The sequence below is a fragment of the Prosopis cineraria genome, unplaced genomic scaffold, assembly GCF_029017545.1.
Source record: "Prosopis cineraria cultivar Desert tree isolate PC_DT_omini unplaced genomic scaffold, ASM2901754v1 PC4, whole genome shotgun sequence".
Lineage (NCBI taxonomy): Eukaryota > Viridiplantae > Streptophyta > Magnoliopsida > Fabales > Fabaceae > Prosopis > Prosopis cineraria.
The window spans coordinates 42195427-42250200 of record NW_026555335.1 but is presented as its reverse complement, the minus strand read 5'-3'; the positions used below and the strand labels follow the sequence as shown (position 1 = coordinate 42250200).

Genomic DNA, 54774 nt, shown 5'->3' with positions numbered 1-54774 from the left:
AAAATAAAAATAATAATAAAAATGAATGTTTTTCACATTCTTTCTTATTCTTTAGAATGATATTCTCATAACACTTCAAAAATATTTTTATTTTTATATTCTTTAGAACAATATTTAATTTCTTTTTCAAACATTTTTTGAAAATACATTTCCAAATATATATTTTTTATTTTAAAGAATAGAAAATTGTTTTCAAAACAGATTGCTAAACAAGTTCATAATCTCCATTCTTATCATTTTGGAGATCAGACTTAGAAGCTAATGGTTAAGAGTCTCAAATTATTTGCATATTAAGCCCACGTGCATGGGTCGGTTTCTATAATTTCTCTTTTCAAGATAAAGATTGTACCCCAAAAAGTTACCATAACATATATTTTATAGCAAGTTATACTATTCATAAACTTGAGTAGTATGCAAGTAAAGATTTTCTTCAAGTTGTACTTTTCAGCATTTTTCTTAAAAAAGCGCATTAAAATTCACCAACAACTTCATTTTTCTGGTCTATACTCACCCTTTTGTTACCTTTTTTTTTCCCCTGCCCATTGAGGAGGCTTGGAAGCACCATGTGTAATTGTTTTTTTTGAAATCATCAAAACCGAGTTTTGGTGGAAGAAAACCAAAGTGTGTATCGATGGAAACATGATTTTGATGATTTTCAACATAAAACCAAGCATATAGACACATGCGTGTGTATACCCCACGTTTTGGACGGTACAGAACGTAAAAAATATGAGAGGACGTGAATGCATAACATAATAATTGAGAAAGCATAGAAAGAAGCGGAGGCCAAATCATTGTTTAATGCTGCCGATACTTACATAAAGCCTGAAGAACGAGAACAAGAGAGGCTCCCGTCATTGGTTGTTTCTCTGAATCAATGTCTCTCTCTCCCTCTCACTCTCATCATCTTCACCACTTCATCCCACATTCCTCCTCCTCAGTCTCGCATCCTCACATGGCTTCCACACACTCCCTCTGTCTCTGTAATCATTCCATTGGTCCCCACTCCTTCTCTTTCCCTTCAGCTTCATCTATATCTCACCCTTTATTTATTTGACTTTCTGCCCACCATCACACGGTGTGTAGGGAGCCACGCGGCACATATATATGTACTTGTTAGAGCATGATGTACCTTTGATTGGAAGGCACATTCAATTGAGATTGCTGAGCAAACCCTGTGGGTTTCTCCCACACACCTCCCTCCGATCTTCCTCATCCAATTTCTCTTCCTGAAACAGAGATAAAATAATTTAGTCCTTGAAATTTAGCTCTTAAATATTGACTCAATACAATTCAGCCCTTTTAATTGATTGAGTTAATAAATTATAGCAACTGAATTGTGCCGGCAAAAAAAATTACAAAAAAGAGTTGTTCTAAATCAATAAACTAAAGATTGAACTGTTTTAATTTAAAATGAACTGAAAGTTATATTTTTTCTAAAATATATTATTCTGACATCATAAAGACTTCCTTCATATTTCAGATAAATCTTTGAAATAAAAAAAATGTGGCTTATACCTTTACTTGTAAGATAATTTGTTTTAGAACTTTACAGTGCAAAGTAATTGTGAAGTTACAATGCATTCTCTATTTTTTAACAACAGGATAAAAAAAGTAGTCAGGTACTTTGGCAAATGTTTGATGCATTAGCATGATACACAGTTTATATGGGCGATTTTGATTTGATATGCTCCAATTAAGTGGTCACTCTTGGTTTAACAATGGACATGGATGGCATTCTAGATTAGGGTGTGATTAGATGAGATGAGATAAATTATGATTTATTAAAGTAATTCAATTGATTAACACAAAAACATAGAAGTGGCGTTTGCTATTGCTAGTTTGGATGGGAATGCAAAGTTATGGTGGGCACAAGAGATCACGCAGTGATTGGTGCCTTGCCTTTTAGAGATAACATCACTGTCCCACCCTTTCCTTTACCATTTTCTTGCTTTCCCCACTCTGTCTTTTATATTACTTGCACATATTAATTAATATTATAACTTGTTATAAACTTTATTATATTTTTTCTCACTTTTAAAATAATTATTATTGTTTAAAGTTATGCATTCAGTAAAGAAAAATATCAAATAGCTTATACCTTCCTTGGTCTTTTTTTGACTAACATCAGTCTATAATTAAATAGCTTTAATTGTATTAAAATCTAATATTTAACTGAAACGCTCTTGTGCTGTTAAAATGTCATAGCATACACTTGATATCTATCTATTATTGTATTTTTAATGAAAAGTAATTGATTTATTGAAATATAACAACATGTGAATGAAATTTGGAAAGGTAAAAAAAGACATGACAAGACAAAACAAAAATATTACTTGGATGTGTTTCGCCAATCGCTTTCCCTATGGCTAACATGTTTCCGCAGGAAATGATGAGTCTGAGTGCGTAAAAAGGCTACATACCCAATTTTCCAACAAGTAAGATAAATAATATCATTGTTGTTGTTGTTATTGATTGAAAAAAATATAATGTAAATACAAGTAAGTTTATTATCATATATAGTGGCGGTTAAAGCTACCGCTAAAGAAATAATACTGGCCACACAAATAAATTAATAAATATGGCTCCAACTACTCAAATCTATAATCTTATTTCAGTGATTTATTATATTATTATCATTTCATGATTATTTATTTGATTAAACAAATTATAATAAATATACAAGTTCAGTTATTATCGCTATATGTGATCCCTCTTTGGTGGTGTGTTGAGGGGGAAAAAGACATATCTTGTTAACAATTTAGCTACATGATCTACAAGTTTATTAATGAAAAATTATTCTATTTGGTAATTAACGTCCGAGCCATTGTAATTAATAAAATTATAAAATAAATCATAAAATTTATTTTATTTAAATTCTTATAAATTATATCAAGGTCCTCCGAAACAAATATCTTAAAAAAAAAAAAAACACACGCACACACACTTAAAATTAATAAAATTGAGCAATGTCAGACAAACATAGTCAATTTGTAAACATAAAAATATCAATTTTGTGAAACAAATTAGTTCATTAAAAAAAGGCTACCTCACAACAAAAAAACAACAATAATTTATTTACAATGTCGTATAATGTATATTTTGCCACAATGTCATTAGAATCCTTTTGGATTAGAAAACTCATATAACTCATTTTCGGGTATAAATTATTTAGAAATTGCCACAATGTCAAAAGGAAAAGAAATATCCAATAATTTCATCCTTAATTCTGTCCCTTGGTAAATTGGCTGCCATTGCGGGTTGCGGCCACTGAACAAATACCATCAATTAAAATAATGTATATTTGGCAGCTCAGTTACCACTGGGTAACCGATTTTGTAATAATTATAGAATAGATAATAATAATAATTTCTAATTTTCTCAAGAACCACACAAAATTTTCTAATATTAGAATCCTATTAACATATATTAAAAATGCTGAAGAAATAAAAAGAAAATTGGATAAAATTCGACAGAACGCGTGAAAAATCAAAGGAATTATAGTTGTGTGCCATCTATAGAAGCCACATTGATTATTGCCTTTGAATATAATTGCTCCTTTTGGATGACTGAAAGAGTACATCCTTCGTTTAAAAAAATGTTTAAAGAGTTCATGGTATATATGATTTTAAAATGATGTTTTAAAAAAATTTACATATTTTTTATTTTTAAGATATAGCAATATACCAATGCCAATGTAAAATATAAAATTTAGAATAAATTATATAATTCATAAAATCCAAATACTACTTATGAATATATATTAACAAATCTTGTAAGAGGATTCTGATTAGTCAGCTCTTATTTAATCTCATTGGTTAATTTATTTTGTTCTTAATTTAATTCTCTTACGCAATCGGTTCACTTAACTTATTGTTGTGTCATTTCTTCTATCTTCCTTACTTTCATCAATCCTCCTACTGATTCTCATTTCAAATGGGAGCATTTATTTCAACGATCTCTCTAGCTTCATATGCGCCATGCCATATTCCCCATAGTTCTTCCAATAATCCTCCAATTGGTCCCTTTTGTTTTTTCAATTTACTTTCCTTAAAAATATTCAAGGAGGTGTCCGAGGAGATGCTGTTTACATTCGCCTTGTCTGCGAAGAAGTTTATTTTAGAATTATCATTGATTCTTCACCCATCAACATTCTCTTTTCCACACGTGTTTTATTTTAAAATTTGTTTGGTAGATTTTGTGATCATTGAGAGAGCTTTGTTCAACTAGTTTAGGAAATAATATAATCAAGTCAAAGAGCTGTGGAATCTCATTGAAAGTCATAGTTGATCGATTCTATTACATCAGATAAAGAGCATAAGAACCCAATTGTAAAATAGAAGATATGGTTTTTGTTTTAATAGTTTTTTCTTGCTCAACTTGCACAAATTGAAAAAATCATGGCCTTTTAAATTTCTATTTTACGTTGCTTCTTTCATTTTAAATTTAAAATTTGAATATGAAAACTACCTAATAATATTCAGCTTCCAAAAATTGAAACTTGAAAAACCACATTTCCATTATAACTCTGTTAGAGTTGTCTTTGTTTATATTATTACTCATCCTCTTTCTTGCAAAGATAATCATCATAATAAATTCATTAAGGTTAATTATTTCATATTTCAATCACATATCCTCCCATTACTCTACGAAAGAACATTTATGATCAAGTGTGTAAAATATCTAAAATACTAGTTTCAATACTTGATAATAAAAATTAAATTCCAATCACTTCAAATGTTGGGAAATATTAAATTTTGAATATTCAAATTTTTTATTATCTCATTGAAACTTACAAAACCATTTTTCTAATACTGGTTTCAATACTTGACAGTAAAAATTAAATCCTAATCATTTTGAATATTAGGAAAGATTAAATTTTGAATATTTAAATTTTTGATTATCTCATTGGAACCTGCAAAATCATTTTCTTAAGATTTCACTATTGAATTAATATATGTTTTTATTTCAACCTCTCCAACCACTCCTACTACTAGAATTGATTTTTAAATCAAAAGTCTCTCATTGTAGTGTTTCTTTAAAAACTAAATCCATGCAAGATTAATTTCCTTGAAAATTGTGTATTTGTTGGTGGTTGACAAGGAAGCCTTTAATGGGCCTTAGTTTCCATCAAGTAATTTATTTTACAAACATTAAGATAAAAAAGTTTTCTCTAACTTACTCTTTGAGTAAATGACAACAGTAAAAAAAGAAAGAAAGAAAGAAATAATATGCTTAAAGGAAAAACTTACAACTATCATGCTTTGGTCTTCTAACTCCTTATTTTCATAGAGATGTAATTAATTTTTTGACAAAATTTTTATTCATATATGGCATTTTATTTTGTAATTGATTTCACCTTATAAGCGGGACCACCAACTCATAATATGTTACTGTCACAAACAAAACCTTGTATTTTTCTTAGAAAATCTCCTAATTATTTTAAAGCAACTAGAAAAAGATTCTTTAATCAGAAATGATTCTGTTCAAATATAAGATGCATAAACATAAGTTTTCGTAACTCAATCATGTATGATGGAATCATCAAACATTTAACTTTTTCAAACTCTGTCTGTAACTCACTATAAGCTCGAGAAATAAAAAGAAGATGTATACAAATAAAATATCTAAAAAGAAAAAAAATGATTGAATAGAGAAACTTCTGAAAATTTAACAATTTCATATGTGTCAATATTAATTATACTCACAATAATTATTTTAAATTCTTTAAATTCAACACGTGCAATGCCCTAAAAATTGTCTAGTTATTCTTAAATGCACGTGACCTTTGAAAGTATATCTAATTTTAACATAAAAAATAGTTAGCAACAGATGTTTCAATAAAAGCAATCGACAATTAACATGGTACATTATTTATAACTGTTGAATAGCGTAATTTATTTCTCGAAATTTATATAAGCTAGATCATGACCCCATGTAATGCAGGCTTATTAAAAGTCGAAGATATTAGGCTGTAATTGCCTAATATGCTAAGATATAAACATAATAAAACAAATTTTTAATGATTATACTTTATAATAGAAAAATTGATTATACCCGGTGTAGTCCAGATATAGAATGAGATTAACACCAAAACGAGTAAAGAAATGTATAACAAATAAACTATACTTAGATTAGATTAGATTAATTTAATCATGTGTACACATAGTGAGACTGTTACAGCAAAATAAATTATAAACTCCTCACTATTAAATTTTTATTCCAAGTACTCTAGATCATAATGATAGTGTGAATATATAAGAAACATTTTCCAGTGATCAATTTAACCATGGGGTCATCGTTATTAGTCATTAAAAAATAAAAAAAAATTTGCCCTCATTAATAGATGTTGGTTCTAGTGAAAAGGACTATAACCATTTAAATATAAAAATTTAAGTTTGAATTTGGATGAATGTGAAAAATGCCTTTAAAAAAATTACATTCAATTGAACTTGACAATACTTAAATTTAATTTGTTAAAATAGTGTTTTACATACACACATATATAAAAGGATTTGCGCTCGATCTGTGATTCCTTTAGACTTGTCATTTTCAATTTGTGTTTGAGGAGTTGAGGATATAAGTAAAACTAAATTAGGCTTCCGTGCAAAGAGTTATAAGAAATTCGGGATGCATAATAGCATACTTGCTGGCCATCTGACACATTAGCAGCAAAACATGGTATAAATAAATATGGGTTATATGCTAATAATTTAGGCCAGAACAAGTTACATCAATAATTTTATTCTAGACAAGCAACAAAAGACCATTTTATTTTAAATATCAGTCACTTTGATAAGCTATATAATGTTGTATATGATAATCTGCATATGGTGCATGAATTGATAATCACTATGTGCAATGAAAATGAACATTTTGATAAAATTTTCAAGGCAAAAGTTTGGTGGATTGATATTTAATAATGAAGTTAATTTTCCATTCCACCCCTTCAACGTTCTTTTCATGTTGCTTTTATAGGCAAATCTATCTAATTGAAGTCATAAGATAGCATGGATAAAATAATATAACTTTAATTGAGGGCATTTAATTTGATTGATTAAGAGAGTCAAATTACCTTGTCCTAAAACTTCGTGTTTGAGTTCTACATAGCAGGAATTTAAATTAGTTTGAATGGATGATGGTAATACCTCCTGGTTTCTCAAGGTACTAAACAATGAAATTAAAAAAATTAAAAACTTTAAATTTTTGTGACAGCATATATCCTAGTTGTAAAAACATATCTTAAAGACAAATGGGAGATAGCAATGGCAAGGTCACAAACTTATGCCCATGTTTTGGTATGATGGAAATGAAAATGGATATAAGGTTTAAAAATATATTTAGTATGTTTATAGAATTTTGATATAATTTTTATCAAAAATACATATTCATAATGTTAAAAGACCAAAATACATATTTAAAATTTTGATATAGCCACCTTTCTCTAAATTGCCATCGGAGAAATCAAAGGAAATCAATCCAGTTTCAGCACTCAAGAAAGCAAAGGCAACCCAATCCACAATAGTCGAAGTTCAATTCCTAATTCTGTAGTAAACCATCTAAAGAACAAGCGATAATAATCTCATCGATCATCATAAATAGAGAAGACTAACACTTGCCATTTGCAAATTTAGTTCGCCTTTATCATTTGTAGATCTATTTCATCCTCACTGTTGAGAAACTCATTGGAAGTAGGTGATAATTTCATCGGCATCTGAGATTCGAAGACATGGTCTGAGATTTGCAATGGGAAATGTGGGTTAACTTGAGAATGAAAGGAGGCAAGCAGAATGACGTTGTGGAAATTGCCAATTAGGTTGGTTAGCCTTTCTCTGTCTGCACATGCACACGCACTGTTCTCTTTGTCTATGTGCTCTAAACCATTTTCTCCATCTCTCTCGCCATTGGTACGAACGTTTTGGGGGTTGTTGATAATTGTTAGAGGTCGCTAACACTGGTTGCTAGAGGTCATTAGCACTAAGACGTTCATTGGCAATAAGAAGGATGATGGGAGCCAGACAAGAGAGGAAGGGTAAAAAATGAAAAAGGAAAGATGGAATTAAAAAATTGAGCTTCTGTGATGGAAGCCAATTCCACCAGTTTTGGTAGAATTGAGTTCTACATTGGAATTAAATTCTAGAAATAAATTGAAAAATTAGCTATTTTTTGAAGTCCATTTTCATTTCTAACTCTAAATCCAAAATTTTAGCTTACCAAATTAGACCTTATATTTGTCTTTATTGGGGATTTCTTTTTGTTTTTTTTTTTGGCTAATGAATGTAAATGCCTCTATCTTTACTCTTTTTGTCAAATATGCTTGAAGTAATATATGAACTTATTTTAGCCTCACCTTTTTTTCCTCTTCTTTTTTTCTATCATGCCTTGGGTTTCATTACAAGTTTTATCACCAAAATCAAACTCTAATGCTAGTTCCTATTATAGGTATAAGGATCAAAATAAATGAAACAAACTCATTCAAGTTTCTCATTTTTCTTTGTTGAACTTCAGTGATAAGAAGTTACATAGGCCTTGTTTGGTACAAAATATTAAATTTTAAAGGATTGAGAATGAGATTGGGAGTAGGATTGGTAGTGGGAGTAGGTTTTAAAAGTATGTTTAGCATGCCATGGGATTAAACAAAAAGAGAGAGAGAGAGAGAGACACACACACACACACATATATATATATATTTAAATTAAACAAAAATTGGCAAAAAAGACTTGAATGCCCTCATTGTAACCTTGCTGAGGTTAAATCACAAATAACTCTAAATTATGATAATTTGGGATTTAACCTTGAAAGGATTATCAAATTGTAAAGCTTAATAAAAGGAATTTCTCAAAATTATTTCAAAGGAATCTCAATTTTTTTTTTAACAATTCAAATCTCATATAATTTAAGGACTCCAAATTAAAGTTTTAAAAATAAAGCGAAAGCTTGAAAATCAATTAAAACCTAAATAATAAGTTTTAAAACTCAAAAATAAATTTTATACAGAAAATGATATGTGCACCGTGGCTTACAGCTCGTGAGCCGATAAGTGTCTCCTCTGTGTCATATGCTGTGGTGCATGGCGAAGCATGAAGCGCCATGCGTCGTGGCGCATTGTACGAAATTTGATAGATCAGTGCTGTCATTTAACAACATATGGAGCAAACTTTCAATGTGTCCCAAATATCTGTCCGACATCCAATTTAGGTGGTTTCGGTGTCTACACAGAGCTCTCTCTTAACTTTAGCTAATGGCACTAGTTTCACACTCAAACTCATTTTTTATAGAAAGTTGGACACTAAAACCCATTTTGACCACTTTTTCACAAAATCTCATAAATGGGGTGTCCTAACTCAACCATACATGCCAATAACTTACACTAACCATTCGACCATACTCAATAGACTCTAGTGGACTCGTACAATATATTACACACAATTAAAAATGCTTATCTTATGAAATCATCACTTAACCCTGATTTTCATAAAACATAATGGGGAGAAAAGTTGCACAAAATCAACTATTTCATTCCAAATTTCTCAAAATATAAATGTTTCTACTTGCACAAGTATTTTAGTCCCATCCACAGGTTCATAACTAAAACTTACTAACCCAAGGCACGAAATATACTAGTTATACACAAAATCATGCAAGTAGTGCATAAATTATGACAAATAATCGTAGTTGGCAATTATATTAACAAATATACATGAAAGTAACAAAAGAGAGGCATATAGAGGATTATTCCATAAATCTTAAGCCTCCGTATATTTTTGCTGACTTAAATCCAATGAGCTAGGTTCTAAAAATATTGAGAATTGAGGAGTGAGTATAACCACTCAATAACTAAGTTTCACTTAACCCTTATAGTTGCATATTAATCGTAAATAGATGCAATTAGGCAAACAAGCATATATATCACATAACACTAGGTCATAGTTTGCAAAACTAACAACCATGTGACCAAGCTTGCCATAAAATACTATATCATGTTATTTCACAAAAACATAACTCAGGGTCACAAAAATAATAACCATGTGCCCTCAACACATGTCGGATCATAAAACTAATAATCATGTGGCCGGACTTATATGCACGATCATTTGTTAACCTTATATTCTCCTGTTACCTCCGACACAAAATCGATGGCTACCATGTGGTTACATCCTTCGTGGACTAACCCAGCCTTTCACTTGTGAGAAGCTATCGAGTCAGGATGAACTCACTAACCTAGTTTCCCTTAATATTAATAACCATCGGGTGTCGTACCCATAACCTAGCCTCCTTATAAATTAGTGGAGACTAGTTAGGTTTAAATCCCTTAAAGAACAGGTGGGACAGTCCAAAACAACCATGAAATAAGGGCTACCTCCCGATTCTAATGGTCGGTACCAAGGCTAGTTCTTGATTCCAACAGTTACTTCCAATACCACGTGAATTTCAACCAATCTACTCCTCTCTCTAAACGAACTCTCGCCAATAATCATGCTATGCACATATTTCATATAATATGCATTTTGACAGTCGATTCATTGCACATGAACTTACATAACTCGATACTCCACAATTTAACATATAATATACCACAACTCTCTACCCATGATAATAAATCACAATCAATTTTGCAAAAAATTAAGGGTGGCAAAATTAAGGTTTTCTTTCTCAAAAACCATTTCACAAATCAAGCAGTTTGCCAATATGCATCATTAATTTAACTCATAAATCACATTTCACAAATACAATTAACATTTAACTATAAAGATTAAGTTTTTTTCGGTTACCTCAAATCTTTGAGAGGTCAAAGGTTTACCCCTCACTATACCAACTTTTTAAAGCTTCAACAAGCTTGAATGGTATCAAAAACAAACCTCTCTATATCCAAACCACAAGAACATCATCATTGTCTAATTTTTAAAGCTTCATTAACATAAAACTCCATACACTCTATTTTTATCAACTCATAATTACTATCCATTCATATCCAATGGGCTCATTAGATTTTATTAATGTACATTATTATTAGTGACACCTTAAACCATCATTAATGCACATAAACCTCTCCCAACTACCACATAAATACCAATTTTTGAATAATAAATGCTTCCATAGATCAATCACTTTTAAAATCATCAATGTAGTGTTCCATTACATTAAATAACTTCTATTATACTCATTTTAACTAATGGAATCAAACCCATACTTTTATGAACTAAAAATCCATCTCCTAACTCAAACCGCACCGTAAATTATCATAAATGAGGGAGAGAAAGGAAGAAGAAGGCACCATAATCTTACCTTGAGTGTTTGGGAGCTTCAATCTAGCCTTAATAGAACACAATGCCATGCCCTAGCAGAGCTAAAGTCAAGCTCTTCATTTCCTTCTTCCTTTTCCTTTCTATTTTCACACAGCACACGAACTGATTTATTAGAAATTTTGGCCGTACGTCGAGGTGCACGATGCCCTCCATCGCAGCGTATGGCACAAAGGAGCTCGTTACGTTTAAATTGTCTTTGTGCGCCGCAGCAGAATAACCATGCGTTGCAGCGTGTAGCACAAAAAATAGTTCTTCACTTTTTTTTCCCCTTTCCTTGCCCAAGTGGCCCATCATCGATTCGTAACCATTTCTAAGGCTAAAATCACATCAATTATACCAAGTTAAACCCTCTAGTCACACACCTCATTAACTCACTAATTATCCTCATTAGCTCAATAAATCAGGGTTAAAATTTTCTGGATGTTACACTCATCTTCTTCCTTCCACTTTTGTTGTTGAACCTAGAAAGCTATTGCCACAAAGATTGTAGATTGCACAAATCCAAATCAAATGTAGAAATAGACATAGACGTGACTTGTGAGATTAATTACTAAAGATGATGACTAAATCAAAGCCCTACCTTTCATAAAGCTATTGCTCAAAACATTAAAGTCCCTAAAAATTGTAACCTAGATCTGAAGGGAATGGAGACGTTACCAAACACCATGCTAACAATGAAAACCTAGCAATAATCCTCTTTGGATTTGGGTGTAAAGGGAAAAAGATAAAGACATGACAAGAATGATGGAGATGGTAGTGCAACAGGAATGGCAAGAAGGAAGTAGCAAGCATATCAGGGGAGGGAGAGGAAGGACTAGAAAGGTTGGAAGGGCATTTTCATCTTAAAATATAAATCCTAAGACTAATTTTATAATACTAAGTGGTGGTGGTATTGGGTAACTCCATGTAAGGTGGGTTTGACACTAAATTGGAATGCTCATTATCCCATACCAAACATAAAAAAGTGGGATTATCCAATTTCAATTTCAATCCCACCTTTATAGTCCTTCATACCAAACAGGATTATAGTACATTTGAAGTTGTGACCTACAAATGTACATAAATTTGTGTATGTACTCATCGGTCAAATAACTTATGATATTGCTTCAATTGTTTGATCCTTAAAATTTATTTTTCATAAATTAAGTTACTACAATATCAAAACCATACACAATTAGTCTTTGTCTTTTTTATGTTATTTTTTTCCTCTAAACTAAAAGAACTAATTGTGTATGATTATAATTAATTATAAAATTTTTCAAACTTGATTGATAAATGTTAAATCAAGCACTAAATCAATAAATAAGACAAACTTAAGAGGCAAAAAATTTTATTATTGTGGCAAAAAAATCATAATTATTGTTATATTTTAAAAGTGAAAAGAGTTTTTTGTAATATTAAAAAAATAAAATTAGAAGGACTTTATAAGATGTGCAATTAAAATCATTAGGAATAGGTATGTTTTAATGGTAATTCAAGTACTTTATAAATAATTAAATGCAATAATTTACCATGATTTTGAAGAAAAATAATATAATGACATAAGTAATTGCTAACTATATCAAATTCAATCACAGAAATTATATAAACTCTTTTGGTATTAAATTTTGACTAAATTTGACAATGATATTTTGTTTAAGAAAATTATCTTGCCTCTTAGTACATCTTAATCCATACTACCGATATTAGTTATTAAATGATAGTAACATCAAGAATGTTGGTTAAAAAATTTGTATCCAAAAAACATGCCCCTTATGTCTACTCTTTAAATTCTTCTCATCGCATTAGTTCTAATGAAATAATTAGAAGTATATACGGTGATTATGTTATTGGAAGTAGTGAGTTTTACAATTATAATATCTAGGTCGTTAGATGTAATTTTCTTAACAAACACAAATACAAACTCACCTCGTTGTCCGAACATGTGTGTCTCTTCCTCGCTGGTAGAAACGTAGATAAAAAAACCGAAGGGGGAAAAAAAAGAAAGAAAGAAGGAAAATGAATATTCTTGATTTCTTCAATCGAAACGTGAATAGTATATGCCACGTCGCCACCAACGTGGATTTTGTGTCTTCAACCCAGCCCCCTCTGCCTGCCCAAAATTTTTTGTCGCTGCAGAGCCAAGAGAGAGAAAGAGAAAGGGAGGGAGACAGGTCTAAACTTCCAAAGAGTTTTCTCCTTTTCAGTCCACTGCGCTTCTCTCTCTCTCTCTACCTTCTCTATCTATCTCCATGTGGGAATTCATTATCGCTTGCCATTGTTTTTCTTTTTGATTGTGTTCTTCCCACATTTTCTTCCCAATCCCACATACTACTTCTTTGCTTCACTTCATTCCCTCATTCTACAAATCTACCCCTCTTTATCCTTTTTTGATCATGTTTCCTTTCTTCCCTTTTGAGATTTTGTTGCTTTGACTATTGCATCCGCCTTTCTCTTTCTGGATGTTCTGCTTGCCTTATGATCACCAGCCTGCTCGCTGTTTCTGAACTTCGCTATTGCTCTTGCTCTCACTTTCAGTCGGTGATTTCTGGGCTCAATTGGACAGTACTGGTCTTCTTCGAATTGGGTGATTGCAAGATCTGCTGTGCGATTTGTTTAACGATACATTCTTGATCTTGCTGGTGGTCAACCGACTTATCGGTTTGGATCCGATCGGGGTGAAAACAGCGCCATCTGATGGCGCTGTTCAGAAGGTTCTTTTACAGGAAGCCGCCGGATCGGCTTCTGGAGATCTCCGAGAGAGTTTATGGTATGCTTCTTCTCCTATTTCATCCGTTCCAAACTTTTCCCCTTTTAATTTGATGAGCTTAACAAAGCAAGAGCAATTGTAAAATTGGAAGCATTTGTCCTATTACTTTTTTCCCTACCCATGGAGTTACGGTACTGCTCATTGGAAGCTTGGAAGAAGCAATTGAGGTTTAGGGTTCAATTACTAAGCGTCGGTATCATTTTACGATAATGCGTATGGCAACTCGTTAAAATTACGAATTTCTATAAACTCCTCTCCTCCCTCTTTCTTCATCTCTTAATGCTTCGAGCCTAGTGATAGTTGTGTTAGATATTTCTTATCTCAGAGTTCTCGTTCATTTCTCCCTCTCTCTTTGAACTTAGCTGAGGGAAATCCTGTCTTGGTTTCTATTTATTGCTTTTCCCTTTATGTATGGGATACAGTGGAGGACCTTCAGCTAAAGAGTGGGGGATGTGCTGTCAAATTCACTGCAGAAGTTGAGAAATTGAATTAATGGCTGGACACTTCTGTTTATTACTAGTCTGCAGCTCGTGGCATCGCATCGATTCGATTACGGTTTCCAGATAGTCGGTGATATTAAAGGAATCGGACAGTTATTGGGCAAAAAAGGGGAGAAAAAGAAACGGGATAGTGGAGCAATCCCTTTACACCCTGGTCAGGGCTGGGTTGTTAAGGCCAAAGTCTGAATTTGGGTACAAATGGTGTAACTTGTTTAATAGAGAAATGAAAACAGTGTTTCAGTCAGAGACTGGTAAGTCATGAATGGAGGATTGCCAGTTGAAGAATTGTGGACCATTTTTATTCATTGAGACTTGTCCTTTTAGACATTGTTTTGATGCATTGCCATATTCATTGGGACTTGTCCTTTTAGACATTGTTTTTATACCTTACCAGGAATGCTTTTGTTTCGATGTAGTGGGTTAATAGCTAAGGTAATCAGCAGGGTAAATTGCATCCATATTAGTTGCCTAGTTGTGATCTTATTTATTAAGCCACGGATGCCCAATCTGTTATGCTTAATAGTTCAGTGCACCTGTATTAACTAAATATTTGACTTATTTTATCTCTGTTTTGCAGTTTTTGATTGTTGCTTCTCCACAGATGTCTTGGAAGAAGATGAATACAAAGTTTATATGGGGGGGATCGTTGCTCAGCTACAGGATCACTTTCCTGATGCTTCTTTCATGGTGTTTAACTTCAGGGAAGGGGAGAGGCGTAGTCATATTTCAGATATATTGTCTCAATATGACATGACAGTTATGGACTACCCTCGTCAATATGAGGGTTGTCCTCTTCTGCCTTTGGAAATGATCCATCACTTTCTTCGATCAAGTGAAAGTTGGTTGTCTTTGGAGGGGCAACAAAATGTTCTTTTGATGCATTGCGAAAGAGGTGGTTGGCCAGTGCTTGCATTCATGCTAGCAGGTCTTCTATTGTACCGGAAACAGTACAATGGGGAGCAAAAAACCCTTGAAATGGTCTACAAGCAAGCTCCTAAAGAACTTCTTCACCTTCTATCTCCTTTGAACCCACAACCTTCTCATTTGAGATATCTTCAATACATTTCTAGGAGAAATCTGGGTTCTGAGTGGCCTCCATCAGACACGCCCTTACATTTGGACTGTCTGATTCTTAGAGTCCTTCCATTATTCGATGGTGGAAAAGGTTGCAGGCCTGTCGTTCGTGTTTATGGTCAGGACCCTTCAAAACTTGTTAATAGAAGTTCTAAGCTACTTTTTTCTACTTCAAAGAACAAAAAACATGTTCGCCTCTACCAACAGGTGATGTATAATTTAAGCTATTCATACTATTTTTAATCTATCTAGATAGAATGTATTAGTTAAGAAATTTTAACTGCAGGCAGAGTGTACGCTGGTGAAAATTGATATCCAATGTCGTGTTCAAGGGGATGTGGTTCTTGAGTGCATACATACGGATGAAGACTTAAGTCATGAGGAGATGATGTTTAGAGTTATGTTTCACACAGCATTTGTGCGTTCAAACATATTGGTGCTCAACCGTGATGAGGTTGATATTTTGTGGGATTCTAAGGATCAATTTCCCAGGGATTTTAAAGCAGAGGTAAGTCATTGTTATTCTTCTATGCGTGTCATTACATTAAACAGGAGTTAAATTTACTTTCATGTATGTACCAGGTGCTTTTTTTGGACGCTGATGCTGTTATACCTAATCTAACCACAGTCAGGGCAAGCGAAGATGCAAATGAGACAGGAACTGCTTCACCCGAGGAATTCTATGAGGTGGAAGAGATATTTAGCAATGTAGTTGATGTGCAGGAAGGTAAGGTGGATTACGATTCTCTTCTAGCTCATGACAGTGCAATAGATGATCCCAACCAAAAAGAAGTATGGAAAGAGGACTTCGATCCTCCCGCTTTTCAGGAATGTACATCAGATGGTCAGAAACAGGACAGAATGACGGGTTCTGGTACTAATGCAGTAAAAGACATTGCTGTTGATGATGTGAAGTATAAACTTGACGAAGGAGTGGATTCTAATATTCATGAAGTGAAAGATATTACTGTTGATGATGGAGAAATTAAGTCTATAGTCACTACTGATGTCATTATGGAAATGAAGGACGTCAATGCAGATATGCATGGACAATTAGAAGATATGGACAACAAATATGATGAATTTGGCAACGCAACAGAGAAGAAATTAGATTCCAAGGCGGGCCAGCAGAAGCACGATGTTTCCAGACAAAAAAACGATAAAGTACCACCTGTGGTAAAAAAACAACTTTCATCTAACTCAAAGCCAGTGGGAGATACATTGGCAGCTAAGCAAAAGGTTAAGCAGCTTGAATCACAAGGTAATCAGGCAAAACAAGCAAAGCCAAATGCAGTAACTAGGTGGATTCCTCCTAACAAAGGTTCTTACACAAATTCAATGCACGTTTACTATCCACCATCAAGGTATAACAGCGCACCTGCTGCTCTTTCCAATGCTAACTCTTCTAAGGAGAAAATTATAGATGCTAAATCAAGGTCTTCCTCTGCACCTATCGTCTCTGGAACACCTGTTTCTAGTGACAAGACAAATGAATTTAAATGTCAAAAGGTGGACGTATCAAAACCTGCGGACTCTATAGAAGAAATGGAAGAAAAAAACTTGCCATCAATTAAAGAGACATGTCTTCAAACACCAAGTCGGGCCCCCCTTGGTAGCTCAACACAAGTGTTACGACCCCCTCCCCCTCCCCCTCCCCCTCCATTTCATTGTAAAAGCTCTATGGTAGATCCTTTTGAAACATCATCAGTAAGTAGACAAAACCAAGAGATGGATTCACAACTTGTAACTTCTTCATTTGCTCCTCCCCCTCCACCCTCTCCTCTTTTTACTAATGGAACAATCACATCAGGAGTTTTTGGAATGTCTAGTATGGTTGCCCCTCCTACTCCCCTTTCTCCTCCACCACCACCACCTCCACCGCCACCACCTCCAAGGTATGGATTTTCAATCTCTCCACCTCCCCCTCCTCCTCCCCCACCCCCACCATCTTCAAGGAGTGTTTCTCCATTGTTGTCTACACCCATATCACCACCCCAATCTTCACCTTCACCTATCCAATCCTTACCTTTTTTGAAAAATGCTCTACCACCCCTACCCCCACCCCCACCCCCACCACCCTTAAGTAGAACTTCTTTGTCTTCGCCATTGTCTTCTTCAAGCAAAGCGCCACCACCCCCACCTGTACCTCCTTTAGGTAGAGCTCCACCTCCCCCGCCCCCACCTCCTTTTAGTAGAGCTCCACCACCCCCACCCCCACCGCCACCCCCTTTAAGTGGTGTACCACCATCTCCACCTCCACCCCCTTCAAATAAAGCTCCGCCGCCGCCGCCGCCGCCACTACCTCCTCCTCCTCCTTTTAGTAAAGCCCCTCCACCTCCACCACCTCCTTTTGGTAGAGCTCCACCACCTCCACTTCCTCCTTCTGTGTATGGAGCCCCAACTCCACCTCCCCCTCCACCCCCACCTCCATCAAGAGGAGCACCTCCCCCACCACCTCCACCTCCATCAAGAGGGACACTGCCTCCTCCACCACCTCCTCCTCCATTAAATGGAACACCTCCACCACCCCCGCCTCCAATGTCTAGAGCCCCACCTCCTCCTCCACCACCTGGTGTTCGAGGCCCACCTCCTCCCCCTCCTCCTGAAGCACGTGCTCTTAATGCTCCTTCTCCCCCTGGACCTCTAGGGGGTACACCGCCACCTCCTCCACCCTTAGGTTCAAAAGGTTCAAATTCTGATCCAAGAGGAAGAGGGCGTGGACTTTCACGTCCTGGTGGCGTTGGTGCAGTAGCACCTCGACGATCCTCCTTAAAGCCTCTACATTGGAGCAAGGTGACAAGGGCATTGCAAGGAAGTTTATGGGAAGAATTACAGAGACATGGAGAACCTCAAATGTAATTCTACTCATTTCTGTTATCTTTTGTTTGCCTTAATTATTTTGAATTTTTAGAATTATACATCTGGCTTTGTGTTTTTCACATCCTTTCTTTTGTAATAACTGGTTTCATGTTCTATCTTAGTTCCCCAGAATTTGACTTTTCAGAGCTAGAGAGCCTTTTCTCCGCAAATGTTCCTAAACCTGCGGGTTCAGGCGGTAAATCTGGAGATCGACGTAAATCTGCTGGGTCCAAACCTGACAAAGTTCACTTGGTACCCTTCTATGATAATGTTATTGAAATTTGGTATTTTGAAATAAGGAATGTGTGTGAAGGGTGGCTTGATGATTCTTCATCTTTCATTCCATATGTGTAAAGTTTCAATATTTTTTGTTTCAATTCATGAAGGTTTATGGCATTTATTGCCATATTTATATTTAAATTGGAATGTGATCCTATTGTTTAATGTACGTAAAACAAGTCATCTTCATTATGATCTGAATTGTGAATATTCTAAGGGGCACTTAATCTTAATTTGTGGAGGAAACATATTTATGGCTTTCCATAATTTTATATGCCAATGAGATAATTCAGCGTTTCTTGATGCATGAGGCTAATTAAATTGGGAGGGTTGATTACACTAATAAAATATATCGTTTTGTTGTCCCTGCATGTTGATTACACTAATAAAATATATCGTTTTGTTGTCCCTGCATGTTGAGCAAACTATAATTCTGTTATTGCAACTTTAATTAATAGTTCTTGTATTTTTGTAGTTTTTCATTGCTCCCGTTGACTCTTTATTTGTCAGTTCTCTAATGTATAAGCAATAACTTTTTTTTTTTTAATTGTAGATTGACCTAAGGAGGGCCAATAATACTGAAATTATGCTTACAAAGGTTAAGATGCCCCTTTCTGATATGATGGTAAGCTGATACCTTGAAATTTTTATGCTCCTATTCACAACTCTTTGCAACTAGGGCATTGATAATGAATGTTAGCTATATTTTGCAAGAAGCTTTATGACAAAAGTACTCATTAACACTAAGGGTAGCTCTGGTGGTTGGTCGGTGGGGGATTTGTGTAAAGGATAGGAAGTTCTATCCTATTTGAGTACCAATATAAAAGTACTCATTAAGAATGCTTATCTTATATAGACTCTTTAATGATCTCTTGCCATGTTGCAAGAGGGCGGACTTCTCAAACCTTTTGAGATTTTAACTTGTAATTATCAATTGTTAGGATTATGTAACGACTTCAAAGGGTTATTTTCAGGCTGCAGTACTAGCTATGGATGATTCGGTATTAGATGTTGACCAGGTTGAAAATCTCATCAAATTTTGTCCTACTAAAGAGGAGATGGAACTTTTGAAGGTTAGACTTGGTATAATGATGGCTGATATTGTTTTGGCAATTAAGGGTTCCGTTTTTGGGATATGCTTTTATGGTGGGCTGCACCCATTTACTGTGATTTATTTACTTTATTTTGATTTCTTTTGGTTGCAATCAGGGATATGCTGGGGACAAGGAGAGTTTGGGAAAGTGCGAGCAGGTTGGCTTGTGGCTTCTTCTAATTGTATTTTATCTTCTGGTTTTTTAACAGAAAAGCGTGAGCGCATTTAACTTGCATTGGTGTTGTCAAATTGCATGAATCATAATTGTGTATATATGAAAATATAACTTCCCTGGAGCATATCAGTGACAGAAAATAATCATCCTCTGATTGAAGCGGAGAATTGGATGTATGATATTCATTGTAAAATGATCTTGTTCAGTTCTTTTTCTCTTTTCATGTTATGGTTGCATTTAAATTGAGAAGAGCAGATATTGTTAGGAGAAAAGTGATACCAACTTAGGAGTTTGAAAAGTATGGTTATAAGTGAAAGTTGATTGTGAAAGGGGTAAAATGTTTAAACAGAAATCAAGTTCAAGACAGTGGCAATGTGTTACAGTTTATGTGGCTTTGAGATATATATATATATATATATAATCATACTCTTACATATATTTGATTGTATTCTTTTCAGTATTTTTTGGAGCTGATGAAAGTTCCGCGAGTGGAGTCAAAATTAAGAGTATTTTCTTTCAAGATCCAGTTTGGTTCTCAGGTTCCTTGGCGTTTTTAGTTTTTATAATCATCTTAGGAGGATTTTTTTTCCTTCTCTTTCTTCAGTTGTTATTCTTACCTCTTTATGCAGATTACCGAATTCAAGAAGAGTTTAAATACTGTGAACTCTGCCTGTGAAGAGGTACTCAACTCATGATGCTAACATTTATTCTGTTATGTGTATTTCTTGACATTGTTCGCTTTCTCTTGGTTCAGGTCCGAAAATCTGTCAAACTGAAGGAGATAATGAAGAAAATTCTTTATTTGGGGAATACATTGAATCAAGGAACAGCAAGGGGTTAGTAGTTTCTTAGACCAGCATCTTTTCTTTCATGAACACCTAGTTTATCTTTGACATTTCATGTGTTACCTTTCAACCTTTTGTGTATTTCTCTAGGATTTGATCCTATGTAAAGTTTCTAGTTTGTGGACAAAACTTTTGAGTGAAAAAGTTGTCATTTTATGCAGGATCTGCGGTGGGATTTAAGTTGGATAGTCTGTTAAAGCTCACAGACACTCGTGCTTCTAACAATAAGATGACACTGATGCATTACCTTTGCAAGGTACAAGTCTTTATTGCAATAGATGAAGATACTGTTTGGTGGCTTATATTTCTCATTTGGGTTTAGGTCCTTGCTGAAAGGTCACCCGGGCTCCTTGATTTTCACCTAGACCTAGTCAGCCTGGAAGCTGCTACTAAGGTGATGATTTATTTTTAGTCACAGAAAAGTGCTTTTGGTGCTGACTGTCAGGTTGAGATAGTTGGATTTCTATGTGTACTTATTAGTAAATCACCTTGCAGATACAATTAAAATCATTAGCTGAAGAGATGCAAGCAATCATCAAGGGATTAGAAAAAGTTAGGCAGGAGCTTGCTGCATCTGAAAACGATGGACCTGTATCTGAAGTTTTCCGCAAGGTGTTTGGCATTTTAATGTTATTTCATGGTTCATTTACTAGGGGGAAAAATAAAGGGACTAATTTTTGAAAGAAAAATGAAAATGAATTTTTGAATTTATTTAGTGGTTTTCTGCACCATGATTTTTTTTTTTATGTATTTGTATTAATGTGATTTTTATCATCATCATTTAATTTATATTTCTGGTTACACATCCTTATTTCTTGTTTAGATTGAGAGATTAGCACTGGTCCCGTTATATTTTTGGTTATAATTGGCTTGTAGTTCCTCTAATTGTATCAATTCAGCTTTCGTTTAGAACCCCCCACCCAAAAAAAAGTTTTTTAATTGCCTATGCAAAATGGTGAAAGACTGATACATTTACTGAACATTAGGAAAGGGCATATTGGTATATGTTAAGATGCGGTGGATTATGTATTAATATTCCACAATACAATCAAGGAATTGGTTTAAGAAACCATAAAAAATTAGGAAAACAAGACTAATGGAAAAGTGAAGAGGAAAGTTGGTGGTTGGGGATTCTATGGTCCCACCTGCGTCTTGAACAGTAGGAAATTGTTGCTGTCTTTGTAGTTTGTGACTTTTGGGTATAGAATTGATGGTGAAACTCCTGCAGAGCTATCTGAAGTCAACTTCATTCCAAATATATTAATCTATTGGAAAGGAGTGAACAAAACAATAGTCCAGTAGTTCTGTTTATAAACAGAGGTTGCAACATTGTAACACAATCAAATTTTAACATAACTATAACTCCTAACAAATAAATCCAAAGTAAAACAAAATTCTAATTCTTAAATAAGACCCCTGTGCAAATCAAAACTACTAAGATTAATAAAATTTGGCATCTGCATCACTTGCTTTGTTGCAAAAGCAATTTTATGTGCCTCCAAGTTTTGACTTTGGTGGTGCTGAAGAGATTTAATCAATCCTGTTCTGTCATTTTGGACATAACTAACTTCAAATAGAAGGAAATACTTATCATGTCCAAGTGAAGATTATAAATTCTTGTTTTTAAGTCTTAGTTTGCATTGATCGCTAGCAATTAGCATATTTATCCGTTTAAACTTTTTACCATATGTTAGAACTTTTGTTTATTACTATCACCTGTATTATAGTTAAAAAGGAGAAAAAGGAAATCTTCTGCAAAAATGTCCACCCATAATTCAATAAAAGAATATCTAGTTTTCTTTTAAATGCTGATACATTCACTTTCACATGGTTTATTATTTGGTTTATATTTCAGCAATGGACTGATTTTTAATTTGTTTATAGACATCAAAAGAATTTGTTGTTGGTGCTGAGACAGAGGTGGCATCTGTATCAAATTTATATTCTGTGGCGGTAATATGTCAATCATCCCTTTGACACATTATGCAGTGGTATAAAGAGATATGATGACCATTTATTTCTCCATGGACAGGGTAGAAATGCGGATGCACTTGCACTTTATTTTGGTGAGGACCCTGTCCGTTGCCCATTCGAGCAAGGTAAATTAAGGATTAACATTTGGTCATGTTGTTGGTATGACGTGCACCCTTTTTCTAATGCTGATGATTTCAACTGTTTTGGATCATAATATATTGAACCAATATCTCTGAATAGATTTCGTTGATATCTTTCTATTGAATCTATGGATGTGACCAGAGTAAATTTTCTAAAAATTTGGGCTAAGTTGAGATCTCTTAACTTGTGGTTAAGGATATTCCTGCTTCTTTAAGTGTTAGACTAGGAAGAGATTTGGCAGCTTTTTTATAAACGAAAGAGAAGACGGCCCCTAATTGGATCCTTGTGTAAGTGCCGCAAACAATTGGATTAAGACAGATAGAGAGGGGGGTAAGGAAGAGAGGGTAGTTATGTGCAATAAGATATATGGAGGGGAAAGTCGACTGGACTTGTCAATGAAGTTTCATAATCTTTGGGTTTACATTTGGTATAAGCAGTCATTTGTTCCTTTGGAATTCTCAAGCTGATTCCTACTTGTTTCTGGTTTGGTGATTACAGTTACTGCAACTCTCCTAAATTTTATAAGGTTGTTTCGGAAAGCACATGAAGAAAATTGTAAACAGGCAGAGTTAGAGAAGAAGAAAGCTGAGAAAGAGGCTGAAATGGAGAAGGCTAAGGGCATTAACTTGACAAAGAAAAGTGCAAGATAGTTGATAACTTGGCTGTTGGCTTCTCTGCACTGACATCACTCTTATGTCAAAGAACCAGAGGTCTGCCCTTGTGGTGGCAAGGGGATATTGAGCTGGAAAAGCAAGTTCTTTCCAGCGTCAGACCTTTGAATCATACGACAGGCTTAGGCGTTGATTCTTGGACAATCAGAATCTTATGGCCTATTGATCTTTGTGTTTGAATACACTGGAAAGATCACATTTTGAGACGATGAGTTCTTATTGTGGTTGTTGGAGATGCCCTGAGCACCCAGCAAATAATATGAAGACCATGGATCTTCGTGAATCATTTCAAGAAGAAATTTTGTGGTATTGAAGATTGAACGCGCCTTCGATTGCAGAACTGCATCTGGCTTCCGTCATACAGCGCCAGAGCAGATGCTTTGTTTTGTAAAGTACTAAAGTCCATCCGTAGTATTGTAGTATCGAGGAACCTTGTACAAAGCGCTAACCCTTACTTAGGATTCAATTCTTTCTCATGTAACATAGAAATTAGTTCCTTCCTTTCATTTTCATAGAGATTTTGGTAGGATACAATCGAGGAAATGTATAGCTGTAGGGTTTAGAATAGAAATTAGCAACTAAATCGCTGCATTGTAACTGTATTTTAGTGAAGAGCAGGCTGAGTTAGATAATGCTCTTATTTTTTCTTGTGAAATACTTTTTTGTGAAGTGTAAAGGGTTTCTTGAAATTTAGCATTATGGACCAGAGGACACGCTGATGTATACAAAGACCCAAATTCCGACAGGAAATCTGCAAGTTTAACCATAGCTGCCTGGGGCTATTTGTACTTGGCACCTCAGTGGTTATATACCTTTTTTTTTTTTTTTTTAAAGACATTTCAAGGTGCACTCATTCAGATTGTTCAAGGATTCTTGTGATCGTTGATAAACCTACAAGAATGTTTTACAAGTGTGTTTCGCTCACCCTGGCTCTTCTGCGAAATGGTTCATCCTCTGGGCACTGTTCAGTAGGATTTGGGCTCATGTCAAATCACGCGTTTTTGCAATAAAAAAGAGAGAGAGAAATCTGCGTATGCTTGGTTTGTAGCACACGTTTCATGCAGTTTCCTTCAAAGAAGTTCTGGAACCCAAAAAAAAAAAAAAACAGATTCCACGGTTTGGGAATCTGTTAACAGAAGTTGAACACTTGAGTTGAACAGAAGATAATATGTGATTTTACATGAAGAATCCAACTGTACAAAGTGTAAATACCATGTTTCATATTAATTCTCTCCTCAGAGTATGTTTTAAAATGTCGAATGCTTTTGCTGAGGATAAAGAAGGTTCAGTTTCGGTTTGCCATGTCTTGTTTATCTCTGTTTTCCTTAAGATTTGCTTGCCATGTGATTTCAAGAAACTAGAAAGAGAAGGAAAGACTATAAGGACGTTTGATTTTCAATTTTTTTTAAAAAAATTGTTTTCAACTTTTAAGAAATTAAAAAAAAAAAAGCATTTGAGCAAGTATCTTATATTTAAATAATTTCTAAAATTATTGTCATTTATCACCACTTATTATCATATGTTACCACCGCTAACTATCACCATATACCATTGGCTATTGCCATCAATCACCATTAACTATGCCCGATTACTACCGTATGCTATTGCCATTAATAACTGCAATTCACTATCATTAAATGATTTTTTTTATTTTAACTTCTTTTTCAAATGAACATGATCAAATATATTTTTTATTTTCTTTTAAAAATGGTTTACAAAATAGTTTTTCAAAAAAAAAAAAGATAGAAACAAAGTCAAATAAACCCTAATTCTCTTTTTTTGATGTACAGAACACCCTAAATCGAAAGGCGAGACTGACATAGGTTGTGTAGAAGTTGATATATGATCCTAAAATAAAAGATAATGAACATATTTGTGTTCTATCATTATTTACACTGTGAAGGATTGCTACTGTACCAGATAGAAATCCAGAGAACATGAGAGTCCAAGAATGCAAAAAAAAAAAAAAAAAAAAGGACAATTATGGTGTATTTGAATTATTGAGAATTTAAATTTGAATTAAATTCCTCATTTGGATACCAAAAATTTATGAATTTTCATTTCAAATTAACATTTTTCTAATTTTAAATTTTTTCTATATCCTATTCATTTAAAAGTTTAATGTATTTTAAACATTTTGTTCTCTTTGTGTTTTTTATTATTAATATTTTTGTGACTCTCGTATTTTCTTTTCATTTCTTTTCCATTTAAAATTTATTAAAATATCCATGTAAAAATTTTTAAATGTATAAATTTTAAATGTGAGATTTAAAATATAAGATTTTAAATTTAAAATTTAAATTCATCTATCCCATGACACCTAAAATTATACCAAAGGTGACTCTAAATAAATCTTTGGCCTCTGTCAGCCAAACTCTTTTATGTCTTCCGACGCTGCTCTATCCATTTCCTTCAAGCAGCATAAATAAATCTTGCAAGCAAATATCTTCTATACATACTTTTAAATATTATATTAAAAAAATAAAATATCATCATCATCATCATCATCTTTATCTTATCCTTCAAGAAGCAGAACAGAACATCCTGGATGACTACTTCAATAATCATCCTAACCTTATATTTCAGGGCAATTCTTCGAAATTTTTGGTTCTGTCGAACTCATAACTGTCCTTCTCTGAAATCTCAATCCTGACCAACAATTTTGCATCTACGTCATCAATCCACGACCTCGTCTTACAATTTTTGTAGAACATGGAAGCTACAATAGTATCAAGGACGACGAAGATTGAGTACAAGTAAGCAATGAAAATCGCCTCTGAAGCCATCCAAGGCTCTGCCTGTCCACCAGTACGATATGCTCTGACGACCCGAAATTGAAACAAAGCTTCAATGGCAGCCAGAGCCATGTTCATGGGCAGAGCCAACAACAAAGCCATTGATGTTCTTCCTCTTAGAAGAACACAAGCCTTAAGAACCGCCAAATACCCCCCATGTCCTTCCATGCCAGACAGAGCCATCGCCATGTTGCCGATGACGAGTGCATTGGCCAGAAAAACAGAGAAGAGAACCACCCCACATGATGTAACCAAGAAAAGCGTATCAGGGGAAGTGGCGTCAAATCCTTCGACCACACCAAGGGCAAAAAACAGAAGACAGTACGAGGTTGCAATGGCAGAGATAATCAATAACGAGCTGCTAATGCAGGTTTTTAGGAGCGGTTTGTAAAGAGATATCATGGAAGTAAAAGAAGAAGGTGAGGGAGCTGGCTTGTAGGGATGTTTCAGAGCCTGAAAGATGGAAGCTTTAGCGATGATGAGGAAGGTGAGGGTGAAGGGGAGGGTGAATATCGAGGAAGCGATGGTTTCAGAAGCCTTGAGGCTGAAAAGGCCAAACATTTTTGAAGAAGAAGAAGAAGGGAATCCTGCAGCATCGAACAGAGTCGTCAAACGATTAGAGATTTGAGGGAAGAGAGAAGAGGAGGAAGGGACAAGAGCTTGAGAGAGCAGAAAAGAAGTAGAGAAAGGGAGAACCATGAAAGCAGAAACAGAGGTGAAATAGTGATAGTTCTGAAGGAAACCATGAACTGATCTTCTCAGGATCTTGCCTGCAACATCCATCGGAATTGGATGAGAGGGAGAGGGAGATGAAAGCTTCAGAGGGTGTTGGGTGTTAAGAGATTGCGTAGAATGGATTGTTATAAGGAAAGGTGAAGCTGTTTGGACTTAGTTTTCACCAAAGATTTTGGAACTACTCTATGGATTATAGACCCATAGGAATCCTCACCAGCCAGGCTTACCCAAGACAAACCATCTCTTTGCTTTGCTGCTGCTTCTCTTTATTTTTAAAATTTTTTTATAACGCACAGTTATGATATTCAAGGCAAGATCACACACAAAATATGGAACCTCTCCCAACGAAAATTTAAAATTTAAGTTGTATGATAAGGTCGCCTCTTTCAATATAGTTAACCACGATTACTTCTCTTTCTGCATGTGCAACGATTAATTTGGTATGAACTAGAATTTGGAGAAACTATTTACTTACCCCACATTGAATCATAACAAATTCATTCAAATAGATTTGTAAGTTTTATCATTTGGGATATTTTATTTTGGAGGATATTCACAGATTCATTGTATATCTATTCGGTAAGAAGGTATGAATGCAGAATTTAAGGGAGTTTATCCATTTGGTGAAGAAAGATAATGCTTTTTTATCTTTTTCTTTTTCGCCTGAGATTTGTTTTAAATAGTACTTTAAAAGAAATTTAATAAGCAGCTGATTTGCAAGATATGCATTTTAAATCCTATTGTTTAGTACAACTTTTTTTTCAAAAAAAAAACTTTTAAATAATAGGCCAGCAAATTTTTAAAGCTTAAGTGTCTTCATTTTCATGAATAATTATCCCAATTCAAATTCAAGTTTCCTCTTATTATCTAAATGATAATAACTAGTGTTTGGTTAATGGGTGGCTTGGTTAAATTTACTAAATTTATGAGAAAGTGAACTTTTCAGAGAATATACTTCTAAGTTAATTTTGTAGGAAGTTGATAATTGATTGCTTTGCTTTATTTTTTTTAAAATAATTTTCGACAAGTCAAACTATTTTTTTCAAAATACATATAGCATTTTTAAAGTTAAATAGAAAAATATTAAATATTTTTTTCCTCATTCTTTTTAAATATATCATATCAATATCAATAGTTTCTTCTGTATCAAGAAAAATATATCAATAGTTTCTTGAAGTTAAAAACATATACAATGTCAGAAAAATTCTTCTTTGTCATGTGCAAAATAAAACTAATTTACTCCCTCTATTTAAAAATATAAGATATTTTTAATTATAATCTTATCCTCAATAAAATAGTTACCTACTTTTTAACTAACCCTATTTTTTTATATTTATCCCTATTAAACACCTTACAATAAATATAAAATTATTATCAATAAGAACACTTAAAAAAAAAAGATAATGATTACACTTCGAAAGATTAAAATTTTTTTATATTTTTTAACATCCAACTTTTTAAAAAATATTTTATATTTTTAGATGGAGGGAGTATTTTTTTTTTTTTTGGTGGAAGCAAAATAAAACTACTCTAGTTTCTGCGCACGCTTGTCTAAGGAAAGATTTATTTTGTTTGTAGAAGATTTCTTAACAAGCACTTTAAGTTATTGACTTGGGATTGGTGGCTAAAGTATTTTGCAGGTCCAGGTGACGAATATTTTAAATCAGCACAAAATGAACCATTCAATTCAATGTGCCCCACCCACTCACTCTTCTTAACTTTTTTTTTTTTTTAAATTTGCTTCTTTGTCTTTAAACCAGTCTGGAATGAATATTTAATATTTTAAATTATTTATATTGTAGCAATTTTATCTTTAAAATAATCAAAACCTAAACAAAATATACCTTCATTTAGATTTACTTAATATGATAAGTGGTATTTTTAATTAGATTTAAGTCCTAATCATTATTTTTAACAATCAGTATTGAGGTATTTAATTAGGATAAATATATTATGTTTTAATTAATTTATGAATATATTACTATAACAAATAATTTATGATACTAAATATTTTTTGAAGAACAGTTCAAAATAAAAATACACCTTAACTTTTTTTTTTATTGTATTTTTTTCATTCATTATAGTAGTGAGAAAAAAAATCCAATTGAATGGAATGGTTCATGTGGTTGAACTTTTGATCCAGTTGACTTTGGAGACATCCATCGGAAGCCAAAAACCATCAAATCCAATAAAAATCAATTTGAATTTGAATCAGTCCAATGTCAAGTTTTATTTATGACACTTCTTGTAGGTTTAATGCGATACGCCCTTCGTTAAAAAAAAATGAAAATATTTTTTAAAAGAGTTAAATATTTAAAAATATAAAATATTTTTAGTTTTTTGAAGTGTAATTATTAATTTTTTTAAAAGTACCCCTATTAATAATGATTTTATATTTATTGTAAGGTATTTAATAGAGATAAATATAAAAAGATAGAGTTAATTTAAAACTAAGTAATTACTTTATTTGGGGTGAGATTCGATTAAAAATGCTTTATATTTTTGAACGGAGTAAGTATATTCTTTACCATAGTATAATACATCTCTTAAAAATTATGTTTAGTCTAAAATATTACTTAGTTTTTACAATTACTTTTTAACTATATTCTTACTTTGTTATTTTTTTGAAACAAAATGGTGCATGAAATTTTAATTGTTATTATTAAGGAATTTAGATAGGATATTTAAGATATAATTGGAAAGATGTAAAAAAATTAAAAAGATTAAAGTTTCATCTAATTCTTTTTTAACCATAAAATAATTATATATATCTTATATTATGATCTGGAGGGAGCATGTACTATATAGTAAATATTTTTTTTCTATTTTTACATAGTTTTTAAAGTAGTTTTTCTTTGAATTATATCATTAAATAAATTGTGGATATATTTTTTCATTTCACCCATCATTTTTTATTTTGTGACAGTCATAAATTGAAATACAACACTTATTGAAAAAAGGAAACAAAAATTATCAAAGCTTCCGCATGGTAGGTCACACAACCATAGTTTAGGTACTTTTCACATGGTGCTTCAATTATTATTATTCTTGTCTTCCAAGATATAATAATAATAATAATAATAATAATAATAATAATAATAATAATAATAATAATGGAGAGGACAGATCAAAATGCATATTTAAATGGGGCTATCTTGTTTTGTATCAATAATAGTTAGATTAAAGGAACCCTTGTTATCTGATTATTACAAGGGATATACTTCATTTAAAATCACGTCACATTTATAACATGTTGACAATGATTCATTGCAAATTATTGTATTTACAGGGAAACAAAATTGCAAATTATTGTACGCATCCATGGACTGTGCACCTTGATATATTGAGTATGTATAATATAACTGCACACATTTTTTCATTAACGTACATTTATTTTACTTCAATTTTATTAATAAAAGATAAACAGATAAATTCCATTTCTTTAGCCAAACAGTATTGTAATACGTGTTTTTTTTTTATATACAGTTACTTAATATCCGATTCAATTGGGTTAAACTAAACTAAATTAAATAAATCAAAAATCAAATCCATTTTGATAAGAACAAAGGTAACAAAATGATAGTTATAAATCAAAAGGAAAAGTCTGGCCAGAAAAAAATGTGGGCATCAGTGTGGAATGGTGGATCTGGTGAGAGAGTTTACATTTTTTTAAAAAAAAAATATTTGATTATATTTCGGTAAATAAATAAAAAAAGAATTTATCGTTGTTTGGCTATTATATTGCCTTGGTGAGATGTCAACATATTTGGCGACTTTCTAACTGAAAATTGACCGTAATTAGGTGATCCAATCCAGATTAACAACCTTTTAATACTTGGCCTCAAATTAGTTTCTTCATTCTTTCTTTGAAAAAAGGTGTGTCGGTTGCTTTTTTCTGAAAAAATTATTTTATTATAAAAAAATATCTAATGTAGTCCATTTTTTATGATCAATTTAAATACTAGCATATTTTTTAGTCTAATCTTCTCTGACAAAGTCTAAATTATTTTTTCTTTGAAAAAATGGTCCAAGCTTCAATCTCTCTGATAATCTAAAATAATTTAACAAAATAAATGGCCCAGGCCAAAAAAAAAAAAAACAATATACAATGACTTGAGCTTCTTTCCTCACAATTTAATACTAACACAAGCATTGTGAATTAGTTAAAACTGAATTTCAGATAGTGGTGACTGATGTCGTCTATGCAAGAAATGGAATAATATAGAGGGCATGAAAGTGAAATTGTCATAATAAGCATATAAATGTTTGTATAATGGTTCAGAGAATTCGATATACATTGGAGTGGTTGTTAGTTTATTTGGCAAAATCAAAACTTGAACACCCGGTTCATCATCAAATGTGATAACCAAAACCACTAGACACTTATATAATCTCCCTCTATGATTGACTTTTTTGGATTAATTGACTACATAACAAAATAAAATCAATTATAAAGTTTGCAACGGAATCTTCCTTAGTGATGGTGTCGGTGATGAGGACATATGGTTAAGCTTCTGCTTAATAACAGTTCATGACCTATTTTGGAGATACTGGATTGATTTCCCAGAGATTACGTCCATGTTACTGCCCAAATTAAGGCCCGAATGTTCACTTTTCACATATTGGGTCTGTGCCATTGTGGCCCGTTGGCAAAAAAAAGTTTTGTGGCCTAAAAAAAGTGCAATATTTTTCTCCAACTTCTAAACTTCTAATATTATTATTTGGCCAAGAAATTCTTGCACCTAATGTATCATTTTATTCATAGTATGTCTAATAAAAATATGCTATATTATATGATTGTAAATATAAATTTATCCTATCATTGTGATAATAAAAAGAGAAAAGACAAGACAAGAAATTCTAAAAATAAAGTCATTAAGAATAATAATACAAAATTTTATTTAATTCAATTGATGCTAATATGATATGTTTTTATTGAATAGATTATAAATAACATGATGCATTACATTTGTGCAATAAATTTTTTGGCTGAGAAGGTTGGAAGTATTTCTTTAAGGTGAAAATAAACATTGATATTCACTATTTATTTTTTTTTTCACAAATTTTTGTCTCTTTCTATTTTGGGACTTGGGTTTCTCTTCCCTATGCCTCCACGGTAAATCTAAATGACTCAGATCAAGTTTTAATGATACAAATTAATCTGTATTTTTAAAAAAAATATGCCATAGCAATATTATACTTTCAAATATTTAAGAATATCAATTGTGGCTCATGAATACTTTCAAAATATATTTATACTTTAACCCGTAAGTATACTATGCAGATTTGAACCCCATCTTGCTTCATCGCTTAGGCAAGCTAGCTGTAGATTAAAAAAACAAAAAAGGATAAAATGCAGACCATTCAAATTAAATGATTAGGATTTAGGAAGGAAGAAACCAACCCAAGTGCTAACATGCTGAGCATACTACCTAATATCACTGGCAACAAAATTTATAAAAAAAAATAAAAAATACACTACACAACATAGCCATACGTACAACTCTCTGCACCAGTGCATTCGTCACCGTATACCAATTCATCATTTTGGACCCATAAGTTGAACAGCAAAACAAGGCACAACCCCAAGATGTTCTTGTCCAGGCACCGACCCGAGACTTGCGAGATGACATGAAAAGTACGTTCAAGTCTTCCTTAGTAACATGAAGACAGGGACTAGACGAAACAAACCCTTCAGATCTTGCATAACTTGCAAGGTCGACTATGGCATATCAAGATTTGATCTCAGATTCTTTCCAGCATGTCACGAATATCCCACATTAATTACCTTCCTTCGAAGTGAGCGATCTGAGACAACATCATAGAATCAACATCGGTCACATCAGATTCTTCAGTTGCTTGAGTGCCAGAGTGATCTCCTTTCTCGCCACTCTCATTAGCTTGTTCTAACGCAATCGAATTCGCTGTCGTGTCTTCATTAGTATCGATCTTCGAAACAGCTTCCTGAAGCTGCAAAGCATACTCCAAATTCCACAACACATCACCCATGGTAGGCCTATCCGCTCCATTATCCTCCAGACACTTCTCCGCAGCTTCCACAAACTTGTTCAACGACCCACAGGCAATTGTGTCGGCGATACGAGGATCGATGATCTTATAAAGCATGCCTCTCCTATGTTGCTGCAACGCCCAATCCGCTAAATTCACTTGTTCCCTAGGAAGTGTCGGGTCAAGCACAGGCCTCGCACACAGTACTTCCATAAGCACGACCCCGAAAGAATAAACATCGGATTTCTCAGTTAATTGCTGACTTCTAAAGTACTGAGGATCGAGGTATCCAAAACTACCCTTCACTGCTGTACTCACGTGGGTTTTCTCTGGGTTTGCCTTGGACAACCCAAAGTCTGCAACTTTAGCCACCAAGTTTTCGTCCAAGAGAATGTTAGTTGTTTTCACATCTCGGTGAATGATGCTCTGTGCTGCACCTGTGTGAAGATAGTGAAGGCCACGAGCAGAACCTATACAGATTTCAAGCCTCTGTTTCCACGATAATGGAGGTAGGTTGGAGCCGTAGAGATGAGAACGAAAAGGGCCGTTGGCCATGTATTCGTAGACAAGAATCATCTCTGAGTTCTCGTCACAGAAACCCATTAAGGAAACTAAATGTCGGTGTCGGAGTTTTGAGAGCATGTCTATCTCTGTTCTGAACTCGTTTATGCCTTGTTCTGAACTAGGGTTTCCTCGTTTTATGGCAACTTTTGTCCCATCTTCTAAAGTCCCAAGATAGACTTTTCCGAAGCCTCCCACGCCGATCACTGCCTTTTCAACGAAATTATTTGTGGCTTTTCGGAGTTCATCAAAAGGAAAGAACCGTCCGATCCCAGTCGGTGTTAAGTATCCAGAGTAGCCGCTTCTGCTCTTGCGAGAACCAAATATGCTTGACCTTCTAGAGCTGCTTTTGCTTAAAGCAGAACATAAGCTCCCAGGATGGGTGGATTGAATCGGAAGAAGCCATGACGAGAAGCTATCTTTACTTTCCCACCCATGAGGCCTCTGTCGCCATCGGAAGCAGATCACCGCAACAAGAAACATCGCTGTCATAGAGAATCCCAACCCAATAGCTGCAGCCACTTTCAAAGCCAAGGTGTTTGCGTTCGGACCCTTGTATTTCCCATCAACAGAGAAAAATCCATCCAAGCTATTAGCCATATTGCTCATCTTTATCACTTCGAATCCATTCAGGATCGCATTGGGTATCCCTTGCTGGAGATTCGCGGGACCCACTTGTACCAAAATAGACCCATTTGTAATAGCGGATGAATTAAGGACGAAGTCCTGGTAAAAAGCAGTGGCTAGAGCTTTGGTTTCAGAGGAAAGATCTAAACTTGCAGCTCCCATCATCTCGTTTAGGTAAACATTGAAGTATAATTGGCTAAGGTTTTGGCTTACAATGTCGCAGAAGTGCAACCTTATCAAGTAGGAGAAACTCTGGTCTGCGTTCATTCTCCATGAGAGGTTGAAATTGGGCTGGTTCACTTTAGGATCTTTCATTACCATAGCTGAAGAATAAACAGAGCTCGGAGCAATCAATGGAGTGACCTCACCATTTTGTGGGTATTTGATGATTTTTGTCGAAACAGAGACATTCTGTGACCCTTGTGGGAATACATTATAGGAAGCATCAGTCTCCCATGATCTTAACAAGGGGTCTCTGTTTGGAGCCATGGGTGGACCTCCAACGTTAACTCTGTAACATACCTGAAGAGCGTAATTAAAGATCCCATGAAAATTTCCCGGTGGGAAAACAGAAATAGCAGTGTCAAGGATAAGAGGGTCAGGGGCTGTGACAACCTCAATGCCGTTGATGAAAGCGAGAGATTTCTTCTTGGGTAAGAATTTTAAGGAGAATCTACTGTCAGAGACATTAAGGAGGTACTCTTTGAACACAAAGGAGGTATTGTCGGTGATAGAGAAGTCATGCAAGAGAACAAATCGATCAGTTTGGACGGTGAAAACGGCCTGGGTGAGATTATAAGAAGGATGCGGAAGCGGGAAGAAGTAAAGACGAACCCAAAGTCGACCCATCTTGGAGATATAGAAAGTGTAGGTGGATTCATCCGTAAAAATTCTGGCACTGTTGAATAAAGGGAGTGAGGTAGGAGGAACAGAGGAGGAAGCGTTGAGGTTGATGGAGTCGACGGAAGTTTGGATGTCCTCGTCAGTGGAGAGAAGAGAAGAGGAATCGCGATCAGACCTGAAGGTTCTTCCATCTTGGAGAAGGGTCTGGGTAGAGGAGCCACAATCAATGAGATAATTAACAGGAGGCGAGAAAAGGCTAGTAATGGAAGTAGCATTGGAAGGGGAAAAGAGGAGGAGGAGGAGGAGGAAGAGGGGAAGAAAAAGGAGGAGGGAAGAGTGAGAGTGAATTACCACCGCCGACGTAAACCCTCCGGCCATATTTCCGAGGGGCAGAGATGGCGGGGGGATGAGGGGGAAATGGGGAAGAAGGACATAGATGACAGGTTGGAAGAAAACCTAACAGAAGGATGGCCGTTGTGGGAAAACAGAAGAAGATATTGAGCGGGAAAGCATTTACTTTTTCTTCAGAGCTTTTGGAGACTGGGTAAAACTGAATGCAATGAGGAAGGACCGAAGGAGAACCTAGTTATGCGTTAGACCCCAAAAACAACGCTAAAGGTGGTTTTTTTTTTTTTTTTTATGGTTTCTTTTTCTAATGATTGTTTTACTGTTTCGTTCATGATAGTCAGTTGGGACGTAACGATGTTGGTTCGTTTGTTCGCTCAGCAAGCTGTGTTTTACTATTTTTTTTATTGAGTACAAGTATTCTTTTTATTAAAAATAATCATGTTATAGTATGATTTACTAAATGTGAGAATTCAATGCCCTTGAGAATTCGACCCTTAACTTAATGCAATTTATTCTTTATTATCTCATTCACCTATCCATTGGCACATGCAATTTTTGACATTTAGATAATATCTTAATAATGATGATGATGATGATAGTTTCACTTGATATATCTGATGCACAAGAACATTGTATTTGACATTTAGATTTTAAAAAAAGTTATACTCTCTCTATCTTCGATCTTATTTATAAGATAAAGAGAGATAATTTTTTTATCTCATTTATAAAGTATATCATTAAAATTTTATCACAAATTTTTTATCCTCTATTAAATGTTAAATAAATAAATAAATATATATATATATATATTTTAAATTATATATATTGAAACAATTACAGATAGCCTTTCTTAAAAAAATTAATTACAAATAAAGACTATCAATATGTCTCATTAGAGAAAAAATAAATTATGTTCTACATTATTCTTTATTTGTGATCAATTTTTTTTAAAAAAAGTTAGCTGTAATTCCCTCATATATATTTAATAAAAATAAAAATGAAAACTTCTTGAATAAATTGGCCCACGGGCCCAAAAAAATTGTGTCCAAAAAATATGGACTTAATTTTTAAAAATTTAAAAGTATAACTGATTAATATTGATATACAAATAATTTATCATTGATATATAAAAAATTTAACATCAAATATTTAAAAATTTACAAAAGCTTTGCTATTAGTATATAACAATATATCATTAACAAATATAATAAGCAAACCATAATACAAAATATACTAAATGTTAAATTGTTTGCTTTGTTTTATTATATAATATGAACTATATTTGCAAAAGTTCCAAACTTATTCAATTTTTAAAGAGAGTTAAGGAGGTTTAAAATTGTATTTATACCAGTAAAACATGTTTAAAATGATTTATAACTAGAATCAATAGAGTATTTGACATAAGTTGACAATATAAAAAGAATCAGAATTATTTGAGATAGGAAATTTTTATGATTACAAATTGAAAGTATATAATGCAGTTAAAAGGATAAAAAAAATTTAAGCATAAAAAATGTAGGAATGTCTCGTTACAACATACTATTACCATCTCTTTCTCTTCAAATGCATGAAAAAGAGATTATAGATAACCTAATCTAAATTGTTTGGCAACAAATACATTCAAGTAATTTAACTGCTAAAATCCTGACCAGAAGCATTTTCTTGATCAAAAGATTTTTTTTTTATCATTATTATTATTCACAATTTGAGCTATATTATAAAGCTGAAATGAATAAATAGAAGTTTGATCAATAGTACAGCAAAATGCGGGGGTTGACTTCATGTGTTAGTGTGATCAATTACAACAAAAATGACCTCATTAACGCCATTCAAAGAGGCCAAAGAATATTGAATGAGTTTGGGACAAGGTATATAATTGGCATTATTAGTGTGAGTCCGCCATAGCAGATCTTTTACTGGATTCTGCAGCCTTGTTCCTCAGCTCGCATATATATCAGACCACGTCTGATTCTCTGCAAGAAAATGATTGAAGAATAACAAGCAAGAATATCAATGATCTGTGGCCAGGGAAAAACAGCCAGGACGAAGGTTGGTGAATAACAAATAAGTACAAGGTCTTAGCTTCTAAGTCAAAACTGTCATAAAAAAAGATAATAGCTTAATAATATAATACCTCTTGAGTATCTCTCAAGCGTAGAAGATCCAGTTTTTCTGAAGGCCTCCGGTTTGATAAGGTAGCAAGCTGCAATCAAACATAAATTGGCACAGGGCTAAATAAAGAGACAATGTCAAATTATATACATAATATTCCAGAGACGGAGAAAAGCACCCAGAAACTGAAGCGCTCAGGGTCTTGGAGAGGGGGCATCATAACTTCAACATTCAACAGTCTCTCGAGCCTTCTTTGATCTGTATCGAATTCTGTAGTTTAATACTGACGCCTTCCATTGTAAGGATTCAAAAACAGAAAAAGGCAGATCACTAAATACGTTTTAAAATTTCAATACAATAGACAACATGCTTTTACCTTGTCCTGCTGCCTCTTTAGCCCTTCTGATCCATGATCGAGCACTTTCTGCTGCGTTATTTGTTATTTCCTGTAACTGAAAAATAGAAATATTGTTATAAAGATTAAATTTATCACAATGATGGATCCACCTATACAGGCCATCATCGGATTTGAAGCCAGAGCTTAACCATATAGTCATAAGCAGAATAATTTAAAAATTTGGAAACAACCAAAACTCTAATGTTTTAAGCAAGGTTCTGCTATTTCTTGATTCCATTATAGTACTTCCATCAGGTTCTCGTGCATTTTTGTTACTTATAGAAGCTCCCTGTCCCATCTGAGACCTAGAGCACCAAGACCGAAGATACTCCTCCCAAGTCCTATTTATAACACACCTTTTAAAGGTAATTTTTAGTTAAAAATATAGGACACTTTGTAACAATTAAATCACTTTTTTCAATTTTATCCTTTCTTGATTAGCATTAATGTATTTAATGTAGCTGTATTATTATTTAAAGCTAAGAGTAAAAAAAAAAATGCATCTCACTTTTTTATGATATCAAGTAAAAAACTAACTTTTCTTAAAATGCGTGAAACAATTAAAAGTGTCCTATAATTAAAACCGGAGGGAGAAAAGAACGATATTAAAGATGAATCAAGATAACTGTAAGCCCCCAAAATCACATATTCAAAATGCTTCTCAGTGCCCAGTAACATGACAGCTTTATTTCAATAAAATTACCAGCCTATCTCATAAGAAGCTTATAAAAACGGAAGCTTCATATACCTTTAGAAACATACCAAAATGTTCGTCAACATGTCAGAAAGGCTATAGACAAATTGAACGACAACTGCAGTAAACTTACATCTTCTCTTTCTCGTGTACCTTCCAACGGCATAATATCCTGAATCCATTCAACCTCTGCAACACGATACCTGCATAAAAAAAATCAGGAAGGCATGATTGGATGAGGGCCATATCCCTAAAGTCCAGAGATGAACAGAAATATTATTTTTTAAACACAAAACCTAATAACAACTTACCCATCTTGATCCCAGGATCGGATGATACGAAATCTCCTACGACTTTCAATCTGCATGCAGTGGCAATTTGTGATTTAGTACAACTTGAATAAACATCTAAAGAGAAAGTGTAACTTCCGAGAATATAGATCAACATTAGAAGCCTTAAAAGTGTTCTTGAACTAGTGACACCAAACAAGGAGAGTGAAATATTTAAGCAACGCCAACTTGAAACTGAAGTTACTCAACTCACTAATTTTCCAATAAATTTACAGTTGCGCAGAAAGGCAGAAAGCCATGAAGTGATACTAGAACAAGCAAAAGTTTCAGTCATTCAGGAGTTTCTTTGCAGATTCATCAGATATCGGTATGACTGATTCTTTCTTGAATTTATAGAATCCCGATAGACTAATTAATTTTGTGAACCAAGAAGAACGACAACAACAATAACAAACGCTATCTCTAACAAATTCTGTGTAACATTATGTGAGGTTAATGTTTTTGCAGCATTAGAGAATGATATAAATAAATAATAACATTGAAAATGACCTTCCTCGTGTCATAATGGAGATTTATACAGATTTTATTTGACAGAGAAAAATTCTGACTGTAGCATTAAGTTTCACAAAACAGTTGCTAAATGTGGTCACCTATAATTAACCTCATCCCAGTTCAGCAATAACCCATCGTCCCATCCAGTTTAAATGCTCTTAAGTAGAGAAGGAAATATGGCAAGAACCTCTTTCACAAAAGACTAAAGAAAAGTGTCTCATTCACAAAAGTAGAAAGCAAGGTAGAAAAAATTTACTTCCTTGCCTCATCTTCACAATGTGCCATAAAGTATCATAACAAGAGAAGAGAAATCACAAATATATTAGCACCTCTATATAGAAACGCCCATCTGGAAGTGGTTCGCACCTACACAATCGAATAAAATAATTTGATTTAAACAAGTAGCATCCATGAGGAGTTTTGTTGAAGTTATGTATCACATGAACTTTTCTGAGTAAACAATATACCAAGCACCTACTCAGTAATTTCCACTTCACAGGCAAACTCAGCGAGGGAATCTGTTGCAGAATCAATTATAACCTGCATGGTGAATGAACAAACCCCACCAAATAACAAAGGTAATTGGCCAGTCAATTATACCTAAATCAAGAAAAAGAACAGAAAAAAGGACCATTGATGATCTACCATTCCCATCCGACGATTTCCTTCCATTATTCTTCTTACCTGTTTTAGGACAATGCAGAATAAGTATAACTTCTTCTTTTAAAAAAAAAACAAAAATTGGAAAGGCAACCAAAGCTTGAGGTAGTTTAGTACAAAATATGAGCATATTGCTCGTGACATTCAGTCAGTATCAAATTCAAAACAGTTAATTATCGACATCATTTATCACTAAAAAGTGGATTACTTTCAAAAAAATCACAATACATGTAATTTACAAATAACTCCCCCCCCCCCCCCCGAAGCTCATGTGAAATTGAAGAGAAATTACAAACTTTACCATCTCATCCATTACCATCTCATCCATCAATATTCCCCATGGCCCTGTAAAATGCCCCCTCTAATTTACACAAACTTTTTCCACTATTATAAGCTTTCAAATTCAGGGCATCACTGTTTTGCATCATGCTGATGATAACTTGCCGTGTTAGGAAATATGTCTAGAATTGAACTAGGTAAAGAAGTTTAAAACACAAGCATGAGCATAATATATTAAAAAATGTACCTTATGATCTGTTGTATTATTAATTATTAATATTAGAAAGTCAAAGACACGGTTCAACTTTCTGCTATTGTAAGCTTTCAAGTTCAGTGGATCACTGCTCTGTATCATCATGCTAATTAGCATCGCTAAGGAACATGTCTAAAGTTCTACATGGCAATGAAGTTTTTAAAAGAGTACATTCATAATTCATCAAGAAATATATCTTCTGATCAGTTATTATTTAAACTAGGAAATCAAAGACGCAGCATAACTATTTTTGCTTTTAGTTAGTGCACGAGAATTATAGGATATGTTACCAGCATTCTAGTAATTGAAAATTAGCAGCACATCCTCTTGATTAAAAATAGAAAAACAAATCCATCTCTCTTTTCTTCTCCTTAATAATAATAATAATAATAATAATTCATGTCCCTGCCACAGCTCAAGCAGGCAGCACCATCTTGCATCTAGTCGAAGGGGCCAAATAACTTTCCTAAGGATATTAGTCACAGAAATAAAAATCACTCACTTGACATTCAAGATGTATTTAAAATTCAAATTTCCACAACAATCAGCAACTATTAACAAACTCACCATCAGTCTATAACGAGGTTCAAATATATGGAGGGGGAACTTTTGGCATGGAATGACAACATCCATGACAAAAAGAGGGATCAAATCTAAGCCGAAGTTGGTCAAATTGTCATTCTCTTGCCTCCTTTCAGCATATTCCTCCAGAAAGTTCTTTTGTATAATGTTTTTCAATGTCACACTGGAAAAGTCCACAGCCATATGTTATGAAATAAAAATAGGAAAAAAATTTAGTCAGTCTCAGACACCTCATATCAAATCCACAAAGACATTTCCTTGTAACCCTGTTAAAAGCATGCCTAGTACAGCTATTGGGTTTTTACCAATCATTGAAATAGGTATCGGAAAACTGCAGTTTTCTTCCATCATTTTGTGGCTAGGGAAAATGCTATATTATTAGAGTGGAGAAGTTTTGCAAGAAAATTTCCAGAAAGGAAAAATGGGTCGCTCAACAAAGTGATTTATTACTTATATGCTATATGGCCCAAAATAATAGTAGCTCGAATCATTGAATTCCTTTATGTGGTTTGATACATTGGAATAAGCATTTTAAATCATGATCTCTAATAGATGACCCACCTGACAGAACACGTTCTAGGACTAATAAACAGAACTGTCCTGCACAATGGGCACCTGTTGCCTAACAAATTAAGACAAGGATTAACAAATTTAATATATAGTTAATATATAATATGGGCCCCCACTTCAAATAAATAAACATCAGGAAGTACAAACCACGATCCATGGACTGAAATAGACATGACCGGCAAAAAGAATGTCCACAAGGGGTTGTAACAGGTTCATAAAGTAACTTGAGGCAAAGAGTGCAATCAAAGTCATCACTGCGCTCTGGCTGTCCATGTGTACTCATCCTTGCCAAACTAGCCAATGCTCTATCCAGATTTGAGAGAGACATCCGGAGAGAATTACTACATTATACAAGAAAGTAATCAAATGGCAGACAAATGACGAATATAGTGAAGTAGATGGCTGCCGCAAAGGCTCTATCTAAATCTCTATAACACTTTCAAAAGGAAAAGGCAGAATAGATATTAAAAGGATTCCAAGTCTATGGTACCTATATGGATCGACCTGAAGGCCTGAAAGAATAACATCCCGAGCCATCTCATATTTCTCCAACTGTCAGCTCAAAGCAGTGCAATGTCAATGTGACATAATTGACATAGTATATATGCAACTGAATATGGACAAAGAAGCATGGTACAACAGTCTCTTGCAAGTCATTTAAAGTTATATAGGGAATATCTTTGGTACCATCAGGGGTTGCATCAATGCTAAATTTGTCAAGTAGTGAGCTCTGCCTAATGAATCCATAGGAGATCCGCAAAAAATAGTTTACCATACAAAAAGGACCACGTTTTATGGTAAAAAAATTAAGAGCACTCTACAGAATCATTTGCCAATCTATTATATGAAACATCTAAATAGTCTGACACTTTTGTTGTATTGATTCCCAGTGCTTTTCAAATAAAACAAGAAAACAAGGAATGCCTATGACATTTTACCATTGTCCTAACCTGATTACTCTTGAATCACTGTAATAGCACTAATGGACAATTCTACACTTCTGATTCATTCATGATTCAGAATGCCTTGTTATATATGGCTAACTCAGCACATCAATGCACCCTCAACAACTAGCACAACTAAGAAACTATTCCATAACAAGAAACAAATATCCTAAAATGGGAAAACAAGTAACTGCCACCTGATAGAAAGAAGCATGCATCCACATGATTTCCTTGAAATTACCACAAAAATTAAGATAAAGGACAGGAATTCCCATAAACTAGAATAAAGATTAACCACAATGGACATTCTTACCAGATAAAGAGCATTGGCCTTTAAAAGGTACGATTTTACTGAACTACTTCGGATGTTGACAAGCTTCTCAGCATCCTTCAAACCAAGCTGAAATGATTGTCAACTGTTAACTTCTAAGTAAAAAATCAATTTACAAAGTCAACAAAATTTTCAGCATCATAAAGACAGTGCATCAAATTATACTTCAGCATGCGTTGTAGGATCAAGCCCACTCAATGGACTATATTCTGAAGCTGATGGAGGTCTGTGTTTTAAAAATTGGCTAATCCTGTTGAAGAGGGAAAAAAATGTTATTGATGTAAGATCACTGAAGTCAGCAAAATTCTGGTAAATTGTTTCCACACATAATTAAAAACTGTAATAAGACAGTAATAAATATTTAGAAGACGCCAGGTTATTTATGCTTAACCAGATATAAGCTGCACTTCGGTTACTGAGTATAACAGGATCACTAGTCTTGATGCTATTTGCTCTAGAGTAAAAGTTGATCGCCTGAACAGATAATCTCAGAGGTCAGCACGGGGAAGACATTGTAAGAAGCATTACAAATATTTGTAAAAATATTGAATCACTTCCAAAATCATACATGACGTTCCTCACAAATGCCTCTCTAAAATGTATGAGAAATGCATCATTTCTCCACAATGTGATGACTAAAACTTCAGAGATAAGACAGCATGCTGTATATGACAGAAGAGAACGACTAGAGAAAAATGACACAACTCTAGCATGAGCATAGCGCTTAAACAAACACCACAGCAGTGAAGGGCCAATCAATAATTTGTCAAGGTGATGCCCTCCTTATATCATGTATGTCTTGTCTCCAAACATATCTGGAACTAAGGAAAAGATTTTCCTAGATTTTAGCCAAAGCCTAACAGTAGCATGTCTCTAATACATAACCACCAGAATATGATGCAAGGTGTTAACTAGTGAACCAGAGACAAACAGATAGACATAAACGGATAGTGCGAATGAGGAGGGGCAGGGGAAATTGAGAAAGATTCCAATCTATGTTGCTTCATGAAGAAACGTAGTGGCCTCGTGGTGGGAAACAATAACCATTCTTTTATCATTTCCTATACATGCTAAAATTAGATCTTTACAATAATGACAAGGCCATAGTCCATTGCCAATATAAATCTTACCAAATTTCTCCACAATAAAGAAACAGATGTTGAATCAACAGTCTCATTCAAACTCTCTAAAATTCATTATTACTTATTTCAAGTTAAAATCTTCCATCACTGAAATGCACTATAATTTTTTAAAAATTTCTGTTTTATTTTCCCTTATAGGTGATACAAACATATCCATTTTAACTTTATCACAAAGTTAAGAAATACAAAAGACATGTGATTACTATATATCAATGCACTATATTTGAATGAACAGTCATAGAAATAAGTACGGTTGTCCGCACATTAAAGATTAAGTATAAGTTTCACCTCTTCCATACGGTTATCCCGAAATGCTACATTGCCATTCTGCACAAGTTCAACAACATGATGGTATGTTTCCCTTGTCAAACCCTCCGGTTGGGATGCCTGAAAAAATCTGAATTAAGCTCAGTGTTTTGGTGCATTTGATTAGCGAATATAAAATTAATGATACATCATGAGTTATTGACATGCAAGTGGGCAAATGATCAGATTCTATTTTCTGAATACCTCTATCAACTTGGAGTTCACAGTAAGAAGAAAAAAGAAACACCGAAGACCCAACTTTTAAATAAATGAACAGCAGAATGCTATATCTATACTAAGCCTACGCCAAATAGAGAAGAATCTTGCCAATGCCTAGCAGACAGGCCAACAAACATATTTCCAACTTCTCCGTTTTTAATGGAAATCTGAAAATAGCTGACACTAAGCAATCAATATTTTTCAATCAGCAAAACGAAGCATTGTTACTTAAAAAAATAATATAATGTATTAATCTTGAAGTAGCGTATATGAAACCTAAATTATTATTCCTTTAATAGAAAATAGCACAAAAAAAGACCCTCATTTTCAATTGTCTTTTGTCCTCGGATTTCTCAACGCCAAAATAACGGTAAAAAGGAAAGGGAAAGCATGGTAACAAGAGAACTTGCCTTTTAGCATATTCCTGTCAAGTAAACAGACCAAAAAAAAAAAAAAAAGAGGAAGCTATTAAAAGGCATTGACGTGAATCTTTGGCTACTGGAAAGTGGAAACCCTTCCATTGTTCTTTTTTTTTTTTTTTTATCTGGAGGGCCATGCATGAAGTTACGAACGGGAAATATGCGACCTCCCACTTACAAGAGCTTTCATGGCACTAGGCCAAGAGCCATTGGCTTCAATTGTTCATTTTTATATCTCAATCCCAAAAACCAGAAAAAACATATATGCCAAGCAGAAACTCTATAATAGAAGTACAATATTTGCTCAACGGACTTAAAAGCTTTCGGGGTTTCAAAAAAGGAAAAACGTAGCCTAAACTTTCAAAACCCAATTTCTCTAATCACATTTTGTTGGGCCAGAACTATAATCACGTGTTTAAAGAAAAAACAAGAAAGCCCCGCTCTTTCTTTTCTTTTCTTCTTTCTTTCTTTTCTGTGATTTAAACCACCACTAATTTAATTTCGATCTAACGAATGCCGAACAAAATCTCAAAAGAGCATTCGAGTAATGCATATACAAAGTCAATTACAGTCCATGAAATTTCTCTCCAACATTTTTCTTTTTTTCTCTTTTCTTTTATTGAAAGATTCTCTTGAACATTTTATCAGCAAACAAACACCTCTCAAGAGGAGGAAGAACTGACCAAAACGTAGTCCTCCACATCGTCAAGACCCTCCATGCTCAACACAGTGGGAGACGAAGCCGATTCCTCCTCCGCCATTCAAGGAAGATCAAAGGGCGCACTGAACAGCTCTGCAGTAGATAAAGATTCTTGACTAACGAAGACAACTGAAAGAATGAAAATTTGCAGGTTTCCGCAAGAGGGTAAGGAGGAAAAAGAAAAGGCATCGGTGTTCGACCCTGTGTCCTTCGTTTCATACACGGACCAGATTTCACTACGTCTTCCTCCCTCCCTCCCTCCCTGTCGCTATAATAGATTCAATTAATGCGCCTGGTAAAAAAATAAAAAGATTCAATTAATGCGCCAAATAGAAATGATACTCGCGAAAAGGAGCAAAGTTAATCGCAGTGGCATTTTGTGAACGAGCTTTTCGCATCGCTTGATCGATGTGAATTGCGGACTCCACTATATATATATATATATACACACACGTGAGATTGGGCAATTGTTGACTGTTAAATGTTGCATGGTTAGATGGTGCGCCAGGGACCCATGAGCCACTAGAATTGCTCGCTCTCTGTCGAGTGGTACGCGTGCAAGGTTTCTATTGAAAGAAATTCGGAGTACGTGTTATCACTTTGCAGTTTGCAGGGTAACGCCTATTTTACCCGTGCAAGTCGTCATGCCCTGTCGGGGAAGATGTAAGAGTTTTTATAGCAGTAGAAATAAAAGTATGATAAATATGCTTATTATTAATGCCGTACAAAAGATTCAACTTTGCCTTAATTTAAAATTTAATTTCTTTCATAAAAAAAAGTTAAGTTAGGTTATCCATACTTCAATCTTATTTAATAATAACTTAAAAATTAATAAAATTGAATTTGGTATATAGAATTAAAAGATTGGTTCCGTTAATTCAATACTTACTTAATTTTTTTTTATTTTTTCTTTATGAGAGGCAATAATCCATTTTAACTTAATAAACTTAATTAAGATAATAAAATTATTTATAATCATCATAAATTTAAAATAATTTCCAACAACAAGAAAGAAATATTTTAATTACAATCCAAATGATTTAAATTTATAACTTCAATAAAAAATAATACTCAACAAATTTCAACAACACTACATTATAATAATAATTTAAGAAACAAATCCAGTAAATCTTCATGTAATTATCTTCTTCTTCTTCTTTTTTGTACTGTGAATTTGCTGGCTTGAGGCAAGCCAAGAGTAAATGCCTCGTTTTGGTCTTTTAGATGTTGGAATTGGAACTGAACAAATAAAATGAAATTCTGAAATATGCTTATTTAGTGTGTCGGAATCGATTTTTTTAAGGAATCCAATTCTATAAAAAATTATAAAATTCACTTCCATCATATTTTCATAAAAAATTAATTATATTCTTTTCACTTAAATAAAACTCACCTCCAATCGTGTTTGAGCCAATAAGTTTTAAAATATTTTTCATCAATATATATCCACACACGCACACACAAATCTTATAGCTTCAATCTGATTGATAAAAAAAAAAATCAACTCTATATATATACAAATCTTATAGCTTCAATCTGATTGATAAAAAAAATTGACTCTCATTGGTTAATAAATTTTAAACTAATATTAATATGAAAATTTCTGTAGATTAATTAATAAGATTTAATTTATTTTTTATTTTTATGTATTTTTAATTTACTTTCATGAGAGCATTAATTGAAAAGCAATCTCATTTTTAAATTTTTTTTGATTGTTAGCATTAATTTCATCTGACTATCCTTTTCCATTCGTTATACTTTCTCATGCCTTTTCAATTTTCCTTATCAATGAGAACTAATTTATTTTTTTATTTTTCAGATATTTTCAGTCTACTTTCACAAAAGTATTGATTCAAAGGCAATCTCATTTAAAAAAAATTAACTCTCATTAGTTACTAGATTTTAGGCTAGTGTTAATATGAAAATTTCTCTTAAATCATTAATGAGATTTGATTGATTTCTTTATTTTTCATATATTTTCAATCTACTTTCATGAGAATATTGATTTAAAAGCAGTCACATCTTTAAATTTCTCGAATTGTTAACAATAACTCCATCCATTTATCATTCTCCATTTATTATACTTTACCATGCCTTTTCAATTTTCCCAATTAATAAGGTTTAATTTATTTTTATATTTTTCATGTATTTACAATCTACTTTTATGAGGGCATTAATTCAATAATAGTCCCATTTTAAACAAAATGACTCTTATTGGTTAACAAATTTTAGGCTAATGTTAATATAAAAATTTCTCTTGATTCATTAATATGATTTAATTTATTTTTCATTTTTATGTATTTTTAGTCTATTTTTACTTGAGTGTTGATTTAAGAGTAATCTCATTTTTAAATTTTCGTGATCGTTAGCATTAATTTCATTTGGCTATCTTTCTCCATTTGCTGTACTTTTCCATACATATTTAGTTTTCTTTATCAATGAGATTTAATTTATTTTTTTATTTTTCGTGTATTTTCAATCTACTTTCATGGGAGCATTGATTTAAGAGTAGTCTTATTTTCAATTTTTTATGATCATTAGCATTAACTCCATCTGACTATCCTTCTGCATTTGTTATATTTTTTTCATTCTTTTTTAATCAATAAGATTTAATTTTTTCCCTATTTTCCATGAATTTTCCTTATTCACTATACTTAATATCAATTAACCCTCAACAATTATCATCCATAAACATTATCTGTAAAAAGAAAAAAATAAAATAAAAAGAAGTTTAATTTTGATTTGAATTATCAATTCTTATCTCGTGATCTTGGCCTTTCAAATTATGCATATTTCATCATATGTTCTACGTTGAAAAGATAACATGGCAATTACTTAAGTGCTCTAAACATGTAAAATTTAAGTGGTAAAGATATCTTTTTTATAGCTCTTTTGTTTTGCACGTAAAAGGAAAAAAAAAAGAAGAAGAATAGGAACCAAAAGTTACAAAAGAATAGAATACAATTTAAAAAAAAAGGGAGGATCCCTTTGAATTCTTTCTTATATTCATATTATGAAAATATAATTTATGTCATAATTTATAAACTAGTATATAATTTTTTTACGTAATTGAAAATGAGGGGTTATTGAGAATTCTAAAGAAGTTTTTTTTTTTGCCAATATTTTCTAAGCACTCTAAGAATAGGTATTTTCTAAATAGATTTTTTACTATAAACTCAAGAAATAAAAACAAGATGTGTACAAATAAAGCATTGAAGAAGAAAAATGATTAAATAAAGAAAGTCCTAAAAAATTAGTTATATCATATATGTCGATATCAATAATATTAATGATATTTGTTTCAAATTTATTAATTTCAATTCATGCAACGGATGGGAAACTACCTAGTCATACTACAAATTAGAACTTGGCTTCTACCAAACCAAGTTTCAAAATTTCTCTTTCCTAACAAACTGTACTCAAATTTATTTATATCAAACTAATTTTAATACAACCATGTAAAATAAAATAATTGTTCAAGAGCTTTGAAATCTTCTCCTCATCCTCCTCCTCCTCCTCCCTCTCTCTCTCTCTTTTTGTGTAGACCACCCGATATTTTGAGCCTAGCTTACATCAAGTTAGAGGTAGTAATTTAAAACAAATCTAATGGGCCAATCTGAATAAGTCTAAAAAAATTTTAGGATTGATTTTAAAAGTTTAGAAAATTTTAGCATATTAGGGTAACCCGAATAAGCCAAAAGAAATCTAAACAAACCTAAACTTAAATAAACTTTACATGAATACCTAAATTCTTTTTTATTATTAAAAATATGGAATTAACATGCATCTCAACTTTTACTTAACCTTTACAATTCACCTCAACATTCACCTCTTCAAGACTTCTAGTTCACATACTTTGCACTCCCAAGTAAAAGTAACATTACCATTTTCAAAAGATATTCAAAACAAATAATTATTAAAACTTCAATTTAGGAGTGTAAATGTGCAAGCTAGAAGTCTGGAGAAGGGTTTATGAAGGCTAAGTAGGAGTTAAGACGAGCATACTACTATTGATAAAAAAAATTGGGTGCTCGAGCAAAACTCAGGGTTTACATTTATTGAGGCAACCCAAATAAATTTAAAGTAAGAAAATTCTAAACTCTCAAATATAGTCTTAAAATTTTTTATACTTATTTAAATTAGCTTGAATTACCACATTTAGCTTGATATGACGCAAGTTCATAATACCAAGCACTATAAGCCAAAAAAACAAAACTCTTGAATAGTTATTTTATTTTATTTTATATGATTGTATTGAAATTAGTCTGATACAAATCAATTTCAGTACAAAGTATCAAGAAAGAGAAATTTTGAAACTTAATTTGATAGAAACCAAGTGCCCAAGTTCTCCTTTGTAATATAATGAGAAATATGTTTAAACTTATATTATTTCAAGAAATAAGTTTTTTTTTGTAGTACTACAGTCAATTTGCCATAAGACAATGAAACCATATAAAGTACGCCAACTTAGCTCTTTTTTTTTTTTTAATTTGGACTTGTCTCTGCCCTCCAAGGCTTTCCTCGAAAAAGCTCTACTGAGCCTCCTAACCAAATTTGAACCGTCCAAATTAATACGGATGGTTTAAATTTAATATTTTATTTTTTATTTTTATTAAAATAAAAAATTATAAAAATTATATTTTTAAAAAAATTTTTGTTATCAATTTGAATAACCTAAATTTAATATTAATAGTTCAAACTTAATATTTAATTTTTTTATAATTTTATAAATTGATTATTCAAATGTATAGTTTGATATAAAAAATTTAAATTGTAACTTTTTTAATTTTTTTCAAAAATACTTTTTAATAAATATTTGCACTGTTATAAGAATATCTAAATAATTAATTTATAAAAAAATTTAATAGTAAATTTAAACTATTCATATTAAATCTGTATTGTTTAGAGTATATCTGCCTGGATATTCAATTTATAAAAATAAATATTAAATTTGGATCTTAACTTTAAATCTAAGCTGTCCACATTAATAACAAGGTTTTTGAAAAAAATTATAATTTTTTATTTGAATAAAAATAAAAAGTAAAATATTAAATTCAGACTGCGTAGGGATTGGGGGCTTAGTAAATGCTCCTCGAAGGAAAGCGTGGTAGGGGCAAAGCCAAGTCGTCTTTTTTTTTTTTTTTTTAATTATTTATTATTATTATTATTATTATTTTATCTTTAGGGAAAAAAGGACAATGAAATGCCAAAATGGCAAAATCGCTTCAAAGAATAAAAAGTCGACAGACAGTCACATTTTTTTATTTATATTCCTATCACCACTAACTCGTGGTGATGAAGAAAAGGAATATATTTTCTCTTGTCATAAAAAATTTTTCTTTAGTTTTCCATTCTTAAAAAAAATTTAAAAATAATGATGAAAAATGTATTTTTTTTTTCTGGTTTTCTTATTTTTTATATATTTTTCTCATTCCATACAAACCCTACAAAAATTCTAGCAAGCAGGCTGAGCTTGAAGCAATTTGGCCATGAATATTTAACGGTTACCAAGTATTAACATTCCCTCCAGTCTAATTAACTTTTAACTATCTCATATATGTAGTTAAATTATTAATATTGTATGAGAGATAAAGAAATTTTTCAATTTACTCTATCAGATTTGTAATCTTTAAAAATATTTTCTGCCAAACATTTTAACGCACTCATAGAAAATTATGAAAGAATAAGATTAAAAAATTATTAATAATTTATTTTTTATATAAAGTGATTTATAAAAAAACTATTAAATATTTTTAAAAGTAACTTATCTTTAAAAAATAGTGAGAATATTATATATATATATATATATATATTCTAGCTTTTCTTTTAGCAAAATATATAAATTCTAGCTTGAATCAGGAATTTGTAGCTAGAAGTTGAAAGCCTTGTTATCTGTCATTTCATTTCAACGGACAGCTCGCGGCAGTCAAGCTTGATATCCGGAATGACATGATCATGGTTTTTTTTACTGATATACTGTAAACAATTAAAAAAAAATTATCAAAATACTATACCATAAAAAATATTTATTAAAATGCTATACTAAAATTTATTCAGACTGAAAATAAGTTTGTCACTGTGAAAAAATTGTGTAGCCCAAGAACAATTTCATAATTAAAAATTATTTTTTTATTTAATGAAAAGTGTGAATAACTTCAGCTTTTTTATTGAGGTGATATTTTATTTAGTGTCAATCATGAGAATCTCTGCTTTTCCTTCTGACTTTGATTTTTCCGCGTGATTCATTCAAACATAAGATGAATAGTCACTTATTATTGTTAATACTCTTCCGGCACTCAAAAAGTTTAATAGAACATATGAGTATATGCAATAGTATTGAAAACATACCTAACAATAGATTCAATATATTAGTAATGATATTGGGTATGTAGTGAGTTTTTCACCTTCTTTCACTAATACCATCTTTTTTCTTTATAAAAATCTACTATAATATAATGTTTTATTATTTATTTTAGGCTGACATAACAAAAGAGTTATACTAGCTAACAAGTAATTCTTGTTCAGAATGCTTCTTATTACATTGATTATTGAGATAGAGTCGCTTAAGACTAATGCAACATCTTACTTGCAATGAGAGAACAACAATTTAATGAGGATGCTCAACCTGCTCTACTAAAAGTTGAGTTGCCTTGTCCATAAATTTCTCGAGATAAATTGAGCAAGCAATGTGGTGGCTATTTGTCTACCCAACCACCAATTGAAAATGAAAATGTAGGAAAATAAGAGCCTTAAAATTTTAGTCGATCTCATTACACGCCAACCTATCATTATCATCACTCTTTTTCATCTCTCCCAATCCTATTCAATTTGAGCCTCATTACGTGCCACTCTCATCATCATCCCTTTTCAACTCGCTTAATCCTACTCAATGGTACTAGTGGAAGAAGGCAAAAAACTTACTGCATACTTAATATCACTATTAATATGTTGGATCTATTGTCGGGTATGTCTTTAATACTATTGCCTGTACTAAGGCATGCTATCAAACTCTTTGATGTAGGAGGAGCATTAACAATTGTACGTGGCCATTTATCTCATGCTTAAATGAATCACACGGGAAAGGTGAAGCAAAAAGGAAAAGCAGAGATTCTCATAGTTGACAGTGAATAAAATGTCATGTCAATAAAAAAGATGAAATGTTCACTTGGTGCACGATTTCACTTTTCATTGTATAAAAAAATAATTTTTGATTATAAAATCATTCTTAGTTTGAACAATTTCTTCATAGCCACAAACATATTTTTAGTTTGAATGATTTTCAATGTAACATTTGAGTAAATATTTTTCACGATTTAGTATTTCAAAAATTGTTTTTACTATTTACAGTATATTGGTAAAAAAGTCGATGATTGTTCTTCCTTGTCTTTGCAATTTTGTTTAGAACTAGATTTTATATCCATATGATCCATAGATAAGATATTAAGTTTTAGTTGTGATATAAGGAATAGAATGAAGAAAAAATTTTAATGAGTTCAATTTTAAAAAATAAATAAGAAATTAAAATTTTAATATAGATAAAATGCAAAGGAAATAAGTAAATAAAACTGCTTACAAATTTTAAACCACACTTATCCATATAATTATAAAAATTACTCAATTATCTATATTTTACATCAAGTAAGATTTTAAAAAAAAGTTATATATTGTGCTTGGGAAAGAATGTTTTTTTAATATTGGCTCCATATTTATCACTCATCTTTTCACTGTAGATCCCATACCTATCTTATTATAAAGCCCTTATAATGTTTTATTTTTATTTACTATATAATAATTTAAAAATTATTATAAATATATATATATATATATATATAAAGGAAGTCAGATGATTGCTATAGTTCTATAGTAACCATTTGATGCAAAATACAATAGAGTGGAGATTTGAAACCTTGCAACTTTCTACATTGAATCATTTTTTCAATTAATTTCTAATTTCCCATACTAAGTAAGATTAAATATCATTTTTACCCCTCAACTTTGCCTGAAGAGTCATCGAGCACCCAAAACTCAACAATGGATCAATTCCACCCCCTAACATTAAAAATTCTCTCTCTCATCACTTTGACATTAAAACGACCTAACACCTGTTTGTCATTAGTGGGTCCCACTATTTTTTAATTTTTTAAATATTTTTTTTTGGATTAAGAGTATTTTTGCCCTTCAACTTTTACCCTAGAGAGTTAGTGGACACCCTTAACTCAAATATTCTATAATAAAAAATATTAAAAAAATATAATGCAGGGCCAACTAATGATAAAGAAATGGTGAGTTAATGTCAAGATGATATGAGAGGAATCTTTAATGTTGAAGGACAAAATTAACCTATAATTAAATTTACAATGTCCACTAACCCTTTAGATGAAGTTGAGGGGAAAAATGACCATTAACCCTACTAAGGTAATAACCTGAAAACTCTAAGGTCCTTTTTGGCATATTGGAATTGAAGAGATTGAATTGGAAATGGACATAAAATTTATGTCTTTGTTAGGTTTATATGAATTGGGCTTTTATATTGAATTGATTTCCATCAAAATTGGTTGAATTGAATTCCTTGTCCTATCTTATGGAAATGGCCAAAATTTAATAAAACCCCAAATTAATAATCCTCCTATCACTCTACTTTGGGACTCCATGGATGCTGCAGCAACAAGAAGACTCGATGCATGTGATGGAGAGAAGACTAACAAGAAATTGAAGTTTAAGTGTTGTCGCCATCATGGTC

At 32.8% G+C, this 54774-nt stretch overlaps 4 protein-coding genes across 10 annotated transcripts; 1 reads left to right on the top strand and 3 right to left on the bottom strand.

Annotated features, from left to right (window-relative positions):
- The first annotated feature begins 13409 nt into the window (after positions 1-13409).
- On the top strand, positions 13410-24416 carry LOC129307727 (formin-like protein 20). 5 transcript variants are annotated; one of them, XM_054948595.1, is made up of 17 exons: positions 13410-14055; positions 15133-15836; positions 15916-16137; positions 16212-18484; positions 18611-18740; positions 19321-19392; positions 19742-19840; positions 19977-20018; positions 20494-20541; positions 20665-20715; positions 20790-20871; positions 21042-21136; positions 21203-21274; positions 21376-21492; positions 22765-22833; positions 22913-22979; positions 23494-24416. In XM_054948595.1, the coding sequence occupies exons 1-17, from the start codon at positions 13983-13985 to the stop codon at positions 23643-23645; spliced, it is 4368 nt and encodes a 1455-aa protein (XP_054804570.1). In that variant the 5' UTR covers positions 13410-13982; the 3' UTR covers positions 23646-24416. The 5 variants fall into 5 exon arrangements, with proteins under 5 accessions (XP_054804570.1, XP_054804569.1, XP_054804571.1 ...); XM_054948594.1 differs by having other exon boundaries at positions 13411-14055; positions 20494-20574; XM_054948596.1 differs by lacking the exon at positions 13410-14055 and adding an exon at positions 14478-14806 and having other exon boundaries at positions 20494-20574.
- A 1697-nt stretch (positions 24417-26113) lies between these two features.
- On the bottom strand, positions 26114-27330 carry LOC129309722 (uncharacterized). The gene has a single exon (XM_054951404.1). It carries the CDS (start codon positions 27242-27244, stop codon positions 26249-26251), a length of 996 nt encoding a protein of 331 aa, XP_054807379.1. The 5' UTR covers positions 27245-27330; the 3' UTR covers positions 26114-26248.
- Positions 27331-32561: 5231 nt separating this feature from the next.
- LOC129308745 (probable receptor-like protein kinase At5g61350) lies at positions 32562-35831 on the bottom strand. Its single transcript, XM_054950083.1, has one exon. It carries the CDS (start codon positions 35612-35614, stop codon positions 32981-32983), a length of 2634 nt encoding a protein of 877 aa, XP_054806058.1. The 5' UTR covers positions 35615-35831; the 3' UTR covers positions 32562-32980.
- Positions 35832-37295: 1464 nt separating this feature from the next.
- Positions 37296-46445, bottom strand: LOC129308746 (uncharacterized). Of its 3 annotated transcripts, XM_054950085.1 has the most exons (19): positions 46235-46445; positions 46018-46127; positions 44679-44777; positions 43640-43722; positions 43414-43498; positions 43231-43317; positions 42464-42525; positions 42121-42314; positions 41965-42025; positions 41389-41566; positions 40275-40313; positions 40108-40169; positions 39959-39995; positions 39099-39148; positions 38921-38990; positions 38073-38148; positions 37875-37966; positions 37719-37787; positions 37296-37557 (listed from the first exon to the last, which is right to left on the bottom strand). In XM_054950085.1, the coding sequence occupies exons 2-19, from the start codon at positions 46093-46095 to the stop codon at positions 37498-37500; spliced, it is 1482 nt and encodes a 493-aa protein (XP_054806060.1). In that variant the 5' UTR covers positions 46096-46127; positions 46235-46445; the 3' UTR covers positions 37296-37497. The 3 variants fall into 3 exon arrangements, with proteins under 3 accessions (XP_054806060.1, XP_054806059.1, XP_054806061.1); XM_054950084.1 differs by having other exon boundaries at positions 46018-46445; XM_054950086.1 differs by having other exon boundaries at positions 37875-37954; positions 46018-46443.
- Between the last annotated feature and the right edge of the window lie 8329 nt (positions 46446-54774).

Coding starts and splice junctions, on each gene's coding strand:
- LOC129307727 (XM_054948594.1), top strand. CDS start 13,983: ATGGCGCTGTTCAGAAGGTTCTTTTACAGGAAGCCGCCGGATCGGCTT. Junction 14,056..15,132: donor GATCTCCGAGAGAGTTTATG/GTATGCTTCTTC, acceptor TCTGTTTTGCAG/TTTTTGATTGTTGCTTCTCC. Junction 18,485..18,610: donor AGACATGGAGAACCTCAAAT/GTAATTCTACTC, acceptor GTTCTATCTTAG/TTCCCCAGAATTTGACTTTT.
- LOC129309722 (XM_054951404.1), bottom strand. CDS start 27,244: ATGGATGTTGCAGGCAAGATCCTGAGAAGATCAGTTCATGGTTTCCTT.
- LOC129308745 (XM_054950083.1), bottom strand. CDS start 35,614: ATGGCCGGAGGGTTTACGTCGGCGGTGGTAATTCACTCTCACTCTTCC.
- LOC129308746 (XM_054950084.1), bottom strand. CDS start 46,095: ATGGCGGAGGAGGAATCGGCTTCGTCTCCCACTGTGTTGAGCATGGAG. Junction 43,499..43,639: donor CGAAGTGCAGCTTATATCTG/GTTAAGCATAAA, acceptor CCTCTTCAACAG/GATTAGCCAATTTTTAAAAC. Junction 40,314..41,388: donor AACCTCGTTATAGACTGATG/GTGAGTTTGTTA, acceptor GTCCTAAAACAG/GTAAGAAGAATAATGGAAGG.